The 72,089-nt window shown below is 38.0% G+C and overlaps 1 protein-coding gene across 1 annotated transcript; it reads right to left on the minus strand.

The window, feature by feature from the left end:
- Positions 1 to 2,608: 2,608 nt before the first annotated feature.
- Positions 2,609 to 60,185, minus strand: SLC6A15 (solute carrier family 6 member 15). Its single transcript, XM_061415658.1, has 12 exons — positions 59,903 to 60,185; positions 34,898 to 35,388; positions 28,279 to 28,436; positions 27,782 to 27,908; positions 26,332 to 26,513; positions 18,943 to 19,053; positions 15,738 to 15,979; positions 15,443 to 15,635; positions 14,365 to 14,557; positions 11,366 to 11,525; positions 5,645 to 5,807; positions 2,609 to 3,998 (listed from the first exon to the last, which is right to left on the minus strand). Exons 2-12 carry the CDS (start codon positions 35,184 to 35,186, stop codon positions 3,627 to 3,629), a joined length of 2,190 nt encoding a protein of 729 aa, XP_061271642.1. The 5' UTR covers positions 35,187 to 35,388; positions 59,903 to 60,185; the 3' UTR covers positions 2,609 to 3,626.
- Positions 60,186 to 72,089: the final 11,904 nt, after the last annotated feature.

A 72,089-nucleotide genomic window follows, 5' to 3' on the forward strand; every position in this document is an offset into this window, starting at 1 on the left:
CTTCTTCATACCTATGGTTCCTAACCAAGAATGAATATTAGAATATGTTTAAAAAAATACTCATATCCTGTATCCAATCCCAAAAGGATTCAAATTTGGTAAGTTAGAACTATGTCTTTAGAAAGGTCACAAGTGACTCAAAATCATAATTGTAGTTAAGAAGTATTATGTCTTATCTGAAATATTCTGGAATCAAGCACCCATTTGAAGATTCAATTTAAAAAGTAACATCTATCTAACAATGCACATAAACAGAAATACATGTAAAATGCAAATATACTTACATAAAATTATGCCATAAGATGTCCTTTCACCAAGGTATTAGGCTTCCTCATTATGATTCTAACACCTGAAAGTGAATACATTTTCTCCATCTCCTTTGACCCACTCTGAACACTCTAGTCCCTTGGACTGCAAGGAGATCCAACCAGTCCATCCTAAAGGAGATCAGTCCTGGGTGTTCATTGGAAGGATTGACATTGAAGCTGAAACTCCAGTACTTTGGCTACCTCATGCGAAGAGTTGACTCATTGGAAAAGACTCTGATGCTGGGAGGGATTGGGGCAGGAGGAGAAGGGGACGACAGAGAATGAGATGGCTGGATGGCATCACCAACTCGATGGGCATGAGTTTCAGTAAACTCTGGGAGTTGATGATGGACAGGGAGGCCTGGTGTGCTGCGATTCATGGGGTCGCAGAGAGTCAGACACGACTGAGCAACTGAACTGACTGAACGGAACACTCTACTAGCCCTCCTGTCAAACTCCCTGGACTGATTTCCGTTTGAATAACCTTTGGCTCTGTCACATCTAGGTGTGAGTTTAAGGCCAGAGTTTATAGAAAGAGTGGAAAGTAATGCAAAAGCAAATTTGGGACACTTCATACTACTATTTATTGATTAAATACTACACTGGCTTAGAAAAAAAAAACAGGGAGGGGAGCTCCCAGGTAAAAGTGAGAAAGTTGGGAAAAGATGAATTGTTTACACCTTAATTACAATGGTTTCTCAGCTTAGTATTAAGAATAAGCCAGATTCTTAGTAAGTAGATGATGAAAGAAAGGGTGAAGAAATGAACGAACAGCTGAAGAATTAACTGAATGAAAAAAGCAGAATTCATTTTACTTTTGTTTCCATGGCCTTAGTTTCCTCATCTGTCATATGAAGGCATTAGAAGGCATTCAGATTCTCTTCCATCTGAAAGGATTCCTGCAATTTTTCCTATTACTCTGAGAATAGAAGACACTATTCTCTAGTGCAAGGCATGTCTCCAAATTATACATCAGCTGCCCTTTGGCAGGAGAGGGAGTGTACAGGGATGTGTGCTACTTGGCCGTATACTATCATGTTAAGCTAAAGGTTGGCAGGTAAAGTAAGCATTTGCTACAGCAGTTCTAACGTTGGGATAGCTTATGGAAGAAAACACTATTTCCACATGAAAACAAACAAAATTTATATTACCTTAACTTCTGAAATAAAGAGGCAGATTTATGTGCCTTCACATGAAACACTGTAGAAAATAAATTATTTCTTGACATAAGTAAGATTCACAGGGAAGAATGCAGAACGCTGTCATTTTATAAAGAGTATATGTTGAGTGTCTCCATAAAGACACCTAAGAAACTGGTAATGGTGGTTGCCTTCAAGGATGGAAAATGGATGACAAGGAGAAATTTTGAAGGGGGGATTTAATTTACACTGAATTATGACAATTTTTGAGTCCATATAATGTGAATATATTGCCTATCTATAAAATATTATTGAAGTGAAACAAAATACTGTATTAGTGAAGATGAAAAAAAAAAACAAAACTCTTAAGTTTTAGTCACCAGTGGAATTATATTTTAAATGCAGTGATGTAGTCTGTTAGTATGTCCATAGCAGATGAAGAATATTTGGCCAAAATAAATCAATGGATACAATGTGTACACTACCTCTCCTCTTTTGCTGCTTTATCCATCATTATCTTTAAAATATGACCAATATAGTGGTAGGACAGTCAAATAAAATCTTTTTAACTAGATGACACTCAATGGAGTTCTGCTTCATCCAACCTCATATATACAACAGTTTCATAGAAATCGTCATCACTTTTTTACACTTCAGAGACAATACCAATCCAGCAAGCAGTTCACCTCTGCATGTGATTTCCTGGGAGCCTATAAGTACTTTTCCAAGAATTGTGAGACAACATTGTTAATGTTGCTGTTTAGTTGCTCGGTCTCGTCTGACTCTTTCGTGATCTCACGGACTGTAGCCCACCAGACTCCTCTGGCCATGGGATTTCCCAGACATGAATACTGGAGTGCATTGCCATTTCCTTCTCCAGGGGATCTTCCCGACCCAGGGACTGAACCTACATCTCCTCAATTGCAGGTGAATTCTTTACCACTGAGCCTCCTGGGAAGCTCATGAGACTACATTCAAACACCATTTAGCCATAATACTCTCCTTTTCTTTTGTCTCTAAAGTGGTGGTAACTCTATTAGTCAATCTATTAATCCCTCTTGGAATGTGATGATTAATTACTATGAAAAGCCTAAGTGCTGGCAGAGGTGCAAGACAATCCCATTCAGGTAGCACAAGAGAAATCAATGAGGGAAACAAACATCATTTTTGAACTTTATTTGTTGCTTAAAATGTAATGCCATACAAGTTTAACAATCACTTAAAAAAGGATTTTTATTTGCATAAAACAGAAGCAAAACAGAAAGATATGAAATAAAATGCCATCTTGCTTCAAGTTTTCAAATCAGTACTTAGAGTACTAATATATAGCTATATACACTGCAAGTATATTATAGAAATATACTATGAGTAATCTTGAAACCACAATAAATATCAAGTAGGTTTTTAGGCACACGGCATAGAAAAATGCGGAGTCAGCTTAATTCTTGAGAGTGCTGAGTGACTCATTCTGAGATCATTTTCACACACATGTATTTTACACAAAATATACAGCCATCACACACACGATCCCCAGTCACTTCTGAATTTCACCTTTCATCCCAGCATCAGTGCCTTCTTATTCTTTGATACTATTGCTCTATACAGCTATTACATAAGAAAATACTTTGCAGTTTTCTTCAACTAATAGCCTAAGAAGGTATCAATGCTACCAAAATAAGTGCAGCCTATCTACACGATATGTTCATGGAAGTGTGCTGAGCGGCACCAGCTTACAGAACTGTTCATTTTAATCCTGGGGGTTACCCTGAAGGCAAACTTAATCGATTTTGAAGTATACCATTTTTGAGTTTCCCATAGCATGACAGCCAGAAATTGTTAGAAACTGAGGTAACACCTATTTTTATAGAGATAGGAATCCCTGGAAAAGACAAATGCCAGAAGTATTTTTAAAACTTCCGATCAATGTGGACCTCAGTCAGTTATTGTATACTTTGTCTGTGACTCTTTCTGCTCAAATGTAAACCGAAGAATCCAAAGGAATGGTCAAGCTGAATTTACCCTTGCCGTTAGGATTAAAGATCACAGCCACGGAACACCTGAGATCACCCTCTGATAAGCGAAGTCTGACGCTTCTCTTAGTAGAGCCAATGTTCATTAATAAAAATGAACCAAATAACACTCACTGATTTCTGCACCCCCCCCCGCCCTCCACCTCCAGCTACAAGTCAGATTCCGGCATGTCTGGCATGTCGGCCATCAAGTACCCTATCCCATAGCGTCCGTTGGGAGCTGTATCCAGAGTTGGCGATCCACTCTGTTTTCGATAAATATTTTTACCGAAATTTGGAGAGGACATCTCGCTTGATATCTTGCCATGAATGAGGCTTGCATCATCTCCCTCTAAGTTTACGGGCTCCTTCAGGACCCTTCCTCTCTTATAGGTCACAGATGCTAAATTACCAGAACTATCATCTATCAGGTTGCAGCGGCGGATGATGAAGACAACTGGGATGGGCAATATTGCCAGGACCATCAGAGAGATACAGATGACCATCCCCCACGTTGGGTAGCTCAGAAATTTCTCAGATGCCTGTTAAAGTCAAAAAATAATTATTAATCATCTAGCATTCTCTGCAGGGATGTGAAAAAAAATATATTTATCTCAGGTTTATAAGCAAAGAACCTGGGCTAATCTTGTGACTGATTAATAAATTGCTGTGGAAGTGACAGTAAGCAACTTCCAAGGCAAAGCCTTAAAAGCCTGATGATTTCTGCCTCTGTGTCTTAGATGCTACCCTAAGCCCATAATGCCTGGAAGAAGTCAAGAACGAAAGCTCACAGAGAGAGCCCAGCTCTCCAAGTTCAGTCAACTGCATGAGTTGACTCAAGCAAGACCCAGAGAAGAATCTTCCAGCTTATCCACAAAACCCTAAGAAATAATAAGTCAGCACTGCTTTCAGTCATTAAGTTGTGGGTCATTGTTACTAAGCAATGGATACCTGTTATATGTGCCACATCACGTTTCTGCTGCTGCTGCTAAGTCGCTTCAGTCGTGTCTGACTCTGTGCGACCCCATGGACGGCAGCCCACCAGGCTCCTCCATCCACAGGATTCACCAGGCAAGAATACTGGAGTGGGTTGCCATTTCCTTCTCCACATTACCTTTCTAGAATCTGAAATTAAATTTTGAACTACATTTGTCCCCAAGGGTTTTGACAAAGGATAGCCGACTTATTTTTTTAGAATAGTCATGAATTGAGTTGTTGTATAGAATTAGTGACCATAGAATAAAGGTCAGGGGTAGCTCTAAAAATTAAGCATTCTAATTTTCTAATAGATAATATATATCTTGTGACTGCATTACGATGTAGCTAATGCAGCTTGAGAAAAGAAACTGAATGCTGCTGCTGCTGCTAAGTCGCTTCAGTCATGTCTGACTCTGTGTGACCCCATAGACAGCAGCCCACCAGGCTCCCCCATCCCTGGGATTCTCCAGGCAAGAATACTGGAGTGGTGGGTTGCCATTTCCTTCTCCAATGCATGAAAGTGAAAAGTGAAAGTGAAGTCACTCAGTCGTGTCCGACTCTTCGTGACCCCATGGACTGCAGCCCACCTGGCTCCTCCGCCTATGGGATTTTCCAGGCAAGAGTACTGGAGTGGGGTGCCATTGCCTTCTCCAATGCATGAAAATGAAAAGTGAAAGTGAAGTCGCTCAGTCGTGTCTGACTCTTAGCGACCCCATGGACTGCAGCCTACCAGGCTCCTCCAATCCATGGGATTTTCCAGGCAAGAGTACTGAATATTCACGGCTAATGAAGACAGGCAAAACTCTACTTCAATATTTATTTAAATTATATCTACATTGTTGATGCATATTTTCATTGGTATAGAGTGTCTCAGATATGATTTCATAAATTTATGCAGGAAAAATTTCTGGTGGTTTGATCAATATGTTCTCTAGCATCAAAAGCCTAAATAATTATTGGTCCATCTATGGTGATGTGGATAAAATTACTTAAACGAGGTCCAAGTCAATGTTTCTTACATACTAAAAATATTCATTACAAATAAAAAAACATACATATTTGGGGCCAAACAAAACATAAATCTTAAGATCCCTGCATAAAAGCAGTACCACCCAATAAACAGCAAATTATACTGAAAAAAGTGAAAGCCAAAAACCTCTAAAATGATATTCTGTGTATTCTTTTATCTGACTTCTTCTTTTTATTTTACCTTATCTTCCATCCATGCATTATAGCCAGGAGGACTTAATCCCATATTCACAATGCTAGCGATCAGCAGTGATAACAGCATTAGAGGAGAAATATATTTCCACATATAGTAGTAATATCTATTGGGAGTAAAGCCCAGCATATCCTTTAGGTCTTCCATAAACCTAAATAGAAAGAAATAATTTAATTATTCCTCGAGTTAAGGTAGCTATATTAAAATATGCTAAATTAAATGTCCTTTAAAATGTGCATTATGTCAATGGTTTGACCAGGGTTAAACATGATACCCTATGACACTTTCTACTGAATCTAAAAGTCATATTGGAAGATGACGTAACAATTAAGAACATTTATAATGTAAAATGGAACCAGTGTACTGTACTTTTTATTTGGAGGAAGTCCCCTTAAGCCAATTATTGGAAAGTGAAAGGGAAGTCACTCAGTTGTGTCCGACTCTTCGCGACCCCATGGACTGTAGCCTACCAGGCTCCTTTATCCATGGAATTTCCAGGCAAGAGTACTGGAGTGGGTTGCCATTTCCTTCTCTAGGGGATCTTCCCAATCCAGGGATCAAACTCAGGTCTCCCACATTGCAGCCAGACACTTTACATCTGAGCCACCAGGGAAGCCCATTTATAATTATTGGAATGTCTCCTCCAACTGATGACCTTCCATGCTATGAACACAATATTTGCAATACATTAAAATTTCCTTGTTTCTCTCTTTTTTAAAAAATTTATTTAGAGATAATTAACTCACATCATCCAATCCAACTGATCCAAACTCTCATTTCTGTTTTCAGTCTGATGTCATTTGATTGAAAGAGGGTCCACACATTATGATTCTTTGATTTTTTATTTTTTTCTGAACTCCTTTCTTCATCTCTGCTAAGTGCCTCCTAACCTCTGTGTCATTTCTGTCATTCTTTTTTTAAATGAGCTGGGCACTCTGTCCCGTAGTTTCCAACAGTTTAGATTTTGCTGTTAATAATTGCATCCCACACTGTTGGCTTCACAAGTGTATCTCATCCTCCTATTTCCTGTGAATTAGCACTTAGACTGAGTAATGATTAGACTTATGTGTTTGTTTTTTAAAGTCAAGTTATTGAGACATTATTTACCTCAAATAAGATTTGCTTTTTCTTTTTTTGGCTGCATGGCTTGTGGGATCTTAGTTCCCAGAACAGGGATCAAACCCAGGGCCCCAGACGTGAGAGCACTAAGTCCCAACCACCGAACCACCAAGGACTTCCACACATTCACACTTCACAGCTGTATGATGTTAATGCTATCAGGAGCATGTCGCCATTACATACTGGTTTATATCCCTTAATATTTAATTCGAGATAAAATATGTACTGCCCATCCACCAGTCTTGTACTAATGTTTCTGTAGGCTTTTTGGCTGTCTAAAGCTAGTTCTCCAGTAGATTCTTCAAAAAGGGATCACAGTGACTATATTCCCTAATTTCTTGCATGTTTAAAATTATTTATGGTCACTATATTTGAATATCAGGTCAGCTGAATTTAAAATCTGTAGTTTACATTTTCTTTCTTCGAAAGTCATAAATATGTCTATGTAAGATTGTTACAAAATTTTGTTGACTATCAGATTTTTCTATTGTAAATGATTTGTTTGGTACTATTTTTTACCTGCATGCATGCTTTTTTTTTTGGTCTCCAAGTAACATCCTAGGCTTTGTCTTGGTGTCAGCCTTTATGTCTGTTTCTTCCAACTATATCATTTGCCCTTTCAACACTCAAGTTATTTGCTTCGGTATGTTTCTTTAATTACAGTTTTCAGAGTTATTTTCCAGCCACTGCGTTTAGAGGTCCTCATTGCACAAATGTTGAATCATCTTTGCTTGACTGCTGTTTCTGTTCATTTTCTTATCCTTGGTGATTTCTTTTTGATTTTAAAAAGTATTCTTCCTTTCTAGCTTCTAATTCTTGAGGAGATATATATTGTACTTGTTGTTTTCGTTTTAATTTGACTTCATGTATTAAGTGATTTTTCTGTTATACACAATTGTTTCCTGAGTTCTATCACCTCTGTTTTCAAATCTCCCTTGTCTCTAGTTATTATATTTCTCAATTTTAAAATAACTGATATATGCTATTCTTTTGTGGCTTCTATCATTTTTCAACACTATTTCAACTTCATTTTGAAATATTATGAGTTTTTCATCTGTTTTGCTTGTGTGGATTTGTTATCTGGAGATATTATTCTGCTCCTTTCTGCTTTTTTTTTAATGACTTTTGTTTATGATTTAACCACATTTAAGTGAAATAAAATTGCCTGAATTTTGGAGAGGGAAGGATACATGGGCATTGCTTCTTTTTTTTTTTTTTTTTTAATTATTTACTTCTTTTTGGCTGCATTTGGGTCTTTGGTGCTGCACGGACTTTCTCTAGCTGTGGTAAGCGGAGACTACCAGTTGCAGTGTGTGGGCTTCTCATTCCTGTCGTGGAGCACAGACCCTATAGCATGTGGGCTCAGTATCTGTGGCATACAGGCTTAGCTGCCCCGTGGCAGGTGGGATCTTCCTGGACCAGGGATTGAACCTGTGTCCCCTGCACTGGCAGGCAGGCTCTCAACCACTGGAACACCGGGGAAGCCCCTCCTCTCTATTTTTGCAAAGTAATCAAAAGAGGCGGCCTCATAGTTTATCAGTTTTTTTTTTTTTTTTTTTAACCTCTATTCTCTTTCTCGTATTTACTTGGACTTCCTTTTCCAACACTTCTACTGCCTATCTCCTGCTCAGTTCAGGTTTTGCTCCCACCACTTTGCTCTCAGTGCAGAGCTTTATCTTGGAAGAGAACTCTGGGTTGTTCATTTCAAGATTTTAGAGACCACTTTGTTCCAGCACTGATGATCTTGTTGTGTTTGGATCCCTCTGCAATCTGCGAAATGAGGCCAAAGATACCACTTCTCCCAGTTTAGCTCACTATCTTCAGGTTAATCAGCCTCCCACACATTGCAGGGAGGACCTGGGAATGAGTAGAGAGCTGTCAGAGGCCCAGCTGTGTATCCACTACCATCACCCTCACGGATGTGACACCGCACAGCTTCTGTGGCTGCCAGTGGTTTGTCCCAACCTTTCATATTTGAGGGTCCACGGGAATATTTTCTTTCCGGTGTCCATGGGTATTTGGTTTTGCCTTCTAGTCATTCTTTTTCTCCTTCATTTTAAAAAGGAAACTTGGGGAAATGCAATCTATGCAGCCATCACTTTCAGCACCATAGGATCTTCCTTCTCATTTTCTCTCAATCATATTTCTTCCTAATCTTTTAACCCAGGGATCAAACCCAGGTCTCCTGTAGTGCAGGCAGATTCTTTACCGACTGAGCTACCGGGAAGCCCATACAATATTTCTTTTTCTGCATCTGAGTTTGCTATCTCAAACGTTTAGGTTCTGGAAGGCTTATTTCTCTCAACCCTGTCTCTGGAAATTTAGGTAAACGTGGCAGATCACAGAGCAGAACTGAGCTCATGAAAACACTGAAGGTGAACAGGAGGAACATAAGATTCCTGCAGACGTTTAAAGGAGGGAAAAGTGATTAAATAAGAGCATTTTAAACAAGAGAACTCCAATTGTGCTCCTTGGACAAGCTATGAGCTTTAGAGACCAACAGATCTGGTTTCAAATCATACCTCCATAATTTCTAAATGTATATCTTAGTCCTTCTGAACTTCATTTTTGGCATGCTCAAGAAAGATAATACCCATCTTGGAGAGTTATTCTTAGGATCATAGACAACATATGCAAAGCACACTATCTTACAAACAGCAGAAATTTATAGATCCAAGTATTATTAGTAGTATTATTCCTATTGTTGTTATAATGATTATTATCTAGGAACTACTAAAAAGAAATATTTACCACTATGCCTATTGTAAATGATGAACAGTCTAAATGGAAAACTAAATTATGATCCTACTGATCCATAGATCAGTCCAGTAAGAGTATCAAATTCCAACACAGTGCAGGTGAGGAGTTGGGGGTAGCTCAGTAGACTATAGAAATATCTGGTTTTGAAATTAAAGTTAAAAGCCCTGATTCTACAACTAAGATACTGTGTCCGCCTATACAAGGCAGGCCAATTGTACATCTGTGATGAGTAATATTAGTCACCACAGAATACTGTTACGAGGATTAAGACAATGCATACAGCATTCCCCTGATGATTAGTGATGTTGATAACTTTTCATGTATCTGTTGATGATCTGTATATATTCTTTGGAAAAATTCAGGTCCTTTGTCCGTTGTTTAATTGACTTATTTTCTCTTTTTTTTTTTTTTTTGCTACTGAGTCATAAGTCCTTATACATTGTGGATATTAACACCTTTTTGGATATTTGATTTGCAAATATTTTTCTCATTCAATAGGTTACCTTTTTATTTTCTTGATCATTTCTTTGGCTGTGAAGCCATTTTATTTTGATGTAGTAATACTCCATGGAGTCGCAAGAGTCAGATACGGCTTAGCAACTAAACAATATACAGCTATTACCACTATTGCTATTTAGTACATGATCATTAAATGTAAATTTTCCTACCTTTCCTTGCCTGCAGCTTTTTAGAATAATGAAATATTCTCTAAGTTTTGTCACAAAGCTCACTAAGTATAATAATGTTCTTTATGTTGTTGAAGAGGACTCTGGTCCTCATTCAGTGAACTTATTTCTCCATCAGAGAAACCTCTAATAAGCTTGATGGTCTTACTGCCTTAATCCTTACAAGCTAACTGAAGACAACAAATTTAAACAATATTGGACAAGGTCTCCAGAAATGTTTTTCTTCTGAGATTACTCTAATGCTTCATTTCACACAAGTTTATATACTTTTCAGACCAAGCAAGTATATAATTTAAAGATTTAGGCATCCAGTGAATTCAAGTCATGACTCCATAAATATGTATAGTGAATGCTATATATATCTTAAAGCAGTGATATATATATATATATAATCTTCCCAAAATGGTCCTGCTACACAAAACATTGTGTAACATGATAAAATAAAGCATTTTATCAATCCTTCTTGTAAAACAGGTTGGCAACATAATTAGAGGTATAGACTTCAGAGTTAAGTAAAAATGGGCTTTTGTGGTTCAGATGGTAAAGAATCTGCCTACAATGGAGAAGACCTGGGTTCAATCCCTGGGTTGGGAAGATTCTCTGGAGGAGGACATGGCAGCCCACTCCAGTATTCTTGCCTGGAGAATCCCCATGGATAGAGGAGCTTGGTGAGCTACAGTCCATGGGGTCACAAAGAGTCGGACACAACTGAGTGACTAAACACAGCACGGCACGAAAATGGCTCTGAATCCCAGCTCTGCCTCTGTTCAGGTGTGTGATGAGCAAGTCACTTGGTGTCTCACTAAGCCTGCATTTTCTTATGTGTGAAGTGGAGATAACAACGGCTCAAAACAGCTTAACAAGGTTCTTGGAACTTAGTCAATATACACAAGCTCTTGGAAGTTCCTATTTAATAACCAGAATTAAATCAAAGCTCCAGAATCCTAAACCTCATTACCATTTACACTGTTCTATCTCATCACCTAATAAGGAGATGCACTTTGCTAAAACTGTTGAATGGAGAAGAGCCTGCATAAGATTTGATTTTTGTAGCAAGGCATTTTTTCCTCCAGTCATTTTTCTCCTAAGTGAGATACATATCAAAGCAGAGATGTAAAATGGATGCATAAGCGAATATACTTACTTATCTATGCCATAAACAAAGGATACGGCAATATTCTCCAAAATGACGACAATTAGCAGAGGCAGGGTTGCAGAATAGTCATCAAACATTGTAACAAAGTAGTTTCCAGAGCGTTGCACAAATATCAGGCCAATACAAAATGCCAGAAGACAGCAGATAACTGAACAAAAGGAATAAATTAAAAAAAAATAAGACCTTGTCAGAATCAAGTCTTTTAAACTGCATTATAAATTATTATATGCACTTTGTTTCTACTTTTTATAAGTTGTCAATAATATGAATAGGATACTTTTCCTGATACCATGGAATATATTGTGAATTAGTTACCTGAATTTAGCCCTGGATTTAATAGGAATTCATTGTAGGACAGTAACTCAATTCATCTCCTTGAGTCTGTGGAAATGTATGTACCAAGCCCAAATAACAAATGAGGCAAAACAGAGAAGATAACAGTATAAATCTCCATACACATGTCTCATTATTAATAGAAAAGTGATCTTTTCAGGTAGCAAATGTTCATAGGTCATTTCTACTTTTAATAATGTTTTCTAGTTTTGGAAGCAACATTGAAATTTCAAATTAATCATGAGATGAATGTGCCTTATAAGACTGATAACATATATTTTTTATATTTTATTGAAATATCATTACTGTTAAAGCATAATTTAAAAAAAAAAAAAAGTTTGACCCCTTAGTAATAACCTATACTCTACCTTGATATTGCCTGGGCAGATGAGTTGGAAATACAGTTATGACAGGGTTGGCCAACCAGATTCTCCAATTAATTAAGAAGAATAGTCTAAAAGGAGTTTCTATAGGAGTATTGCCGAAAGATGCAGACACTTCCAACCAGATACCACTACCATAGAAATTTAGAGAGAATTCTGGAATCCATATACTATTCACATATTTTTGTTAGACTCTTTGTTCTCTCATGCATGTTAGTAGAGAAGACCTCAAAAATAAGAGATGACTGGGCTGTCTTTCTCAACTCCCTATTAGCAGAAGTGAGTAAAAACGGCAGAAGTGGGGCAGGTGGAGGCGGTTCAGAAGGAGAGAAAACAGGCATCCCTGGGTCCCATCCAATGGAGGCTCCTGAACAATCTCAATAAGTATGGGTGAAATTAAGCCATTTCATTCATCTTGTGAGTGCTAGGCTAGTGGTATGAGTTACATCATCCATAAGTAAATATTATATATAAACACATCGGGTAGAAAAGGAAAGACATTAAGAGCATTTACTTGGAGTCTAACACATACTGAAATATTTAAATGCTTGTCACAGCAAATCATACTCAAAGTCTCAGGATGGAAGTAGCAGAGCTTAGATTTGAACCATGGCCTGTATCACTTACTCTCGCCTAATTGCATCATAGTATAAGTAGGAAGAAAGTGTACTCTAGGTGGTACAGACACTGAGAGCCTCGCTGACGAGGTGAGAGGAACAGATAATAAGTAACTTAGATCTAAGTCCTACCGTCATATCAAAGCAGACAAAAACATTTGACAAACGTGGTGGGGGAACATTTCCTCAAAGTAAATGACTTGAAGTAAAAGTATGATCCCAAAATACAGGTAAAGGGAGTACAGAGTATATTCCTCTTTACTCTGATCTACTAAGTCTTCCACTGGGAGTTGGCAAATACGCCCATGTGTGTCCGCCCCCCCGCAACACACACACACACTGTTGCTGTTCCCTTAATTTTGCAAGCCCTCTTATATTAGGAGGGTTGAGATGCTGGGAAAGATGAGGAAAGCAGCAAAGATGACAGTTATTTAGTCTGCATGTCAGAGGATATTGATAGCCTTAAAATAAATAGAAACTGCAGAAGCAGAGCGGGCCTTTCAGGAAAAGAAAGAGATACATTTCTCATTTGTATCCAACTGAATTAAAGAAATCTAGATGTATATCTGACAAACTGCTGAAATTGTTTAGACTCACACTAAGCAGAGCAATGAGTGGCAAGGGTACATATGCATTGGCAAGTTATTGACACGTAAATGACTACTGAATCTTTCAGAGCTAAAAAGTGAGCCTGGGGAGGAGCTTGTGCCCCACTGGCCAGCATTCAAGATCATCTGTATATTTTTTTCCAATTAATTTTTGCATCACTTACCAACACTGTTGCTGCACTCTGGTCTAGCAGCTTCCTTGCTGCTTCCTTTGTCTCTGTTTGGGTGTTCTTACTAACTAAAACTATCCTCTGACACCTGAGAAGATTGCCTTTTCTCATTCAATTTCCATGCCTTCTGCTGATAGTTCCCTCATATATTTAGATGATCTTTGCTGCTTCTTAATGCTCAGAACATATAGTCTTTATCACGCTGTCAGTATATTACATGAGACAAGTTTTATCTAACCATGTTGATTTTAATTATCAGTCCTATTCTGATAATTAGAGGGGAGGTTCTCCTATATGTCCGCATTTCTGCTGTAATTTCTCTTACATCCTTGGTATCCCTCAAATGCAAGGATGATGCAATACACAGGCAGTACTTTAATAACTGCAGATTGGACTTATTAACAACTGTCAATATTGATAAATCATGTTATTATCATTCCTTCCTAGATATATCAGCTTCTATCAGGCTACAATTGCTATTTCAAATGGAAACTAAATTTAGGTTTGTCAATGTCAGCTATACACTTTTGAAAAACCCAATGATCTGAACTTTTTTTTTTAGAATTATTTGACTTGAATACAAAATTATACATGAACATTCTTTGACTTTGTTCTAGTACCAGCACTTCATAATGATGTTACTACTAATAAAGAGCAATATAATAAATGATAACTAATAAGTAATTAATAATAATATGATCTCGATTAAGTTTCACTTGCCTATTACATAAATCCCTAAATAACAAATACTTCTGAAACATATTAATAAGTGGACTTTAAAAATAAACTCTTTTCCTATTTCCATCTCTGATCAGTCACCAAGAGTAAAATGGCCTGCTATCAGTTCAATGAAAAGTCAAATACATAAAAACTCACCAGTGAGGATTTCTTTCCTCACTTTGAAAGTGTCCACAACGGGTGTGATGATCCCTTCAATGGTTCCAAACATGCTGCCAAGCCCTAGATTTACCAGCATGAGGAAGAACATCACTGACCAGAAGGGAGACGCGGGGAAATGTGTCATCGCTTCTGTAAAGGCAATAAAAGCTAAACCAGTCCCCTGAACAGCCTGTAAGATACACAGAATAGCCACGTTAGTCAGAGCCACGTGCCGCACTGGCTCTGTATATGAAAAGGCAGGGAAACTCTGAATAATGCAGGACAGTTACTGGAAATAAGCACACTGATAGCATCATGTTGTCTCCTAAGAAATGTGCCTCTAAACAAAATTCAGGGTGATCATATTATCTCATTAAGACCACGGATAGAGCCAAAATTTAAAAATTTAAGAGTAAGTTAGTATTTAAATCTTTCCTTATGGAATTTAAGATTGTTTTGTTAATGATGGCTTCATCTGTAACTTCCTGCACATGATTCTTTATATTTAGTCTCAGGTACATTTAGCTATCTTAAAGCATGTGATTAATGGCCAATTTCTTCATTATATTTTCCTTTTTGGCAAAGTAAAGAGAGGGTGACAATTTATGTAAAGCTATTAATTCACATTCCCCTATATCGTTTTTATTCAAGTATATGACAGTGGCTAGAAAAAGGACTTAATCATGACTTAACAAACACAAATATTAAGATGGGAGATATCATTCATGTGTCCAAACAATTATGCAATATGTAAATGGTCATCATAATTCAAGTTTTGTGTTAAGTATTATACCAGCAAATGTATCTAATTTCATTTTCTATGTGAAAATCACCTTATTTATATTCATATTTTAAATTATTTTAAATTATTGTGGCTTCATCAGTGAAACTACTTTTTATAGTAAAGCAAACCTTTCTGATTTAAGAAAATACGCTCTCTGAAATAAAGATGAATTTTGAAACAGCATGCTCTTCCTCAGGCATTTTAAAGGTCCTTTTCCTAAAAGAAGTCTTCTGGGTAAGGCATATTTTAAAGTTAATGAGAATTGTTTTAGTGCTTAAACAGACTACTAACTTTATTGAGCTCATCTTCAATTTGACAGGCATTGAGATGAAGTGCAGGAAACTCTTCTTCTTTCACTTTTTGAATGATGTCATAAATTAAGTCATAATCTTCTGCAGTAATAGCTGAAAAGTTGATATGATGGGGAATAATATCTTGACTAATGTTGCCCATTTTCACAAGTTTTATGATCATTTCTGAATTTCTGAAAAGTAAAACAGCATTAATAAACACTTGTGGGTTTGGGAAGGAGATTTTTTTCAAATACAATTATGCCATAAAATGTAAAGAAAATTAATGACTATACTCTGCAATGCATTTCTCATTTATGACATTTGCTTTGAAGCCCAGAACTGCAAACACCACCAGTGTTGCCAGGATAGAAGTAAAAAAATTGATGAAAGACACCAGGACGGCATCAAAGTGGCAGTTGTTGTCTCTCTTATTGTAGCTTGAAAAGGCGATGACGCCACCAAATCCCAGACCTAAGGCAAAGAACACCTGAGCTGCAGCTTCTCTCCACACCTTTGGCTCCAGCATGATTTCAAGCTGTTTAAAATTAAACAGAACAGAAGTCAGCTGCAAAATATTATTTCTCAATAATCTACAAGGAATCGATTCTGTTGTTTAAATATATCATAATGACACACACCCAAAGATATCTGGGGATTATCTGTTCTTAAGGAGAAAGAACAAATTTCTCATTGAGGAATTTTACAAGGAAAATGAATAAGAAAGGCCATAGCCTATAGAACCTTTAGATGGAGATGTTACTTACATGGAGAAAAAAATCATATGGGAAATTTTCAATATCTTTAGGACAAAGCAAAGGACTATTTGAGGGAGAAATGAACTATCTTCGCTTATTTCTATTTCTGTCTTTGTTTTCTTTCCAATGCAACCATAAACCAGTTAGCCATAAAAGTTATAAATTTTATTTAAGTAATGCCCTCAGTTTTGTGTTTTCTGGTGAAGCCTAACAGCCAAAGCAGGTAATAATTATAAGCTGGGTAGAGTTGAACTATTTGTACTTTGCATATTCACATAGGTATTATTCTTTCATTTAGTAGTCTCCTGAAAGCTTTTCCTTTGAAAATTGAAGTAATTCAACCATATAATCTTTAAAGGTGGTTTCAGATCCAAAGTTTTGAAGTTTGGAATCTGTGCTGAACATAATTTTCAAGAAGCTTTACTTCTTAAACAGTTATTGCTGTATGTAACTAAACCTTTTAAATGGAACAATTAATATTAGCCATATTGGGCAAAGACCTCAATAGACAGTTAACTTTGATTTCAGTAATAGTAGTATTTAAATTGGTATTTTATCTCTTTTCACCTTTGCAATGAAATTGCCTTTATCGGGAACAAAGCCAGATGTGGTTAAGAACATGACTTCCATAGACAGTCATTTAATAATCTAAAAATAGTGCATCCTAGGGTAAGTGGCCTGTCCATTCTGAGTTTAATTTTTCTCAACTGAAAGATGAGAGTAACAAAGCATGTAAATACTACTCATCACATTGCCTACCACACTGAGTCCTCAATAACTGCTAACGTATGGACTACAGTAACAGCTACGCTGATAAGCATTGGAAAAGACCCTGATGCTGGGAAAGACTGAGGACAGGAGGAGAAGCGGGTGACAGAGGATGAAATGGTTGAATGGCATTACTGACTCAATGGTCATGAGCAAACTCCAGGAGATAGTGAAGGACAGGGAAGCCTGGCAAGTTGCAGTCCACGAGGTCTCAAAGAGTTGGACACAATCAGCAAATTAAAACCGAACTCATTCAACTATCTCTACTTTTACCACTAGATGGCAGACAATACCTATTTACCAAAGACATTCTGATCCTTTCCAATTCAGAAACTGAATCTCCATTCACTGAGAATATTTTGTGTACTTCGGAACTTTCTCCCTTACATAAACAACTTAAATTTAAAGGAAATTGAAAACTTTGTATTGTTATTATATTAACTATCACATCCTACAATGGCCTAATACCAATCTTATCAATAGTCCAAAGTGAGCTGAAGAAGGAATTCACTGTATTTTAATAGTTATTTCCAGTTCTGGTTTAAAATGTTAACCAAGTACTGCAGTTTTAAACATGGGGGCCATATAAAACTGTCATATTCAAGTATCTAGATTCTAAAATATCTATTTAAATCCAATATTTAGAGTCATGTCACAAACAATTACCAACTTAGAGAAACGTGAAATTCCAGGAATCCACATCAAAGCTAGTTGTTTTAAACTCAGAAAACTTTTTTTTTTCTATACTGTAAAAAATAAATATTTGTGGTCACTAAGTATGGCCCATTTGTGGCTGATTTAAATGATAATATAGCTGAATTCATAAATGTGAACTAATTATTCGCTGAGAAATTCCAACAACCCTACAGGACTTTTGAACAATAGAAGAGAAGCAGATCACAATGTCAACATTTTTGCTACTTGAGAATGAACAGAACCCCACTTGGAACCAGATACTCAAAAAACACAGCCTCTTTTTCACAGGACCATGGCAGCTGCCAGGAGTGACAATCCCAGGGAGGCTAAAATCTTCTCCCCGAGTCTCTCAGCACGATGCTTGGTGCAGTCATGCCTCAGACAACTTCCAATTTCTGAACTCAATTGAGATTGTGTCTTTATAACTCATTGTCTGATTATGATAGTGTTAGCACGATAATTGAAGTATGATTTCATTTCAGTGAATATCCAAAATCTATATGCACCTCGAATATGTTTTTGACTGTTTCCTCTCAAACCAATACAAGTCTCAATGAGCCCTACATTGAGGTCAGCTCTAAGTTAAATGACAAAGTTTAAGTTCTGAGCCTTTTAGGAAACCTAATGGAATTTTCCTGAAATGCATATGCATTTATAAAAATTACAGAACTTCCCAAACACACTAATATAAATACTATTCTTAAAAATACAAAACCTCAAAACAGAACAAGAAACCTTGAATTTTTTCTAAGACAAGATTTCAAGTGCAATAGCATTCTTAATCTGGGTCCATGGACTTTAGGAATTCTGTCAACCTCTTAAGACAATAAGCAAATTAATATGTTCATTATTTTTTCTGGTAAGAAGATCCTATTATCAGTTTTGTTTTTTTTTTTTTTTCCCCAAAGGAGTCCATGTCACAAAAGATTAAAAACCACTTAAATAGAAGAGAAAGAGTAAAGATTGATAAGTTCTAAACTGTACCGGTATAAAAGTGGGAAGTTAATTTATTGTAAAAGAGGAACTTCTGAAGTTTAAATAGTGAAACTTACTCTGGATAAAGTGCAACATTTTAAAGTGGAGAGAGTTGGATATAATTATAGATATCTAAAAGCCTTGGTTTTACTAGGCTGGTTAACTTAACAGTTATAATTTAATAGTTTAGTGTACATTGTTGTACGTAGGTTCAAACAATTATCCCTTAAATTTAACTGTGGGAATATTTTGACAACATAAAGCTTTTGTGATCATAAGCCTTAACTGGAAATACAGTACATACCTCAGGGGTAAACATGTGACGGATGCCATCAACTGAACCATTTAAAAGGAGTGCTCTGATTAGGAAGCATATAAGTACCACATATGGGAACAGAGAACTAAAATACATGATCTGCAAAGAAAGATGAAAATAGGTGAGACACACTAATAACTATATTCTTTCTCATACTTAAAGATTATTTGTGCTGCTCTATACTGCACTTTCCTGGTGGCTCAGATGGTAACGAATCTGACTGTAATGCAGGAGACCTGGGTTTGATCTCTGGGTCAGGAAGATTCCCTGGAGAAGGGAATGGCTACCCACTCCAGTATTCTTGCCTGGAAAATTTCATGGACAGGAGTCTGGCGGGCTGCAGTCCATGGAGTTGCAAAGAGTTCAACACAACTGAGTGACTAACACTTTCACTTCATATCCTCATACTGTGAAAATGACCCTTTTATAATATAATAATTAATACTATTCATACATTGTTTAGTCATCATAGCAGAATGGCTTATTAGTTTTGATTTGGTATGATTCATTAAGATCTATTTGGGATATAATGAAAAATGGGAAATCTTCCTTATTTAATCTCCTTTAAAAGAGCCCATAGGTGTGATGTAACTTGAATAGTGTTGATTCCTCACAGTTCACACAGTTCACAAGCAAGCAGTGTTTAAGAGAAACAAAAGGACACTGACTCCTTAACAAGACCTACTTTATAGTTTTAGATAGCAAAAGTCCTTTTTAAAAAAAAAAAATTAAGCAAAGTTCCATCATAATTCTATAAACCTTCTAGACAGTGGTCCCTGTTAAGGCTCCTACAGAACTTGAATAATAAAGGTTTTACTTTCCACCTCAGAAGTCTTCATCATTAAACAAATGTTATCATAGAAAAGCAACTGTCTTCACCAGACATGTGCCACCTCCTTGACACCTCCACGTGGTTCCTAAAACCCTGGGTTCCGCCCAAAGCTGTCCCTACCACCCAACAGTCGTTAAGGTCAAACATCCAGAAGTTCTGCATGGTTTCTAATTTCCTGGCTTCCAGACTCCCACCCGGGCTATCTCACTCCCTGCTTACATGCTCTCCTGAAATCTCTAATACAGTAGAAACAAAAGGCAAATGGCTCTGTCCTGCAAAGCCTTACACCAGGCTGCCTACCTGCCTGCCCTCCCACTCCTCCCTGAGCTCCAGCCCTGAGGGAAACCAAGCTCTCAGCTTCATCTTTGCAAATCTTCATAGAACACTCAGAATAAGACTTTTTTTCCCAACCAATAGGCCCCCAAATGCCCTTCCCTATGTCCCATGAACCTTCAATGATATTATTTTTATTTGGTTTGACAGCACTTAACACTGCGGAAATTGTCATCTGTGTTTACTTGTTAATTTTCAGTCTCCCTTACTGAAATATAAGCTCTGTGAATGCAAGGACCTTTTCTCTCTTGCTCACTACCAAATTCCAAACATCTAACAGAATGGTTAACACATATTAGGTATATGATATGTATCTGTGGGGGAAGGAATAGAGGGAAGGTGAGAAGAATGGAGGAAAAAAAGTGAAAAACTGCCATAGCAGAGGATAACTCAGGCAGGTCAGAGATACTGAATCCTATAATAATTGTAGACAGACAACAGAGAAGTCAGCACAATAATTTGCACTTCTATTCTGTATACTTTGTAACTGTATTTCAGTATTATTAAAAATATTACAAACAAAATCTCTGCATAATTAGGAAACTATATTTCTCTAAAAGTAATTATATTCTAATTTAATTATAAAGAAATATAATTTTTCAATCAATTCAAATGGCCTAAATTTTAAATTGCATCCATTTATCCACGTTTCTTGTTTTCTAAAAATCAGAATGCTTTCAGATGGAGTGCTTTTCATTCTTTCTGCCTACTTTTACCATCCTTTATATTTGCGGGTCTACAATACCTATTCAAGTAGCCTTGGTCTCACTTGAATTGCAGCTATTCCTTTTATGATTTTTCTTTCAAATTTTGAAGCCAACTAGAAGGGTGGATTCACTTCTGCACAATAGTTTATCTTTTCTTTTTTTTTTTTTTTAACAGAACTCAAATTTGGTGCCTTTGGCAACCCACTCCGGTATTCTTGCCTGGGAAATCCCATGGACAGAGGAGTCTGGTGGGCTGCATGGGGTTACAAGAGTCGGACCTGAATGAGTGACTAAACAACAAACTGACAAGGACTCCTATTAACCTGTTTATTTCACAAGTGAAAATGAAGGTTGCACACTGCAATAATCTGGACAGTTTGGTAATGATTTTTTTTCCAATTGATATTATATAACTCGGTATATTTTTAACATAATTTCAAATTAGAAGCTAACAAAGTCAATGATTCTTCCTGGAGCTGTATTTGCCCATGCTAAACAACTCTAAATCACCAGAATATGGTTCTTTTTCCACAACTGACTCCCAATTTCATGCAAGCCCCTTTGCTTTCGTCCTCAATGACGTGTCAGTTCACTATCAGCTTCCTGCTCATTTTGCCTCTAGATTTTCCCTCCAGCTCTCCTCTCCATCTCAGAAATTCATCACCCACACTACTACCAGAATGATCTTTCTAAAGATCTGAGGGTGTTAATGAACTGCTAAAAAACCCTCAAATACTTCACACTGTTAAGTTACAGCCAGTCATTTTCCCAGTGTCCGTAAATACTTTAATACCTGCAGTCAACCTAACCTTTCAAGCCTCACCTCCCTCAGGCTACACAAACTGTATGTAAAAGTCACACAGGGTTACTGAGCAGTCTTTGGGCTTTGCACTTGCTGTTTTCCATGCCTCTGGTGTCTTCTCTCTGAAGGTGCTGGTGAACTCTTCTTCAACCATCAAACTCTAGCCCCCAGTCTACCTCCTCTGTGAAGCCCTCCCCCAAATCCTATTACTTTCAGTGGCAGCCTCTATGCTATCATGCACTTATTATTTGCAGCTCTTTACTGCATGTATTCTGCTGTAATTATCTGTCTCACCCATTCAGTTATGGGTTCTATGTGAATAAAGGTGGGGTGGCCTATTATCCTTTGCACATTCTTTGATACTCAAAAATATTGTACTTTAAGAGCCAATTCATAGGAAATTTTCCTTTCTGTACACATTCTCTAAAAAAAAGAAAACCCTCACCTTTATTCTATAGTACTTAAAAAAATGATGTACTAATTGTATGATCAGACAATTCAAGCTTCATTTATTAATTCAGCAAGTGTTTGAGTTCTTAAAGACACTCATCTGGCTTCAGTGATAAGATTCTAGCTTAGTTTCGTCCAAAAACGAACATGAGGCTCTTATGTTGGATATAACATAAAGAAAAGTGACGGTCAAGATTTTAAACATGAAAACATTTAAGCAGTATTAGGTAGGTCACACCTGAATTTTCTTCTCCTGTGAGCAGGTAAAAGAACAAAATATTTACTTATTAAATATTTACTTAATTATTTACTATCAAATTATTATTTATTTTATTAAATAAAATCTTTACTTATTAAAATATTTAATTATATTTACTTTTATTTTATTAAATACTTATTATGTAATAATACTTATTATTTATTACTTATTAAATATTTACTTATTAATATTTACTTATTGAACATTTACTTATTAAAATATTTACTTATTAAATATTTACTTATTAATTCTGATATGTAAAGATACGTCAGTATTTTACAGAGGTATCCATTTTGTGTTTTTAAACACAAATTCTTCTCATTTAATGAGTCTTGGAATACTAAAATTGCCAGTTGCATGATATTATTAAAAATAGTTTAAATTCTATCTAATTGACTATATGTAAAACGCTACCCCTCAAGTACTTTCTCATTTTTTGCATTGTTACCTGTTAATATTTTATGATTTCTTGCCTGCCTCTTCCACTAGGATGGACATTCCATGAGGACAGCTATTTTGTCTGCCTTGTCCACTGCTGCACTTCCAGAGTTAGGTCACTGCCCAGCAAAGAGTAGCGCTCAATAAACTCGAGTTCAGTGAGTACATGAATGACTCAAGTATTTTTCTTAAGAACTGGGAACTAAAACAATGAAATATGTTTCTTTGGCTGGTTTTAACACTCCCTGGGCCTTAAAAGTGCTTCCCTTGTGGCTCAGCTAGTAAAGAATCTGCCTGCAATGTGGGAGACCTGGGTTTGATCCCTGGGTTGGAAAGATCCCCTGGAGAAGGCAAAGGCTACCCACTCCAGTATTCTGGCCTGGAGAATTCCAAAACTGACCTGCCTTTCACAGCAAGGACATTCAATAAAAGAGATAAGCTTACAAATCAAAATGTTACATGAAAATACTTTCGTTCTACTCAACTATGGAAAAACAGTAAACATATGAAATCATTTAGTTATTTTTCTCTTTTTTTATATTAAAATGTTTTAACACACCTTCAGACAGTCATCCTTTCTGAGGCCTTCATAGCCCAGTTCTAGCTCTGCTACTTACCAGTTGTTTAATTCTATTTATTCTTCCTAAGCTTAACTTTGCAGTCAAATGGGGATATGAACATGTAAATCATCTGGCTGATAGAAAGATTAAACAAGCTAATGTATGCAGAGTGTTTACTTGGCACATTAGTAGTACTGATAGCAAAGCAGTACCAGTGGAAGACATTACCTTTAAATATAAAGAAAGCCTGGAGCTTCTCATTTCTATCCATCTCCCTGGAGGCAGGCATCCCCTTCACAGAGGATCCAACAAAGGACATGCAGCCATACAACGTCCACTGGACCACCTTCGCTAGTGTGAGTCTCTACCACTGCAGACAACTAATTTCATTGTTAGCAGGCTTGATTCCCGAAAGATCTTCCTTTCGGTGAAGAGTCACCACCACCCCACCACTCTCCATGATCCCCAGGATTTGACCATGTGACCACATGGGATGAGTAAGGCTTATTCCTTTTTCTTCAAATACTTGAAGATTGTGATTAAGAAGCTAAGATAACTCTTCTCCATAACAAAGGAGAAAATAAGGGTTTTGGTAAAAATCCAGTATTACAGGTGTAATTCAATTGACTTGTGCCTACCTGACCTAAAGGAGAATGAGACTGTCATATTCCTGTCTTAATTCATGCAGTTTGAAATTAGCATTCTGTGTGTGTGTGTGTGTTGGCAAAGACTTTTAGCTGCTAAATACTCTTAGTTGTTTTTTCCCCACATACTAACCTTAAACTTCATTATTCTTAAACCATATTTCTCTATACTGCATTGGTGTGTTTATTTAGAGACTTTTTTGTTTGGCAGACAAATAAAGCTTTACATATATTTCTAATAAATTTCTTATTGTATTCAGCTCATTGGTTCAGAATAAGCAAATATACATTTAGACTTTCAAAACTTTGTTCATATTACTTATAGCTTTCTCTTATCTGTGCCTACTAAATTTTCTCTTCAAAATCTCCTGAAAAGCTAGCCTCTCCCTAAGCCTTCTCATTGAAATAATAAATCACATATAGTCTAGAAATTATATTAGATTTTCTAGAAAAGTTATTTTACATAAGAAAAACATCCCAAATATGTGATAAGAAAAGTATGAGTATTTTCTTTAAATGATAAGACACATACTCAGACAAAGAAAAAATAAAATGTGGTATTAAGACTTGAGCAGGGGGATCTTTGGTCTTCCCTGGCTCACCACAGTTGGTTCTTATTCTATCAAATGACATTATCTTAGGAAGCCTATAAATGTGGTTAGATTTGGCTTAGGAATCTATTCCTTTATTTAAAACCTGACTATATTGGGGCTGTGACATTATAGAAGACACATCAAGTGGAACCAACTAATTGAACGTATTTAATCACAGAATACACTAACATTTATAAAAGACCAAAAAATACTCCGGTGTGTTATCTACCATATTCATTTCTGCAAAGGAAAATGGTAAAGAAGTTCCATTAGGAAGCGAAATGTAAAATCAGCTGTGATTTACAAGCTGTAAAAACTGTCAAACACTTCTAATTAAATATGAACCAACAAGAAGCAAAGATGAAGTAGACACACTTTGCCTAAAAGAGTTCACTATTTAGTGGGGGAAAGCTGTCACAGCAAGAGAGGGTATAGCATTGCAATTCAATAATGTGGGCGTTCGCTTCAGACAAAGCTAGGTTTGACTCCAGGTACCAACATTTACTAACCATTATTCTTTGGGCTAGTTACCTGTTTACACAAACTTGCTTTTTATCTGTAAAGCAAGTCTGAGAGTAGCAATTACTTCTTAGAGGTTTTTGTTTTGGGTTTTTTTTTTTTTTTCAGATTTAAATGGGATAAAGTATATGAAGCACTTCTCATAGTGCCTACTACAAAGTAAACATGTAAAAAAAAAAAGTAAACATGTAATAAATACTGGCATCTGTTATTGTTCTTGCTGTGATCATTGTCAAAATCATCTTCATAGTCATTTATTACCACTATTACTACTGCTGCTGCTTTTACTGCTGCTGACTGCTGCTATCTTAATACAGTTATTCCCACTCTTATTAGTATATGATGGTAAGTGGCAATATATTAACCTGGAAAGATACATGATCAGATCTATACTTGGGAAAGAGAAAACAACAGAGATGGATTGCTACAGGGCAGAGAGAAGAACCAAAATTAATTCCTGCTGTGATCCAGACAAAAGAAACAGAGACTTTTAAAACAACGGCAATGGGGAGGGGGGAATGTACTATGAAAGCAAAATAGTGAATAACAATTACTTTCCTAATACATCCTTTTAAAAAATTATCTGATTGACTTCCTAGGGTATCTAGAACTCACTTAATGTCTTTCTCAACCACAGTCTCATAAAATTTTCCATTTGCCCTGGCCACACGCCCTTTAGTCTTTTATATTACTCTACGTTTCTTGTTGAGATCATTATAACTACCTAATGTTCAGATATTTAAGAAACACTCCACAATGGACTTTTAAAATCTTGTAAGCAACTATTCCCTAGAGCACCTAGAGCAGAGAAAAAAATGATACACAAATAACATAAACAAGTTCTTTATTCTACTACATTTCCCAATTTCCATGATTGGAACTAATCAGACAACTAAAACATTAGGTTCAGCTGAATACCAGTAAAATGAAAGGACTGTTAAGTGTCGACAAAAAAATTCAAAACAGATCTTGATAGAAGAGGGAAAGATTATAAACAACTTTAGATTTCATTATAAAAAACTTACATCTTTATTTGTGTCCTTTCCTTGGTCTAAACACATTTTTTAAAAAAATACCACTTTTTACCAGTCTTTAATTAACTGCCTAGATTGAAGTGTTACTTGCAGCTTGCTCAGACAGATTTATTTATATTGGGTGGAGAGGGGCCGGGGGTGGGAATAGTTCCCAGGAATGGCGATTAGATGTTTAGCAGAAGCAGGAGGGGCTCTGACATACTAACTTTTCCAGAAGACTGAATGCCTTTGATCATAGCCAAGCACACCACAACCCAGGCAGCCAGCAAGCAGATGGTCATCTTCCAGTTTAAGCCACCACTTTCAGAAATGGAACTGGAAATATTCAGTGCTTCTCTGTACCAATAATAGGTAGTGGCGGAACTTTTTTCACATTCTGGCTCTACAACTGTAGAAAGAAAGGTAACACAATCATTTCAGACAAGAAAGAGTAACAAGGCTATTTTTTCCCCCAGTAAGCCTGTAAATCAATTCTTAACATTTCCTAGAAAAGTACTACTTTTCTTAATGCTTCTACAGAAGCATTTAAATCCACAGTGAAATCTCCTGTGAAAAAATATGAAAAAAAAAATCAACAAACACAAATCCTCTTTGATGATTATCTTGTTACACATTTCTAAAATAGGAATGTGTGAGGCTTTTATCAGGGGGCTTTTCTGATGGTTCAGCAAGTAAAGAAGCTGTCTGCAATGCAGGAGACACAGGAGATGGGGTTCCCCTGGTTAGATCCCCTGGAGGAGGAAATGGCAACCCACCCCAGTATTCTTGCCTGGAAGATCCCATGGACAGAGGAGCCTGGAGGGCTATATAGTCCAAAGTGTCACAGAGAGTCAGACAAGACTGAGCATGAAAGCACTAGCTTTTATCAAGGTGATTAAAACATATCAGTTTTATAGCCCCTTTTGCCCCCAAAATTATCTGATTGACTTCCTAGGGGGCAGAGCCATCAAAAATGCTAGCTGCTTCACATATGTGACCTTCGAAATGGACCTAGTCTCAAGTGACTTGTGCTGTAAACATAAAATACAAAGGGGTTTTTGGAGATTTAGTATGAGAAAAGCAATGTAAATTATTACATCACTATTTTACATTAAATTTATGTTAGAATATTAATATATTAGATATATTGGACTAAATAAAATATTTCAACTGTCCCTTTTTACTTTTTGTAAATATGGCGACTAAGGACATTTCAGACTACATATGTATGTTACATTCGATATTTACCGGACAGCGCTACAGAATTATTCTTTATATTCTAGGATATAAAATTAAAAGATAAGAAAAACATAGAACAACAGAACCCAAGACATAAAAACAATTTCTTCAATCTAAATTATTCTTTTTCTCCTCTTTTTTATTTTAATGCAAATGTAAGACATCAATAAAGACGAACAAAATAAAATATTGTCTAAGTTTGTAACTGAAGGCTGATAATTTTTTATCCTAACATCCTGGGGCACAATAAAATAACATAAAATAACACAATAAAATAAAGAACTAAATAAATGATGCCAAACTCTATCTTTCTGAGTATATCAAGGAAAGTTTGTTACAATCACTTCAAAAGATTTTAGAAAAAATATCTTGAAAGCTCCCAGCTTTACTAACTTTATGATCTTTAGATACAAAAACTCTACATTGTAGATATCTTACAAGTGTGTGAAGCATTTTTCACCAAAGGACACTGATCCCAAGGCAGAGGCTGCTGAAAAGATTGAGAAAAATAAAACAGACTCCAGCCAATGATGACATTGTAGTAGAGAGCCACAAAAAAGCATACCTGCAAAATAAAATAGTGTGATTACATTAAAATTCTCCTGCCCCTACCTTTGAAACAATGAGATGAGATGGATCAAACCCCACTTAATACTTAAAAAAAAAAAACTTTTTAAATTTTTATTTGAGACACATTATCTTTTCTAAAATGATGACTCTCATAGGCCGTAAGAAAACGCATTAACAAGATTGTACTACATTCACATTACAGCATATTTTGGGTATTAGTGCAAGCTCCAGGAGTGGTTTTTTTAACACATGATTAAAGAGTTGAGTTAGAGAAATACACACTCCAAGGTTGCTTTTAACTTCAGACTATATAATTACAAACCCTGTAAAAAATCATATGGCATATACCATACCAGGAAACTTACAACACAACTTGCAAATCCAATCCCTCCCAGTTGAGGGCTTATGTAATTCCACACACCAATGCTTCCTCGCCGAATTCTTTGACCCACAGAAAGTTCCAGAAAGAAAAGGGGAATACCTATTACCAGTAGTAGTATTAAATATGGCAAAAGATAGGCACCTATAGAGAGAAGAACAAATAAAATAGATTATATTTTCAACAGCCACAGTATAGAATACACTAATTCTGATTATCTCATGAAAGATGACATTTAAACTTCCATATGTATAATTATAAAAGACTTTAGAGAAAATGCAATTTCATTACTTTAAGCTTTCTGGTATCAGAAACCTGAATTTGACTGCTACCAATAGTTTCTGATAAAAAATAATTATGAAAAAAAGTAAGAATATCAATGAATAGCTTTAGTTTCATTTTACTGAAAAGGTAAAACAACTTTACTTTTTGTAAAAATAACTGATTCCTTAAAATATTTTCTCAAGTAGGTTTCAAAGGCTCCTGGAAGTCTTATTCACAAAATGTTAATGAAGTCATTTATTAAATTTTACTCAAACTCATCTAAATCATGCATTTCAAATCTGATAAATCAAAATGAATGAGATGATATGACACTAAACTGATTTTTTCCCTAAATAACAACAGGGAAGAAGAAATGCCTGCTTAGACTAAAAGAGAAGAAAAAAGAAAAAGAACATCTACCACAGACAAATGGTATTTTTTCCCATATATATGTTATAGAAAAAAGTTCACTTCGGGAAATAAGTAATTTTTGGTTTTCCAAAACTCTGTTAAGGGGTAGGTAACAACAAAATTACTGCAGATGGTGACTGCAGCCATGAAATTAAAAGACGCTTGCCCCTTGGAAGGAAAGTTATGACCAACCTAGATAGCATATTAAAAAGCAGAGACATTACTTTGCCAATAAAGGTCTGTTTAGTCAAGGCTATGGTTTTTCCAGTGGTTATGTATGGATGTGAGAGCTGGACTGTAAAGAAAGCTGAATGCCAAAGAATTGATGCTTTTGAACTGTGGTGTTGGAGAAAACACTTGAGAGTCCCTTGGACTGCAACGAGATCCAACCAGTCCAAGAGATCAGTCCTGGTTGTTCATTTAAAGAACTGATGCTAAAGCTGAAACTCCAATACTTTGGCCACCTCATGTGAAGAGCTGACTCACTGGAAAAGACCCTGATGCTGGGAGGGATTGGGGGCAGGAGGAGAAGGGGACGACAGAGGATGAGATGGCTGGATGGCATCACCCACTCGATGGACATGAGTTTAAGTAAACTCCTGGAGTTGGTGATGGACAGGGAGGCCTGGCATGCTGTGACTCATGAGGTCGCAAAGAGTCGGACACGACTGAGTGACTGAACTGAACTGAATGAACACTAATTAAAAAAAAAAAAAGATAATAGCTATTATAAAATATATGTGCTATTTTTTCATAGTAAAGTTTTCATACTTAAATATATATGCATATTATTTTATAGCTAAATCTCAAGACATATGCCCAGTGACTTAAAAATGTACTAAATCAATTGACAATGTTAATATTAGACTCTATTATTGATAAAGTCTAACAAGAAACCTGTACTCATATCTAAATGAGAATACATATGCAAATTATTCATTAGATAATCTTTAAAATGGATGTGCTAAATTCAAATTTCATATCTGGAGTTTTTTCCAACCAGATACTACCAAGTGGGGACTAATGCCCTTTTTAAAGAGGAGGCCATTCATTATATTTCTCTCATTAAAAAGAAAATGAATAATGGTATTGAATAGATTTTGGAAGCTGTTCAAATTGTTCTGGTACCTTTTCTGTTGAAGAGGTAAATATTAATGATTTTTTTTCAAGTCATTTATCTCAGTGTCTATACACCTCTTAAATAATTTCCATGTATAAGAATTTCCTTTAAAATGGTGGTTGGTAGAAAATCTCTACTCTCTTACAGCTGATTTTCAGACTTTGAGACATGAGTTGATTCTACAAAGGAGTATGTAATGTAAAGCTTCGATGTGTGAGATTATAAAACAGAATTATCAAAATTCAAACCCTAAGATGACTAACAGCATTCAGGCACTAATGACCTGAGAATGTTTCCTGAAGGACTGAAAATGCACTTTAACACCTGCATGAAATCCTGGGGTGTGAATAGGTTTACGTGTGTGTGAACAACTAGGAGAAAAAAAAAGAGAATGAATGAAGACTGGACTCATTGGGAATATTTTCTCAGGTATGTGCACATGACATGTTATTAGATACCTAGCCATTTCTTCTGACTCAAATTACTCTACAGTCGTGGAAATTAAAATAGTCCTAGTTAAAACACAACTGAGCATTTACTACTTGCCGGGCATACTTCTATCCATGTTACATGTAATCACTTATTTATTCCTTACAAGAATCCAGTGTGGTAAGCACAATTATTGGAGAAGGGAATGGCACCCCACTCCAGTACTCTTGCCTGGAAAATCCCATGGACGGAGGAGCCTGGAAGACTGCAGTCCATGGGGTCGCTAAGGGTTGGACAGGACTGAGCGACTTCACTTTCACTGTTTTCACTTTCATGCATTGGAGAAGGAAATGGCAACCCACTCCAATGTTCTTGCCTGGAGAATCCCACAGAATGGGGAGCCTGGTGGGCTGCCATCTATGGGGTCGCACAGAGTCGGATACGACTGAAGTGACTTAGCAGCAGCAGCAGCAAGCACAATTATTACCCTCATTTTACAGGTGTGGAAATGAAGCCAGAAATAGTAAGTTAACTTGTGAAAGATCACCTGTATAGTGAAGGAAAGAGCCAGGCTTCATAGTCAAATTGGCTTCAAAATCTGAGCTGGTAGTTTCTATATTATAACACTTACTAAACTTAATCAGAGCTACCCTGGTCACTCAGATGGTAAAGAATCTGCCTACAATGCGGGAGAGCTGGGTCTGATCCCTGGGTCAGGAAGATACTCTGGAGAAGGGAATGGCTACCCACTTCAGAATTCTTGCCTGGGAAATCATTTGGACAGAGGAGCCTGGCAGGCTACAGTCCATTGGGCGGCAAAGAGTCGGACATGACTGAGCAACTAACATTCTCCCTTTCACTCTCAAGCTTAAGCATTGTGCTTTAAGTAATATCTCCAGACAGATCAACATATATTGGTCTATTACTTTTTATTCTGTTATTCATAAAGTACCTCAAATGATGAATACGATTTATGCAAGTTGAGACTGTTTAAACAAATACCTAGATGCTCAAAGCTATACTGCATGCATAGTACCACCTTTTAAACTCCAACAGCCATCTCAAAATAATGAAGTCCATTGGTGTTTTATAATATCACTCTCTAGCACTTGTAATTAGAAGACAGGGGACAATTCTTGGAAGGGCATCTTGATTTTCTTTACATATAAAAGTAAGGAGCAAGAGCCATTTTTGCTAACTGATAACTAACTATGAAATCCTTTAGAGTTTTCCACCAAGACTAATACTGTATCAAATAGAAAGAAACCTGAGTTTTCAGCCAAGATAGCCTCTTCCTCAATAGTATGGTCAATAAAGTGCATAAGGCAAAAGGTTTGAAAATAAGAATTCATCTTCTGCCCATCTTGCAAATGGGATAATTTGTTGTGAAATATAAAGCAGGGTAGTACTTAGCTGCTTGTGGCTGATTTGGTAAATAATTAATCTGTGATATTAAAGACTAGCTAAGGAGCTTGCAGGTTCAGTGGAGTGATGGGTAGTGTACCACCAACTCCATGTATTGATTCTTACCTCTCAGGCAGATTTATCACACAGGCTGTGTGTGCTGGGCTAAGTTGCTTCAGTCATGTCCTACTCTTGGCAACCCCATGAACTATAACCCGCCAGACTCCTGTCCATGGGACTCTTCAAGCAAGAATACTGGAGTAGGTTGCCATTTCCTTCTCCAGGGACCTTCCCAAGCCAGGGATTGAACCCACATCTCACGTCTCCTGCACTGGCAGCCAGGTTCTTTACCACCAGCGCCGCCTGGGAAGCCATCACACGCGCTGCTGCTGCTAAGTCGCTTCAGTCGTGTCCGACTCTGTGCGACCCCATAGATGGCAGCCCACCAGGCTCCCCTGTCCCCGGGATTCTCCTACTTTTCCCCAAACCTGTTGGTCTTCCCCTGGTTGAATTAAGTAAGCAAGACATTAAATGTATTTTGTCACCTGACACCTTAGCTTTTTATCTTAGTGACTAAAAGAAACCATTTCACATGAGAATGGTTTTATTACTTCAACTGATTTATAGGTTGGTAATTAAATAAAAAATAAAATAAAACCATGTTTTTGTCCTGTCACCAAACCTATCACAAACTGGAATCAAATACCAAAATAGGCATTCTTTCCTTTATGTGCTGAAATGCCACATAGAAAACTTTTAGTATTTAAACACACTTGTTTTAACAGCTTCCATATAAGTATATAGTAAAGATAGTAAAGAAAGTAAAGCAAATATTAAAGTTATTTTAATTTCATAGCCCTATGCTCAAACTACCGCACAATTTCACTCATCTCACACACTAGTAAAGTAATGCTCAAAATTCTCCAAACCAGGCTTCAGCAATATGTGAACCGTGAACTTCCTGATGTTCAAGCTGGTTTTAGAAAAGGCAGAGGAACCAGAGATCAAATTGCCAACATCCGCTGGATCATGGAAAAAGCAATAGAGTTCCAGAAAAACATCTATTTCTGCTTTATTGACTATGCCAAAGCCTTTGACTGTATGGATCACAATAAACTGTGGGAAATTCTGAGAGAGATGGGAATACCAGACCACCTGACCTGCCACTTGAGAAATCTGTATGCAGGTCAGGAAGCAACAGATAAAACTGGACATGGAACAACAGACTGGTTCCAAATAGGAAAAGGAATACGTCAAGGCTGTATATTGTCACCCTGCTTATTTAACTTATATGCAGAGTACATCATGAAAAACGCTGGACTGGAAGAAGCACAAGCTGGAATCAAGATTGCCGGGAGAATTATCAATAACCTTAGATATGCCGATGACACCACGCTTATGGCAGAAAGTGAAGAGGAACTAAAAAGCCTCTGATGAAAGTGAAAGTGGAGAGTGGAAAAGTTGGCTTAAAGCTCAACATTCAGAAAACAAAGATCATGGCATCTGGTCCCATCACTTCATGGGAAATAGATGGGGAAACAGTGGAAATAGTGTCAGACTTTATTTTGGGGGGCTCCAAAATCACTGCAGATGGTGACTGCAGCCATGAAATTAAAAGACGCTTACTCCTTGGAAGGAAAGTTATAACCAACCTAGATAGCATATTGAAAAGCAGAGACATTACTTTGCCAACAAAGGTCCGTCTAGTCAAGGCTATGGTTTTTCCTGTGGTCATGTATGGATGTGAGAGTTGGACTGTGAAGAAGGCTGAGTGCCAAAAAATTGATGCTTTAACTGTGGTGTTGGAGAAGACTCTTGAGAGTCCCTTGGACTGCAAGGAGATCCAACCAGTCCATTCTGAAGGAGATCAGCCCTGGGATTTCTTTGGAAGGAATGATGCTAAAGCTGAAACTCCAGTAGTTTGGCCACCTCATGAGAAGAGTTGACTCATTGGAAAAGACTCTGATGCTGGGAGGGATTGGGGGCAGGAGGAGAAGGGGATGACAGAGGATAAGATGACTGGATGGCATCACTGACTCGATGGACGTGAGTCTGAGTGAACTCCGGGAGTTGGTGATGGACAGGGAGGCCTGGCGTGCTGCGATTCATGGGGTCGCAAAGAGTTGGACAGGACTGAGTGACTGAACTGAACTGAACTGAACTGAATGTTAGGTAATGTTCAGTTGGACTCAAGTGTACTATTGAGCCTGTATTCTATAGGAACTATCTATTCTTTTGTATATGTTTTTATTTTCTTGATTTTAAGACAGTTTTCACTAAATAACCCTTGCAATTATATTCACAAATACAAATAGCTAAATATGCTGATGGAGATAATTTGCTTGAAATCAAAAATGTTAATTTCTTTACAGCATCTTAAGGGTGCTGATATCTACAGATGAAGACTATCTGGTATTATATTAATTATCTGGTTAAATTCCTTCTACTGGGATCTACAAAGTTCTGGTTGGCAACCGAAGACTATAATCATTCTAAATTATATGTAACTTTGTTTCATTCAAGAATGAAACAACTTAAAACTCAGAGTTAATACATTGTGGATAGAACATTCTCTCTCTTGTTCACCAATATCTTTTGTATCAGAAACTTGAGGATTTTCTCCAAAGTGAATAACTGAGAGGAACAAGGAATGGAACACTGGTTAGAAAAGGCAGTAATTTTGAGATGTTAACAGGATCCACAGAAAGAATTTGAGACTATGACCTCAAGCAATCCTTGTGTGTTCATAGCAAGTCATCGGCTCCTATGGAAACCTAATCTGAAAACAAAGCTTAACTCACTTTCAACAAAGGCGTTTCCCTGGTTTTACAATGAAATTCATAGCTTCTAAAATACTGAGACTGCAGCAACAATGATTGCTATTTGACATAATCAACTGCAATTTACTCAGCAATGTATCACTCAAAAAAAAAAAAAAAAAAACAACACACATAAAAGGCAGAAAACAGAAACTTACCGCCCCCGTTCTTCTGACAGAGGTATGGGAACCGCCACACATTCCCTAATCCTACAGAAAATCCAACCTGGGCCAGGATATATTGTAGCTTGCTGTTCCAAGCCGGTCTTGCATCTTTGACTTCAGATCTTTCTACAACATCTGTGTCTTTCTCTTCTGGGACATCAACAATTAGTTCACTCTTCTTAAAAGCATCATCAGCTGAGTCTTCATTGGAAAGAAGGTCTTTGACAGACTCAATAACCTCATCGTCTAATTCTCTTTTTACCACCTTGCTATTCTTCGGCATTGGAAAGTGTGGGTAGTAGTAGTTTTGTTTTGTTTTTTTACTTTCCTTTTGACAAACTTCTTAATTCTTAAATTCTTAAATCAACTAAAAATATGTTAGTTGATACGAATAAAAGTTGGAGGAGGATATCAAAGAAATCTTTGATTCAAGGTGATAAAGTCTTATGGATCTTGGATCTGTTTGTTCAATATTCTGTAGGTACCTGTAAAATTTTAAGTTGAAAAAAATAATATTTAATGAGAAAAATATTTAAAATACCAAAGACTTCGTCTTCTTAGTTTTTGCGATGCAAACTCTTTCTGCATAGTATAAAATATATGCTTGTTCTTGACCTTTCAGAGCTTAATATTCACAGAAGTATAAGAATTGTAAAGTACACAAGAGCTTCACACACATTTTCTTTTAGCTAACTTCTTCCTTCTTGCAAAAATCTACTTCAGCCTCAGATATACCCCATTGCATAATGTATACTCAGTTCATTTGTAAGTAGAATTTTGAAACCTTTTCTTAATTCCTTCTTCCCTCTCTGAATAAAGTACTTATAAAATTACATAAACAATTGCATGCTATCCCTGTAAATTTGTCTTATATAGAATTTCTTCTGTTAGCATATTCATCTACTCATTCATTTGCTATTAAGGGAAAAGTTGTTAAGGGATATATTGCAGGAAGGGAAATTTCTCCTTTCCTCTCTTAAACACCCTTTGGTAGCGGATAAGTTTGTTTTCTATGTTTTTGAGCCTGTTTCTGTTTTGTATTCATTTGTGTTATTTTTCAGATTCCACATATAAGTGATATCATTTGGTATTTGTCTTTCTTTGTCTTACTTCACTAAACATAATATTCTCTAGGTCCATCCATCTTGCTACAAATGGCAATATTTTATTCTTTTTATGGCTGAGTAATATTCCTTTGTGTGTATGTGTGTGTGTGTATACACCACATCTTCATAAGCCAATTGCCTGCTGATGGGCTGCCTCCCTGTCTTAGCTATTGTAGACAGTACTGCATTGAACAGTGGGGTTTATGCATCCTTTTGAAGTAGAGTTTTCCATTTTTCCAAATATATACCTACAAGTGGAATTGCTGGATCATATGGTAGTTCTCTTTTTTAGTTTTTTAAAGGAATGTTGATACTGTTTTCCATAGTGGCTGTACAAATTCCCACCAACAGTGTATAAAAGTTCCCATTTTTCTACTCCCTCTCCAGAACTTATTTATAGACTTTTTGATGGTAGCCATTCTGACCAGTGTGAAATTATCTTTTTCAAAAGTAACTAAATGTATGAGAGTTTCTCGTCAAAACTAGATCAGGAAGCTTGAAAAATAATATCCAAAAGAATTCTGCCATTCACTGATAGAAAAAGAATGGAATTCTTTAATGGAACTGCTGTTAGGTTTACACTGAAAAAGTCCGAAAAACATTCTGTCATACTTTATCTTATAACCTTAATAAAAAGAGTACTGGGTCACCAATAGAAAAAAAAAAATTCTTTAACTTGATCATCTATTTGTCATTTTAAGATTTGGAGGTGTTTCATTGATTACAAAATTAAAATGTGTACCTCAAGGAAAAACACTAATTTAGGACTTGGTGAATAGTAAGAGAAAGACTGTGGAGAAAATTCTTGAAGAAGAAGCATTCCCCAAATATTGTGAATAATAGAAACATCTCTAGAATAAGTGAAAAACTTCTAAAGTTAACTATTTTAAAGAGGCTAACAAGGTTTGAATAAGGAAACAGTTTCATGAAGTTAGGGATTATGCCTGTTTAATTTGCATTATTTCCCTCTAAAGTTCAGTAAATATTAGTTCAATAAATGAAAACATATAATCATTGAAAAGCTGAAAAAAGCTGTTTCCAAATAATTTTTGCTGGAAGAAGACAACCTGACATAACAAAGTGCTATTTGTGAGACATAAATTGTCTAACTGTCTACATTTTTTGGATCATCCAATGATAAACCGTTGGCATAATAACTTTACTGATACAAGGATAAGGGTATTTGTTTTAATTTGACAAGTTTGGAGTTGTGTCCTAACCTTTTTACTTAGTTATATAACTTCTCACAGTTATATGACTCAATTTAGTTTCCTCAGTAAACATGTATTTGTTATTCCTTTTGCTTTTTTCCATAAAATAGAAAGGAAAGGAATGTATTGAAGTTTAAAGTACTATTATATTAAAACTCTTCTTCATAAAGAAAACAAATTTAAAAAGTATTACTCATGAGTCTCCCCCAAATCAGTTATCTCAGAATTGTATTTCTTCTAGCAGGAAAAAAAAAAAAAAAAAAGAAAACATATTTAGACACTGTTGCATGTTTTTCACATGGGCTTCCCTGGTGGCTCAGAGGGTAAAAGCATCTGCCTACAATGCAGGAGACCTGAGTTCGATCCCTGGGTCAGGAAGATCCCCTGGAGAAGGAAATGGCCCAACAGATAATCATACCAGCTTTACATAGTAAATCCTTTGGCAAAGTTTAATTTCAAAATTCCTATACAACAACCCAAAGTTCATATTTTCTATGAAAAAAATCAGTGTCTAACGGAAACACAATTTAAATGCAATTTTATATTTTAAATTCCTAAAATATACTTAACTACATATACAGATTTATAATGCAATAATCTCAGGCAAAGTTTATAAAATTTAAAACTTAAAAAGGAATATTATATATCTATTTGCATGCATTTACAGTTCCTTTTCTATTATAAGCAAAATCAAAAGTGATCGTACATTAATAATGTCACAAGTGAAATAATTTATATTCTCTTTTCTCACTGTTTCTTACCCACCTCCTTCTCTTAGGGACTGCTACAGGATAATATGGGATGGGGATCACTATAGGATAATATGGGGTGGGGTTGCAGTTAACATTGAAACTTCCACAATAACAAGTGAGGTTTTTTGGGGGGAAAGTATATCTCTTCTTCAATAGGCCATAATGTCTCCTTGGAGAATGACTTAATCTTACCAATCTCACATTCTTAATGTTTAACTCTGTCAACTATATGAACTTAAAGTATGGCCAATTACATTGTATAATAACTACAAGTATTTTGCATTATTACACATTTGGTTTCAGTTTTTTTTTTTTTTTTTGCCTTTCACCCCAAGGCCCTATATTTACTGAGTCAGAGGCATTCCTTTCTTATACAGAGGCTGCATATAGTCAAAAAATATAAATTGGGTTTCTGAGTGGAGTTATAAAAACTTAGTATATGAGACAACAATTTGTAAGTCAAATAAATTTCAAAATTTTAAGACCCAACTTTTCTGAAAGAGAAAACTTTTATGCTTGCCTGAAGAACTTAAAAGTATGGCATAGGTGAAGGTTTGAAAATATAATTGGTTATCTCCAAAAGTGTATCACTGTTGCTTCAAAACAGGAATGTCCAGGAAGGACATGAAGTAGTGAATGATAAAGTAGTGGTATCCTACAGGTCACATGAGAAGTAGGATAATCAGAATAAAGTAACTGCACAGTCTCTACCACGTTAGCATTATCCACTCCTGTGAGAGTCACCTGGCCAACAAGCTGTCAGGACTGCTCTTTGTTGGTACCAAGCAGCTGCATTAGCTGTCATCATTACCAGGTAAGAGCCTCCTATCTACAATGGGGCAACGGATAGTCAAGAATTGGGTCAGAGAGTGTTTTGCTTATGTTCTCCTCTAGGAGTTTTATAGTTTCTGGTCTTACGTTTAGATCTTTAATCCATTTTGAGTTTATTTTTGTGTATGGTGTTAGAAAGTGTTCTAGTTTCATTCTTTTACAAGTGGTTGACCAGATTTCCCAGCCCCACTTGTTAAAGAGATCGTCTTTAATCCATTGTATATTCTTGCCTCCTTTGTCAAAGATAAGGTGTCCATATGTGCGTGGATTTATCTCTGGGCTTTCTATTTTGTTCCATTGATCTATATTTCTGTCTTTGTGCCAGTACCATACTGTCTTGATAACTGTGGCTTTGTAGTAGAGCCTGAAGTCAGGCAGGTTGATTCCTCCAGTTCCATTCTTCTTTCTCAAGATCGCTTTGGCTATTCGAGGTTTTTTGTATTTCCATACAAATTGTGAAATTATTTGTTCTAGCTCTGTGAAGAATACTGTTGGTAGCTTGATAGGGATTGCATTGAATCTATAAATTGCTTTGGGTAGTATACTCATTTTCACTATATTGATTCTTTCAATCCATGAACATGGTATATTTCTCCATCTATTAGTGTCCTCTTTGATTTCTTTCACCAGTGTTTTATAGTTTTCTATGTATAGGTCTTTAGTTTCTTTAGGTAGATATATTCCTAAGTATTTTATTCTTTCCGTTGCAATGGTGAATGGAATTGTTTCCTTAATTTCTCTTTCTGTTTTCTCATTATTAGCGTATAGGAACATAGGCAAAACACTCTCCGACATACATCACAGCAGGATCCTCTATGACCCACCTCCCAGAATATTGGAAACAAAAGCAAAAATAAACAAATGGGACCTAACTAACCTTAAAAGCTTCTGCACATCAAAGGAAACTATTAGCAAGGTGAAAAGACAGCCTTCAGATGGGAGAAAATAATAGCAAATGAAGCAACTGACAAACAACTAATCTCAAAAATATACAAGCAACTCCTACAGCTCAACTCCAGAAAAATAAATGACCCAATCAAAAAATGGGCCAAAGAACTAAATAGACATTTCTCCAAAGAAGACATACAGATGGCTAACAAACACATGAAAAGATGCTCAACATCACTCATTATCAGAGAAATGCAAATCAAAACCACTATGAGGTACCATTTCACACCAGTCAGGATGGCTGTGATCCAAAAGTCTACAAGTAATAAATGCTGGAGAGGGTGTGGAGAAAAGGGAAACCTCTCACACTGTTGGTGGGAATGCAAACTAGTACAGCCACTATGGAGAACAGTGTGGAGATTCCTTAAAAAACTGGAAATAGAACTGCCTTATGATCCAGCAATCCCACTGCTGGGCATACACACTGAGGAAACCAGAAGGGAAAGAGACACGTGTACCCCAATGTTCATCGCAGCACTGTTTATAATAGCCAGGACATGGAAGCAAGCTAGATGTCCATCAGCAGATGAATGGATAAGAAAGCTATGGTACATATACACAATGGAGTATTACTCAGCCATTAAAAAGAATACATTTGAATCAGTCCTAATGAGGTGGATGAAACTGGAGCCTATTATACAGAGTGAAGTAAGCCAGAAGGAAAAACACCAATACAGTATACTAACGCATATATATGGAATTTAGAAAGATAGTAACAATAACCCTGTGTAGGAGACAGCAAAAGAGACACTGATGTATAGAACAGTCTTATGGACTCTGTGGGAGAGGAAGAGGGTGGGAAGATTTGGGAGAATGGCATTGAAACATGTAAAATATCATGTATGAAACGAGATGCCAGTCCAGGTTTGATGCACGATACTGGATGCTTGGGGCTAGTGCACTGGGATGACCCAGAGGGATGGTATGGGGAGGGAGGAGGGTGGAGGGTTCAGGATGGGGAACACATGTATACCTGTGGGGATTCATTTTGATATTTGGCAAAACTAATACAATTATGTAAAGTTTAAAAAAAAAAACACAACTAAAAATAAAACTACTACATGATCAAAAAAAAAAAAAAAAGAATTGGGTCAAAAATACTGCCCGTGGGTCCAATACAGCCCACTGTCTGATTTTGTAAAGAGCATTTTATTGGCACATAGTCATGCCCACAAATCTACATATCTCCTATGGCTAATTTTGTGCTACAACAGTTGAATCACTTTGAATACATTGTAAAGCTTGAAATATTTACTATTGAAAATATTTAACAGCCACTGTGTATGCTCAGTCCTGTCCGATTCTTTGCAGCCCCATGGACTGTAGCCCGCCAGGCTCCTCTCCATGGAAATTTCCAGGCAATATTACTGGAGTGAGTTCCCATGTCCTCCTCCAGGGGATCTTCCCAACCCAGAGATGGAACCCAAGTCCCTTGAATCTCCTGCATTGGCTCTTTACCACTAGCGCCACTTGGGAAGCCTGAGAACCAGTCTTCCAGAGATTAAATCTGAATTGAAGAGGCAGAGTGCTCCAAGTCACTCCATATAATGCTCCATTTTCATGACACTAAGTTTTTTTTATCACATAGTATGACAAGATAGAAACCTTCCTATTCAAAGGTAAGATTATTTTCTAAGTAATTATGAGATTAGTTTCTAAGAATGAATGAGTTTTACAGAGAAACAGGGTGTGTAGTTGAGAGTACAGGGATAATAGTTGAGAGGGGAAAAAAAGCAAAAAATAAACGTAGTATATCAGGAAACAAAATTAATGAAACACAAAATAAAAGAAATAACAGATGTTTAGATAATAATAATTTCAAAAAGTAATGCAGAAATGTCTACACTGAGAAGTTACTGAGATAAAGACTCCTAGGGATTTCAAGCAGAAGCAGAAAGGAGAAATAAAAAGACTTCTCAGGATATTCAGTCACTTCTATAAAAGTGAAGAGAAAAAAAAATACTTGCTCTTCAGTTTTCACACTCAAGTATTTTATATTTCAATTATAAATGTCACAGGCAAATTGTCTAATCCATGAGAGATCTGATGAGCCCTACGGGGAGGGAGAGGAACAGGCTACATGATTGTGAAGCTTAGCCAACCAGGACAGAGACCCATGTTAAGTAATAGGAGTAAACATTAATTTAAACAAGGAAATAAGGTTCAAACGTAGGAATTTTATAGGGAGAAAAATATAAATATAATAAAAATTAAAATCCAAAAATAATCTAACTAACAAAATCAGGAATGTAAATGGGAGAAAGAAAGAAAGAAAGGTTTGGAAACGTGTTCATCTTTCATGGCAGAAGGCAAGTTACGATACTGTCTACATATGAGGGACTTCACTGGTGATCCAGTGGTTAAGATTCTGTACTTCCAATGCAGGGGACACCAGTTCCATCCCTGGTCGGGGAACTAAGATCCCATATTTTGTGTGGCATGGCCAGAAAAGAAGAAAATGTAAATATGAAATTCATGGTCCAAAAGTGGATTAATGACTGCACCTCTTCATGATTTCATATAATCCTTCTTATTTACTACTTTTAATGGGATCTTGTAGGAATTAATTTTACTGGTATGAAAAGACATGTATTGGTGCCAAACATTTACATCTAGGATATAGAAATAGACTGAGTTTAAATCCAAACTCTATCACTAATGGTTTTATGACCGTGGCTGAAATACTGAGTTAGCTAATAATAAAGAGCTTGGATAAATGCCAACACATTGAGAGTACTGTGTTTTCTTTTATAGCCATGATAATAGTCCGTCTTATGTTTATATTATATTACAAGTTTATTCTATTAAGGCTAATGTGAGTTCAAAGCAAATGCAATGTTTCGGGTATTTTTACACCCCCTTTTTTAAGGAAAGAAAACACAGTTTTCTCTCTGCATAGTAAATTACCTCAAAATTTAATAGCTTAACAAACAAAAACTGTATTTGCTCATGATTTTGTGAGTTAGCAATTTACGCTAGGCTTAAGATGGTCAGTTGCTTTGCTTCACTTGACTTGGGTTGCTTCTGCACTGTAGCCATCCCAACTCAAGTGGAGGAGGGTGGTCTAAGAGGGTGGAAATCACCTTCTGCAGGAGGCAGGAGATAGCCTATAAGTCCAGCTTCCCTGGTGACTCAGATGGTAAAGAATCTGCCTGCAATGTGGGAGACCTAGGTTTGATCCCTGGGTTGGGAAGATCCCCTGGAAAAGGGCATCGCAACCCACTCCAGCATTCTTGACTGGAGAATCCCATGGACAGAGGAGCCTGGCGGGCTACAGTCTATGGGATCACAAAGAGTCAGACATGACTGAGCCACTAAACCTATAAGTCAGCGCACTTTGGTCCTCCTACACACGGTCTCTCCAATGTGTAGAGTGTCAACCTGTTCCCATGACAAGCTCAGAGTTCCAACTCTAGCCAAAAGGGCTCAGCACACAAGCACTAGTAAAGCCTGTTTGAGTCATAACTGCTGATGTCTCACTGCCCAAAGCAAGTTACACAGCTAAGTCTGGATGACTTGAGCATAAACAAACTCCGGGTTTTGATGAAAGGAGCAATAAAGTAAATTTGCTATAGCAGGTATGAGTATAGGGAAGACAGAAGTACTGCTATCACTTGGAAAATAATCTGCATTTATCCACTTAGATTTCCTTTCCCTGGATTTTGAATCTTGAGGACAGGAACAAAGAGATCAAAAAGTTGGCATCTCACTTAATTCCAAAGGCATTATGCCCAGGCTGTAACTACTACAGTAGTCATGGATCCTGCTTCCTGGTTTTCAGAACTGTTCTCATTCTTGCCCTTTCCTTTCTTTTTTTTTTTTTTTTTTGCCTTGTTGCATTTCTTTTTTTTTTTTTTAAATTTTTAAAATTTTTAATTTTTTTTTTAAATTTCAGGTATACACGTGCTCCCCATCCTGAACCCTCCCCCCTCCCCATACCATCCCCCTGGGCCGTCCCAGCGCACCAGCCCCAAGCATCCAGCATCGTGCACTGAACCTGGACTGGCATCTCGTTTCATACATGACATTTCACATGTTTCAATGCCATTCTCCCAAATCTTCCCACCCTCTCCCTCTCCCACAGAGTCCATAGATGTCCATCAGCAGATGAATGGATAAGAAAGCTGTGGTACATATACACAATGGAGTATTACTCTGCCCTTTCCTTTCTTATTGCCAAGCACCCCACTGTTTCTTTGAGCCCCTGTGACCCTGTCAATATTCCTTTTTTTCTTTCTTAGCCAGCATAAGTTTCTGTATCTTGCAAACAAAAAACCTCATTAGACACTATTCTAAATCACCTATTATAAATGTAAATATACCTATTAAAATAATACACCCATTATAAATGTAATAGGTGTGTCATTACCATTTATTTATTCTATGTAAAGACTTATACATTAAAATGTTTGAAATGTTACAGTATTTAATTTGGACTTATCTTTACATTTTTCTCATTCTCCTGTTTTTGTATTGTTTAATATCTTCATGTGTAACTTTTCAGAAAAAAAAATCTATTTTAAACACTTAAAACAAGATTCAAAACCTTTTAAAATCAACATAGTAAATGTTTAATTTGTGGTTCTAGCCCTAACCATTTTAAATATGTTTTCCCTTTTTTAAGATTGTTTCATTGCCCCTCCACATAAATTCTGAAATCAGCTTGTCAATTTCTATCCCAAAAAACAGTCTGCTGGAATTTTGAATGGGTTTACATTGACTGAGTCTACAGACCCATTTGGGGAACAGTGACATCTTAAAAAAATTGAGCTTTCCAATCTATGTACTTAGTATAGCATTCCATTTACTTGTATCTGCTTTAATTTCTATCCCGGAAAAAAAAATGATTTTTTTAATACAAGGTTTCTATCCTGTTGCTGCTGCTGCTAACTCATCTCAGTAGTGTCTGACTCTGAAGCCCACCAGGCTCCTCTGTCCATGGGATTCTCTAGGCAAGAATACTGGAGTGGGTTGCCATGCCCACCTCCAGGGGATCTTCCCACCCAGGGAAGGAACCCACATTTCTTGCAGGTCCTGCATTGCAGGTAAATTCTTTGCTGCTGAGCCACCGGGGAAGCCCTTTCTTTCCTGCAATAATGCCAATCAAGTTTTTATTTTTTAAAGATCATTTAGGATTTTTATATACATGTCATTGGTAAATAGACAGTTTTTTCTCTCATTGCTTATCTTAATTTCTTTGTCTTGACTTATTTTCTGGCTAGGACATCTACCACAATTTTGAACAGAAGTGTTAAGAGCAGACTTCTTCATCTATGCCCTGATGTTAGTGGGGAAGTACTCAGTATTTTACTGTTAGGTACACTGTTAGTGATGGATTTTTTTTTTCCAATTAGGTCCTTTAACTGTTTAGTCATAGTTCAGGGATTTTTTTTTTTTTTTTGAATCATGCATAACTGTTGACTTTTGTTATATAATTTCCTGCTTTTATTAAGATAATCACATAACTTCTTAATCTGTTCATGTAAAGTATTATATTGTTTGGTTTAACACCTTTCATTATGGGATAAACCATACTTGGTCTAGATTTATTACCCTTTTTAATATATTATTGAATTAAATTGCTAATGTTTTGGTAAGGATATTTTTCAACTATATTCATGGAAAGTGGATCTATAAAATTTTTTTTTCTTAAGCAATATATTTTCCTTCTCTGTTTTTCGTGGACCCCTAAAGAAGAGTTTTCAAATAGAGTTTTTATTTTCTGAGAGAATATATGGAGGATTAGTTTTACTTCTTCCTAAACATTTGCAGCACTCACCAATAAAACCATCTAGGCCTGGAGTTTTCTTTTTTGCAATATTTGAAATCAAAAATTCAATTTATTTTATTGATATATAGCTACTTAGGTTTTCTTTTCTTTTTTCACTGTTTTAGTTTCAGTTAGTTGTGTTTTTCAAAGAATCTATATTATTTAAATTGTCAAATTTATTGGCAGCACAGTGTGATTCAAAATATTCCCCAGAATTATTTAACGTCTATAGGATTTGTAGTCTTATATCATTTGCATCCCTGTTATAGATAATAGGTATTTTCTCTGCCTTTGTCTTTATTAGTCTTGCTAAAAATTTCACTGTAGAATTAACTCAAAATAGATATAACTCACCATACAATCAACACAATTCTTGCTCCCTCTTTTAAGACTTTTTAACTACTGTTGTTACAAAATCTTTTGAAATTATAGTAGACACTAATTAATATTTCCAGTGAAAATATGAAAAATCCCAAAGTAGGAGGAAGGCACTCGCATCTGAGATATGCATTAAAAAAAATGACAAAAAAAATCACAGAACCAATCAAAAGGAGGAGACTATTATTACAAGTGAAATACAAAGTAACAACTTAAACTTGTTAATATATGTTTTACCCAAAAAGGTGGGCTATAACATATCTATCAGAATGGCATAAATAAATACATGATGACACCAACAATTTGTGAGGATGTAAAGAAACTAGATCAATCACACATTGCTTGAGCACCAAAGAATTGATGCTTTTGAACTGTGGTGTTGGAGAAGACTCTTGAGAGTCCCTTGGACTGCAAGGAGATCCAATCAGTCCATTCTGAAGGAGACCAGCCCTGGGATTTCTTTGGAAGGAATGATGCTAAAGCTGAAACTCCAGTACTTTGGCCACATCATGAGAAGAGTTGACTCATTGGAAAAGACTCTGATGCTGGGAGGAACTGGGGGCAAGAGGAAAAGGGGACGACAGAGGATGAGATGGCTGGATGGCATCACTGACTCAATGGACATGAGTCTGTGTGAACTCCAGGAGTTGGTGATGGACAGGGAGGCCTGGCATGCTGTGATTCATGGTGTCCCAAAGAGTCGGACAGGACTGAGCGACTGAACTGAACTGAACTGAATAGAAATGTAAAATAATATAGCTACTCAAAAAAAAATAGCTGCCAGTTTCTTTCAGCACTAATAATAGCGTTACCAGGGTGACTACCATTTTGTATTCTTAGGCGTATATCCCAGAGAAATAAAAATTTATTTTCAAGCAGAAACTTATAAATAAATGTTCATAAAAAACTTTAATCGTAATGGCCCCAAACAGAAACTACCCCCCAGTGTCCTTCAATGGATGCATGGCTAAACAAACCAGAGTACATCCACATTATGAACTATCAGCCATAAAAAGGAAAGAAGTATCGATACATGCAAAACCCTGGATGAACTTCCAGCAAATGATGCTTAATGAGGGGCGTGGTGAAAGTATTATTCTCTCAGTCATGTCTGACTCTTTGTGACCCCATGGACTGTAGCCTGCCAGGCTCCTCTGTCCTTGGCAATTCTCCAGGCAAGAATACCGGAGTGGGTAAAATGGTGGGGGGAGCCAATCTGAAAAGGATGCATATTTCATGATTCAATTTATAAAGCATTTGTAAAATTAAATAATGACAGAGATGAACCACAGGGGTTCCTAGGAATTATGGTAGGGAAGGACAGGTGGGTGGAGAAGGCAATGGCACCCCACTCCAGTACTCTTGCCTGGAAAATCCCATGGATGGAGGAGCCTGGTGGGCTGCAGTCCATGGGGTCCCTAAGAGTTAGACACGACTGAGCGACTTCACTTTCACTTTTCACTTCCATGCATTGGAGAAGGAAATGGCAACCCACTCCAGTGTTCTTGCCTGGAGAATCCCAGGGACGGTGGAGCCTGATAGGCTGCCGTCTATGGGGTCGCACAGAGTCGGACATGACTGAAGCGACTTAGCAGCAGCAGGACAGGTGCGTGTGCTATAAAAGAGCATGAGGGAATCTTGTAAAATGGTACCATTTAGTGTCTTCATGGTGATAAGGGTTACATGAGGATATACATGTGATAAAATTGCAAAGAACTACACATACATACACACACATATAGAAAAAAAGGGCTGTGTAATCCGGAAAAGCTCTGTGAATTATACCAGTATCAATATGCTGTTTTGATATTGTACTCTACTTTTATATCAGATTATAAAGTGGGAAGGCCAGGAGAAGGATACACAGGACTCCCCTTTGCACCTTCCTGTGAGCCTGCAATTATTTCAAAGTTAATTGTAAAGTGATTTCTAGAAACTGAAATGTATTTCTGTTGACTTCCATGAACCAAGCACAGATCATATATCTTACTTAACTGTTTCAAAAAGTCCTTTAAACATTTTAAAAATATACAAAAGTCTTTTGAACATGTAAACTTTTATTAATATATTCAGGACACCTCAGATTTAGACACTGTATTCATTTCCTGAGGCTTCTGTAACAAAATCAAATTTCGTGGCTTGAAACAACAGAAATCTAATTTTTCAAAACTCCTGGAAGCCAGAGAGTCAAAATCAGCTTCAATGAACCAAAATCAAGGTGTTGGCAGGCCTGCGCTCCCTCAGGAGGCTCTAGGGGGAAAATCTGTGCCTGGTCTCTTCTAACTTCTGGAGCGGCCTTTGTCACTTCACTCACAGCCACACCACTCCAATGTACAGCTTCGTGCTCACAGTGTCTCCTCCTCTTCTGTGTGTGTCTAATCTCCTTCTGCTTCTTTCAGATATGGACATTTGTAATGGCAAGGCATGTAGGGCCCATCTAGACATTTGGGGATAATCTTTTCATATGAAGGTAATTTCTGCAATGACTCTTTTTCCAGTTATGGTAACATTCACAAGCACCAGGAATTAAGAGGTAGACATATTTTTAGGAGTTATTAGTAGCCTATTATAGGCACAAAACAGTCAGTCCTAACTGGAGAAGGAAATGGCAACCCACTCCAGTATTCTTGCCTGGAGAATCCCAGGGACAGAGGAGCCTGGCAGGCTACAGTCCATGGGATAGTAAAAAGTTGGACACGACTGGGCGACTTTCACACAGTCAATCCTAAAGGAAATCAACCCTGAATATTCACTGGAAGGACTAATGCTGAAGCTGAAGCTCCAATAATTTGACCACCTGATGCAAAGAGTTGACTCACTGGAACACCCTGATGCTGAGAAAGATTGAAGGCAATAGGAGAAAGGGGCAGGAGAGGATGAGATGGTTAAATAGCATCACTGACTCAATGGACATGAATCTAAGCGAACTCTGGGAAATAGTGAAGCACAGGGGAAGCTGGCATGCTGTAAAGAGGGGTTGCAAAGAGTCGGACATGACTCAGCAACTGAAAAAAAAAGGCATATATTATTGTACTACATTTATTTATATATTTGTATTTTCGTGCTTTATGGAAAAAATGAATTTGAAAGCATTTAACATGTTTTATTGTCATCATCCTAGAATGTCAAGTATGATCTTAGATATTTCCTATAACAGAAAACAAAAACAAACATTAAGAATTCCTCCCAATGCTGTATTATCCCTGTTACTCATTTTGTTAAAAGATGGAGTCTATTTCCTTCTTTTAATTCTGGGCTGGGCTTGAACTTACTTTGGCCATTAGAATGCAGAAGTGAACCTATGCTAGTTACAAAGCTAGGTCTAAAGAAACCTGGCAATTTCTGCTTTGAATTCTTGGAAGCCAGACTCAATACTAAAAAGTCCATCTGCCCTGTTAGAAATCCCACATGGAGAGAGAGAGAAAGATAAATTCAATCAGTCACCAATTGTATCAGCCATCTGAGCTAAACCCACAGGCAGGAGAACAAAGATTCTGACATTCTAGTCAAAGTTAAATTGCCAGTTAATATCAACTAGAACAGATAAAGCAGCTAGCTGAGCCCAATGAACATAGAGAATAATGAAAAAGATAAACATTATTGTTTCAAGTCACTACAATCCCAAGAAGGTAACAGAAGGTGAAAGCTACTTTAAAAACCTACTTAGAAAAAATAAAAATAAAAAAGGATAGTTAGCTATATAGCATATGTTCAGTTCAGTTCAGTTCAGTTGATCAGTCAATTCAAAATCTTTTCAACCCCATGAATCTCAGCACACCAGGCCTCTTTGTCCATCACCAACTCCAGGAGTTTACCAAACTCATGTCCATCGAGTCGGTGATGCCATCCAGCAATCTCATCCTCCGTTGTCCCCTTCTCCTCCTGCCCCCAATCCCTCCCAGCATTAGGGTCTTTTCCAATAAGTCAACTCTTTGCATGAGGTGGCCAAAGTGCTGAAATTTCAGCCTCAGCATCAGTCCTTCCAATGAACACCCAGGACCGATCTCCTTTAGAATGGACTACTTGGATCTCCTTGCAGTCCAAGGGACTCTCAAGACTCCAACACCACAGTTCAAAAGCATCAATTCTTCGGCCCTCAGCTCTCTTCACAGTCCAACTCTCACATTCATACATGACCACTGGAAAAACCATCGCCTTGACTAGATGGACCTTTGTTGGCAAAGTAATGTCTCTGCTTTTGAATATGCCATCTAGGTTGGTCATAACATTCCTTCCAAGGAGTAGGAGTCTTTAAATTTCATGGCTGCAATCACCATCTGAAGTGACTTTGGAGCCCAAAAAAATAAAGTCTGACACTATTTCCACTGTTTCCCCATCTATTTCCCATGAAATGATGGGACCGGATGCCATGATCTTCGTTTTCTGAATGTTGAGCTTTAAGCCAACATTTTCACTCTCCTCTTTCACTTTCATCAAGAGGCTTTTTAGTTCCTCTTCACTTTCTGCCATAAGGGTGGTGTCATCTGCATATCTGAGGTTATTGATATTTCTCCTGGCAATCTTGATTCCAGCTTGTGCTTCTTCCAGCCCAGCGTTTCTCATGATGTATTCTGCATATAAGTTAAAAAAGCAGGCTGACAATATACAGCCTTGATGCACTCCTTTACCTATTTGGAACCAGTCTGTTGTTCCATGTCCAGTTCTCAATGTTGCTTCCTGACCTGCATACAGAATTCTCAAGAGGCAGGTCAGGTGATCTGGTATTCCTGTCTCTTTCATAATTTTCCACAGTTTATGGTGATCCACACAGTCAAAGGCTTTGGTATAGTCAATAAAGCAGAAATAGATGTTTTTCTGGAACTTTCTTGTTTTTTCGATGATCCAGCGGATGTTGGTAATTTGATCTCTGGTTCCTCTGCCTTTTCTAAAACCAGCTTGAACATCTGAACTCCTTATTGCCAAATTCAGACTTAAATTGAAGAAAGTAGGGAAAACCACTAGACCATTCAGGCATGACCTAAATCAAATCCCTTATGATTACACAGTGGAAGTGAGAAATAGATTTAAGGGACTAAATCTGATAGACAGACTGCCTGATGAACTATGGACGGAGGTTCGTGACTGTACAGGAGACAGGGATCAAGACCATCCCCATGGAAAAGAAATGCAAAAAAGCAAAATGGCTGTCTGGGGAGGCCTTACAAATAGCTGTGAAAAGAAGAGAAGCGAAAAGCAAAGGAGAAAAGGAAAGATATAAGCATCTGAATGCAGAGTTCCAAAGAATAGCAAGGAGAGATAAGAAAGCCTTCCTCAGGGATCAATGCAAAGAAATAGAGGAAAACAATAGAATGGGAAAGACTAGAAATCTCTTCAAGAAAATTAGAGATAACAAGGGAACATTACATGCAAAGATGGGCTCGATAAAGGACAGAAATTGTAGGGATCTAACAGAAGCAGAAGATATTAAGAAGAGGTGGCAAGAATACACAGAAGAACTGTACAAAAAAGATCTTCACGACCCAGATGATCACAATGGTGTGATCACTCACCTAGAGCCAGACATTCTGGAATGTGAAGTCAAGTGGGCCTTAGAAAGCATCACTATGAACAAAGCTAGTGGAGGTGATGGAATTCCAGTTGAGCTCTTTCAAATCCTGAAAGATGATGCTGTGAAAGTGCTGCACTCAATATGCCGTCAAATTCGAAAACCTCAGCAGTGGCCAAAGGACTGGAAAAGGTCAGTTTTCATTCCAATCCCAAAGAAAAGCAATGCCAAAGAATGCTCAAACTACTGCATAATTGTACTCATCTCACATGCTAGTAAAGTAGTGCTCAAAATTCTCCAAGCCAGGCTTCAGCAATACGTGAACCGTGAACTTCCAGATGTAGCATATGTAGCAATTGATAACTGCCAAAGGGGGAGATAAACTGAATAGTCATTGAATTTAACTGAAAGTAAAAATACTTAACTAAATATAAAATATTTTCCAAGGAACTATTCACAATGGGGTTACACCTGTATAAAAAGGGTGTGGTTTAAGTTTTTAAACCCATGCAGTGATTTTCTTTTAACCACAATTTAAATATTAGCCTTGAAAGACACATTTTAATTACCCTAATACAAAAACTAGCTCAAAGTGAATCATGGAGTTAAATGTAAAACATCAAACTATAAAACTTAAAAAAAGAAAAAAAAACATCAGAGATGTTTGAAGTATAGAGCTAAGCAAAGAGTTCTTAGACATGACACCAAAATGGACTTCAAAATTTTTTAATCTGCTCAATTAAAGAATCTATTATTTGGATGAAAAAATAAGCTAAAGACTTATTTTGCAAAGCTAAAATATTTGCAAACCATGACCCCAAGGGGGAAAAAAAAACAGTATTTAGGATCTATAAGAACTCATAAAACTCATCATTTAAAAATTATTCAGAAAACAGACAAGGGACATGAAGGAACATGTCACTGAACATGATGTATGAAGGGACATTTCACTGAATATGATGTATGGATGGCAAAAGAACACGTGAAATATGGTTTGTCATTATCAGTTACCATTAGGAAATGGTAACTAAAACTACAATGCAATGTCACTGCACAGATCGGGATGGGTAAAATAGAGTGACAACCAAATCCTGCAAGGATACAGAGCAAATGGTTCATTCATACCTGGGGAGTGAAAATGTAACATGGTGCAGCTTTCCAGAAAACAATGTATGCAACTCCCATATGCAACTACCCAGCAGTTGACCTCCTGGACATTTATCCTGCAGAAAGGAAAAGTTAGGTTCCATAAAATCTATAAACAACTGTCTATAGCAGCTTTATTCATAACAGCCCTAAACTGCAACAACTCAGATGTCATTCAAAGAGTGAATGATTAAAGAAACTCTGGTAAATCCATACCATAAAATACTACTCAGAAAAAAAAAAAAAAAACTACCAATACACACAACAGCTTAGATGAATCTACAGACAATTATGCTGAATGGAAGAAGCCAATCCCAAAAGGGTGCATACTTACTATATGATTCTACTTACACAACATTCTTGAAAAGACAAGACAACAAACATGAATAATAGATTAGTGATTACCATAATTTAAGGAGAGATTGGGGACAGGAAAGAAGTGGTTGTGCTTATGAAAGGGCCACAGAGGGATCCTTACAGTGATGGAACTATCCTGCATGCTGCTTTATCAATGTCAATATTCTAATTACGATTTGTAGTATAGTTTTGCAAAATGTTACACTTGCATAAAACTGTATAAAGGGCACACAAGGACTCTCTGTATTATTTCTTACAAACATATATTATCTTATATAATTATTTCTTAACAACTACATATGAATCTATAACCATCTCAATTTTTTCCTTTAAAATATCTGTCAACTCACTAAAATATGCATTTTTATACTGATATAACTGGTTAATTTTAGTGAATTCATTAAATCCCATGTGCTGCCCTAATACAATTTTATTACTAAGAATACTGAATATAGGAAACTTCTTTAAATTTAGAAACTACAAAAATCAGAGTCAAAATATCCATTGACTTTTATACCTTACTCATTTGATGGCATCTGATGCCTAGAAACTGTTTTCCCAAGAGTATCTTTTATTTGCTACTGGCTTCACTTAAGAATATTTTAAAATCTATATTTAGAATAAGTAACATAGTAAACCATTTGCCTTTTTGCATTTCTTTTTCTTGGGGATGGTCTTGACCACTGCCTCCTGTACAATGTCACGAACCTCCATCCATACTTCTACAGGCACTCTATCAGATTTAATCCCTTGAATCTATTTGTCACTTCCAATGTATAATCCTATTGACTATGCCAAAGCCTGACTGTGTAGATCACAACAAACTTAAAAATTCTTAAAGAGGTGGTAATATCAGACCATCTGACCTGCCTCCTGAGAAATCTGTACGCAGGTCAAGAAGCACCAGAACTAGACATGAGACAACAAACTGGTTCAAATTTGGGAAAGGAGTACATCAAGGCTGTATATTGTCACCCTGCTTATTTAACTTATACGTAGCATATCTCATAAGAAATGCTGAACTGGATGAAGCACAAGCTGGAATCAAGATTGTGGAGAGAAATATCAACAACCTCAGATATGCAGATGACACCACACTTATGGCAGAAATCGAAGAACTAAAGAGCCTTTTGATGAAAGTGAAAGAGGAGCATGAAAAAGTTGGCTTGAGAAAACTAAGATCATGGCATCTGGTCCCATCACTTAATGGGAAATAGATGGGGAAATAATGGAAACAGTGAGAGACTTTATTTTTTTTTTTGGGGGGGGGATTCAAAAATCACCACAGATGGTGACTGCAGCCATGAAATTAAAAGACGCTTGCTCCTTGGAAGAAAAGTTATGACCAACCTAGACAGCATATTAAAAAGCAGAGACATTACTTTACCAACAAAGGTCCATCTAGTCAAAGCCATGGTTTTTCCAGTAGTCATGTATGGATGTGAGAGTTGGACTGTGAAGAAAGCTGAGCGCCAAAGAATTGATGCTTTTGAACTGTGGTGTTGGAGAAGACTCTTGAGAGTCCCTTGGACTGCAAGGAGGTCCAGCCAGTCCATCTTAAAGGAAATCAGTCCTGAATATTCATTGGAAGCACTGATGCTGAAGCTGAAACTCCAATACTTTGACCACCTGATGTGAAGAGCCGACTCATTTGAAAAGAGCCTGATGCTGGGAATGATTGAACTCCATAGGAGAAGGGGAAGACAGAGGATGAGTGGCTGGATGGCATCACCGACTCAATGGACAGGAGTTTGAGCAAGCTCCAGGAGTTGGTGATGGACAGGGAAGCCTGGCGAGCTGCAGTCCATGGGGTTGCCAAGAGTTGAACACAACTGAGTGACTGAACTGAATTGAACTGACTGAACACAGTAAAATGGTAGGCACAGAGTGAAAAATGTCTTCCCACTCTTTTTTCAGAGCACATCTAGCCCCACCCCTATCTTTCTATGTCACCAAATTCCTCCACAGATATTTGGTATATAATCAAGTTAATATGCACATTAAAAGCTACTATGTTTTCTTTCCATCTACCCGTGTTTTTTACATCACTATTACTGTATACTATATGTATTATTCTGCAGCTTGATTTTTCACTTTAAAGATCTTTTAAAACTTTTGCTCTCAATAGCTTATTGTGTGTGTGTGTGTTTAATGATCATATGATAGCTCATGGGATGAGAATGTCATATACAGGTTATTTCTAAATGTTTGCTTCAAATAGTCAAGCAACTCACTTTATGTATCTGTAGAATAAATTCCTAGAAGTGGAACTGCTTGATCAAAAGGTATATACTTTTATCATTTTAGTAAAAATTGACAATCTACCCTTTATAAAAGCTGTCTCAATTTGCACTACCAAAAGCAAAGTATCATAGTTCCTGGTTCCCTCTGTCTTCTTCAGTAGAGTGAGTAATCTTTTTGATCTTTGCCAATCTGATAGGTGAAAAAGCTTCCAAGTTAAACATTCTATTCAAAGATGGCCATCAATTAATCTTATGTGAAAGGATATAAGGGCACATTGCTGCTGCTGCTGCTAAGTCGCTTCAGTCATGTCCGACTCTGTGCGACCCCATAGAGGGCAGCCCACCAGGCTCCCCGGTCCCTGGGATTCTCCAGGCAAGAACACTGGAGTGGGTTGCCATTTCCTTCTCCAATGCAGGAAAGTGAAAAGTGAAAGTGAAGTTGCTCAGTCATGTCTGACTCTTAGCGACCCCATGGACTGCAGCCTACCAGGCTCCTCCATCCATGGGATTTTCCAGACAAGAGTACTGGAGTGGGTTGCCATTGCCTTCTCCGAAGGGCACATTAACCACACGTAAATAAACTGACCTTCAAAATTGAAAACAGTTCTATCCTATATCAACAGTTCTATAAAACAGTTCTATCCTATCATATAGGATAGTCCTATCCTATATGCTTGTGTGGGTGCTCAGTCGCTAAGTTGTGTCCAATTCTTTGTTAGCTTACAGACTTCAGAGTGACAGGCTCCTCTATGCACGGGATTTTCCAGGCAAGAATACTGAAGTGGGTTGCCATGCCCTCCTCCAGGGGATCTTCCCAACCCAGGGACTGAACCTCCATCTCCTGTGTCTCCTGCAATGGCAGGTGGATTCTTTACCACTGAGTCATTTGGAAAGCCCAGTATATCAAGTGGTAGTGTGCATTTAAAACTACCATGTACCATACTCTAGGGCTTGCTGTTCAGCAAGAAACATGAGACAATTATTATTGGTCAAAGTTAATGTATAAGCAGATAAATTTGTTTATTAAAAATTATTTACTCACTATATCCACAAGAGTAGTTAGGACTTGTTTTAAGTTACAGGCAAAACTGGAAATAAACCTAAGGATTCCTGCTATGTAACCTTGAATGTTTGCACACATGAGACTATGCTCATGGATTTTGTTAATAATACCATCTGCTCAGAAACTATTTTAAAATTGACTTTGCATAGGAATATATTAACACAGCCCATCATGTATATGTATACAGTAATAAAGGGGTTAAAGAACTCTTCAAAAGAAGTTGAGAAGTAAATTAAGAAGTGAAAGTTTGTGGTGCTTTTCATCACCAAAAGTCAGGTCTATCATTCTAAGTCAATGATTTTTTAATTACCTGTATGATAACCCCAGAGTTCAAAGGAATGCAAATTTATTGTCATCTCAAACAAAAGTCTTATGTTATGACAGGGGAAGCCTATTTTCTAATATGTACCCAGCAAAATTTGAACTGTGATCACTGGGTAAACTAATACTTTTGAAGTTTAGGTTTTACTAATTATTTTAACTTAATTTAAAATTTCAATAACAACTAAGGCATCTCACCTGATTACTGGTATCTCAAATAGCTACCATCCAATTTAAAAATTCTTTACTATTTGCTATGGTTTGAATGTTTGAGTCCTCCCTCCATCCCATATATGTTGAAATTCTAACCTCAATGTGATGGTATTAAGAGGTGAAGCCTTTAGGGGTTAATAACAGCCTCTAGAGAACTAACTAGCCTGTTCCACCATGTGAGAACACAGTGAGAAAGCATCATCTATGTACCAGGAAGCAGGCTCCCACCAGACATGGAATCTGATGCACCTTGATCTTGAACCACCCTCTAGAACTGTGACAAATAAATTTCTTTTATTTATAAGCCATCCAGCTTATGGTAATTTGTTATAGCAACTTGAACTAGACTGACAGTATTTCTGATTTATTTATTGGATGACATAGCACTTATTTCCTAAAAACATAAATACCTTTCTTAATACTATTAAAATACAGTATCAAGTTACATATATTTAAATATAAAGTGAAAGTCGCTCAGTCGTGTTAGACTGCCACCCCATCGACTGTAGCCGCCTGGCTCCTCTGTCGATGGAATCCTCCAGGCAAGAATACTGGAGTGTGTTTTCATTTCCTTCTCCAAGGGCTTTTCCAACCCAGGGATTGAAACCGGGTCTCCTGCATTGCAGGCAGATTCTTTACCATCTGAGTCACCAAAGTAATTCTCAAATCAAGTATATAACGTGCAATCAGAAAAAGAAAACTTGTCAACAAACGATGAGGTTGTCTTCCTTGTAAAACACGTAATTCCTGTCTTTCTGGGGGGAAAAAAAAAACGCACGGTGCTCTTTTCACTTGTTGGCAAAGTCAAAGAATTCAGTAATATATTGATAATATATTTTACGCTAACCAATATAGATGGATCATTGATCATGTAAGAAGCAAAAGTCACTCATATTCACACACACACACAAAAGACTATTTTGCTGGTTGAATATTCCATATTTAATAAGAGAAATCCACACACCCTCGAGTCCATCAACAAGTATTTATTAAACACCTACTACAAGTCCAACCCAATACTAGACGTTGAAGACAAGCTGGAGTGTGGTTCTTGCAGAACTGAGACTAGGCGATTGGGTTATTCGTCAGAAAATGATATTTCTTAAAGCAAACACATTGTTCCCTGTGTTCTGGGACGACAACCAGGCAATGACAGGTATAAGACTGCTTTAAAAACTGGGAGACAAAAAGCCTAAACGTAGCACAGAACGCAACTCCTCCGGTCCTCTCCTGTTGCTGGGCAGTGAACCAAACAAACGGCGCAGCCTGAGCCTGAGTGTACCTTTAAGACCTGGAGGGGAAACGGCCGGTCCGAGGAGAACGGTTGCAGCCTCATTTGCATAAGCACCCAAACACTGCTGACGTCACCGCGCCGAGTGCCGACCCCGCCTCGTCCTACTCCACTGTTTTTCCCCGAGGTGAGAGAATGGATCCGGGAGAACTCAGCGCCAGAGAGCGCGAGCCCGGGTTCCGCGCTCGCTGTGGACGCGCCACGCACGCCGCTTCTCTGCTCAACGGAAAGAGATTCCCGCCGCTGCGGCCTCTTGAGAGCGGGTGGGTCACACCTGTCCCCAGAACAGGTCGGACGTTTTTGATCCATTTATATTTACAAGGCGCGTTCCGACGTAAAGTCTCAAAACGGTCCTCTTGCCCAGGACACGCACAAACCCGCCGAGTTCGTGAAACGTAGAAACGGTCTGGGTTTCCAATCTCTGCCATCCTCTCCTTTAAATCCCAGCACCGACACCCTCACCAACACCCTCTCCAGTTCCTGGAGGCGCAGAAACCCACAAGCTGTGCTTTTCTTGGGGAGCCGCGCGTGCCTGGTGCGGGAGAAAGGCCCCACTTTGGGACCATTTAACGCAGGATGCCTCGGGCAAAAGGGAGCGGGGGTCACGTGAAACCACCCCGCCTTAGGTAGTCGCCTTCAGCAGTTGCAAAAGCCCCCAAAAGCGAATGAGGAATGAGATTGGCTCCTCTCCCCGCCCCACCGCCCACCCGCACGAAGATCGGCTTCCAACTCACCTAGAACCTTGGAAGCGCCTTGCTCCACTCCGACCCTCGCAACTTTCCGACTGGCCCAGTCGGACCCCACCCTGCGGCCAGCCCTAATTTGACTTGGTAACAACTAGTCTCTCGGGGATGCTGCGGTCACAAGAAGGAAGGAAGGATGGCGGCACGTTTCGACCCATGTGCTTCCCCGTTACGCGCCGCTCCTAGCCCCCACTCCCCACCCTGACTGTGCACAGGTGCAGGACGCAGAGCCGGAAGGGTCGCCCGCCCGCCGAGCCCAGCTTGGCCCTCCCGGGGCTTTGGAGCCGTCCTGCCTCCCCTCACCCCCCGGACACATCCAGAGTCCTTCCCAGCATTCAGGCATCAATTCCGCTCGCTTCCCGGGTCCCGGGCTACAGGGTGCCTAGTGGTGAGCCCCACCCTACCTAAACCGTGCCCTCAGTGGTAGGAGCGTGTCCTCACCCTCAGGGTGCCTTGGCCGGGCGCCTCTGGGCTGTTTCCAAGTGCCGACAGTAGCAGCAGTGGCCAGAGAGTTGGGCCAGGTGGCTGTGACCCGCGGGCGCGAGGAGCCGTCTGGAGAGCAGGCGCTGCTGGCCGAGGGCGGGCCCGGAGTCTGGGTGGAGGGGGGTCGCTGTCCTGCCGGCCGGGGCCAGGAGAGACTCGTGAGCGTCTGTGTGTCGGCCAGGGAGAGAGCACGGGATGCAGGCGCGCGGGTGCGTGCGCGCGGGTGTGTGTGTGTGTGTGTGTGTGTGTGTATGAGTGAGGGTGTGACGGAGGCGCCCACGTGCCCGGCCCGCCCGAGCTGCGGCCGCCGACAGGCTGCGGGGGAGGGAGAGGCTGCGGGCGCCAGGGGACACGAGGCAGGTCGCCCGGTCGGGCGCCGCACCTCCCCGCCCCGCCGCCTCCTGACGCAGAGGCCGCTGCGGCTGCCTCGCCGCGTCCTCGCTGCGCTCCGGGCGGGGGCGGGATGGACTCGGGGAAAGCCGGCTGCAAAGCAAAACAAAACAAGTCCCGCCCTGCCATCCCTCCCGTCCTTGCCCAACCCATGCAACCGAGAGGATGGGCACCACTTGCCCGCCCCCCTCTCCCCACCACCACCCAGCCTTTGTCTCAGCCGGGATAACAATAGAAATGGTCCTACCTCACACCCTTTGAATGTTCTCCGAATGTCGGCGACCGGACGGGAAGCAGTGAGTGACCCAAAGAACCCTTTTTCCCTAGCTTTCTCGCCAAGCCGGTCATTTACATCTTTCACACAGGAAAACACTCTGGGCATTTGCTTCTCCATCAGGCGGTGGCTTGATAGCGCTCAGGGATTCTGGCCAAATTACGGCTTTTTAAGGGAGCCGGTGTTCACCGTATGTAGGTTCCTTAGCATCCTGTTTGTTTCCAAGGGGTCTTATTATGAGATGAAACCTGAATCATCTCTCTTAGCAATGAAGACATACTAATGAAGCCACGTGGAGAATTCCTAAAATATACATCACTGAGCACAAAAGCCTAGCCTACTTTTGAAAATGGCTGAATCTTCCCCTAGGCAGAACATATACTCTAGAGATTAAATTTTAGGTCCCTGAAACTTTAAAATTTGAAAGAAATGCAAAATGAACGTAAAATATGCTGCAAGGGTTTAGTGTCTTGTCGAAGGACATTTCCCTCTTCTAGGTGATTGATATTACCATTGAAAAGAAAAGAAAAGAAAACTTTGTGTACTTTTAGGCCTTCCAACAATCCCTCAGATTTTAACGGTTTATATCCAATTAAGATTGAATTAAATAATAAGGCCATTACAGACAGGTTTCTCATGCAGTAAAAAATCTCCTGGAAAGAAATCACAAGACCTAAATTTCAAGTCAGAACATTGCTACTAATCCTCAGCTTTTAATGCAGCCAAGACAGCTGTTTCTCAGTCTCTTCCAAGCCTACCTTTATTTTTTTTTTAAGAAAAATTAAATTAGATTTGATTTTCTGGATGCCCTTCCTCTGACATGGATAAAGAAACACTCTGATAGATGCCTCACAGGAAAAGCTAAAAAGAGTTACAATAAAAATCTTAACAAAATATCTTGCAAAACTTGCTTTTACTTCACATGTTGGTGACAGGCAAATATTTATGTTGATATATATCATATATATATATATATATATATATATAAATTGAAATGTAGTACAAATAATACCAATAACAACTGAGAAGAATTTAAGAAAATAAGTAGAGCTATGTTATGCATAATCAGGATTAGGCATATCTTTGGGAAACAAAGTTTTCTGTATGCTTCCAGGGATAGTTTATGGTAATACCAGGAAGACCTTTTTTATCCTACTAGTATTCCCCTCCCCACACATTTACACTGATGTGTGACACCTATCGCAAATGCAAAAAAATGATTGGTAATTTTATGTCTTGAAGCCAATGAGAAAGTTGGTATTGAGTTTCCCACTAAGCACTGGGGGGGCTTAAAAATAGCTTATTTAATCTTCTCAATTAATTAATGAGGTGATTTTCCTAATTTATCGATTAGACACAGGTGATGCCCGAAGAAAAAAATGTATTGCAAAAAGTCACACAGTTAGTTCAATAGCAGAATAGATATTTAAACCCATATCTAGCTGGCTTTTTCCCCGCCCCCCCCCCAAACAATAGAATGGGAAAGATGGGAGAATTCTTCGAGAAAATTAGAGATACCAAGGGAACATTTCCTGCAGAGCTGGGCTCAATAAAGGACAGAAATGGTATGGACCTAACAGAAGCAGAAGATATTAAGAAGAGGTGGCAAGAATACACAGAAGAACTGTACAAAAAAGATCTTCACAACCCAGGTAATCACGATGGTGTGATCACTCACCTAGAGCCAGACATCCTGGAATTCGAAGTCAAGTGGGCCTTAGGAAGCATGACTGTGAACAAAGCTAGTGGAGGTGATGGAATTCCAGTTGAGCTCTTTCAAATCCTGAAAGATGATGCTGTGAAAGTGCTGCACTCAATATGGCAGCAAATTTGGAAAACTCAGCAGTGGCCACAGGACTGGAAAAGCTTACTGTTCATTCCAATGCCTAAGAAAGGTAATGCCAAACAAAGCTCAAACTACGGCACAATTGTACTCATCTCACATGCTAGTAAAGTAGTGCTCAAAATTCTCCAAGCCAGACTTCAACAGTATGTGAACCATGAACTTCCAGATGTTCAAGCTGGTTTTAGAAAAGGCAGAGGGACCAGAGATCAAATTGCCAACATCCGCTGGATCATGGAAAAAGCAATAGAGTTCCAGAGAGACATCTATTTCTGCTGTATTAACTATGCCAAAACCTTTGACTGGGTGGATCAAAATAAACTGTGGAAAATTCTGAAAGAGATGGGAATACCAGATCATCTGCCCTGCCTGCTGAGAACTGGGTATGCAGGTCAGGAAGCAATAGTTAGAACTGGACATGGAACAGCAGAATGGTTCCAAATAGGAAAAGGGAGTACATCAAGGCTGTGTATTGTCAACCTGCTTATTTAACTTATATGTACAGTATATCATGAGAAATGCTGGGCTGGTTGCAGCAGAAGCTGGAATCAAGATTGCTGAGAGAAATAGCAATAACCTCAGATATGCAGATGACACCACCCTTATGGCAAAAAGTGAAGAAGAACTAAAGAGCCTCTTGATGAAAGTGAAAGAGGAGAGTGAAAAAGTTGGCTTAAAGCTCAACATTCAGAAAACTAAGATCATGGCATCTGGTCCCATCTCTTCATGGCAAATAGATGGAAAACAGTGGAAACAGTGTCAGACTTTATTTTTGGGGGCTCCAAAATCACTGCAGATGGTGATTGCAGCCATGAAATTAAAAGACACTCCTTGAAAGGAAAGCTATGACCAACCTAGATAACATATTAAAAAGCAGAGACATTACTTTGCCAATAAAGGTCCATCTAGTCAAGGCTATGGTTTTTCCAGTGGTCATGTATGGATGTGAGAGTTGGACTGTGAAGAAAGTTGAGTGCCGAAGAATTGATGCTCTTGAACTGTGGTGTTGGAGAAGACTCTTGAGAATCCTTTGGACTGCAAGGAGATCCAACCAGTCCATTCTAAAGGAGATCAGTCCTGAATATTCATTGGAAGGACTGATGTTGAAGCTGAAACTCCAATACTTTGGCCACCTGATGGAAGAGCCGACTCATTTGAAAAGACCCTGATGCTGGGAAAGATTGAAGGCAGGAGGAGAAGAGGCAACAGAGGATAAGTTTGTGGGATGCCATCACTGACTCAATGGACATGAGTTGGGGTAAATTCTGGGAGTTGGTGATGGACAGTGATGCCTGGCATTCTGCAGTCCATGGGGTCGCAAAGTTGGGACACAACTGAGCGACTGAACTGAACTGATGTGGTTTTTTTTTTTTCTTTTTATTATTCATTTATGTAAGCCTTTAGTGAATGTACAGATTTTAAGAGAAGGAAAATGTAGAATTACTACAGGGTTAGGCACTTTAGAAAGAAGAAGTGGAGCAGGGGTGTAAAGATTCCAGAAGGAGATCCTGGGAACTGCAGTCACGGAGGTGAACAGTATCATTTAAAAAAATTTTAACAACAAAATCCTTCAAAAATTTGCTGTTCGATTGCTAATATCTTTTCACTAACAGTTACTGAGTGCTTTCTCTTGTCGTACAGTAGGAATATGACTACCCCATAGGATTGGTGTGAGAGGAAGAGGCAGAACACAAATGGGGACGAGCAGAACATGGAAGATTTCAACCTACAGGTAAAGGGAGACTCACTTTTATGGCCACACTGTGTGCTTTTAATCATTCTATTTATTTACTTATTTATTGCTGGCTGTCCTGGGTCCTTGTTGCTGTAAGGGCTTTTCTCTAGCTGCAGCAGGCAGGGGCTCCTCTCTAGCTGTGGAACCTCGGCTTCTCATGGCCGTGGCTTTTCTTGCTGTGGAGCACAGGTTCTAGGGCACGCAGGCTTCTGTGGCTGCAGCACGTGGGCCCAGGAGTTTTGGCTCCCAGGCTCTAGAGCACAGACTCAAGAATTGTGTTGCCCAGGCTAACTTGCTCCCATGTGGGATCTTCCCAGATTGGGGAATCAAACTCACACCACTGCATTGGCAGGTGGATTCTTTACCCCCAAACCACCAGGGAAGCCCACCACTCTGTATTCTTATATATTGGTAAGTATTGATTTGATGTTGAGTATGTGCCTTTGGAATGTGTAGAATAATTAATATGCCTATTTTTTTTAAACCCTTACACCAACCTTATGATGTAGATACACTGCAGAAGAAAAACCTGAGACTTAGGCTGTCTAAATTCACGTAGTCTGGAGGCATCTGCTAGATACAGTAAATAAATACCTGCCTGTATCCAAATCACCTTCTGAATTTGACACCTACTTTTAAGCAATTAATATGATACTTCTCATTTTAAAAAGTAATAAAAGGTCTGAAAAAGAAAATAAGTGAGTCTTCTCTTAATCATGTGGGGAGTATATGTGGGGAGAGGAATCTTGACTTGCCACAACTTTCTACCATAGTATTTTTAAAACCAAATCTCAAAATGACAATATTATGCAAAAACTCCCAAGTTCAGAAAAACAATTCAAAGATTATTTTTATAAGTTTTAAAAGCTCAATACTAAAGGAAAATATTGAAATCATTTCACATCATAAGAGTATATTCATTTTCAAAATTCTGCCTTTTGGCAGGACACAATGCCAGTTAACATAGAACAATTGTTTAATTGTTTAATTAAAATTTTAATAATTTAGAATTATTTATAATTCAAAGATCCATGCACTGTCAGGCCATTGAAGAGAAGAATCTTAATAGCAACTCAGACCAGTAAGCCTTTTAATGGCTTAACTAAGGATGTAAATGGTGTCCCACAAGACAGTGCAAAGGACGCAGTTCTCACAAGATTCATCCATTCATTCCCAAGGATGGTCTGACAAATTAAAGGTTTTCACTTTATAAGAGGAAACAACAATTCAAGAAAAATATTGACATTAATTCACACCATGAGATTATATTAATCCATCTTCTATTGTTGGGGAGGAGGAATTTTTCTACCTTTCTACGTTCTTTAGCATTTTGTGGAAATTCTATTCTTCATCCTAATAAAAATTTTATTCTTTACCCTCCATACCAAATGTTATTTGATATATAGTCTATAGTCTCAAAATGTTTATAAAATAAAGTCTGCACAATTCCCAAATGCCTATTGAAAATTCTGTTGATCCTAAGTGTTTATGACTGATGAGGGACTGAGAGGTAAAAAGCAAGGCAATTAACCAGGTTATCTGATCTCTGTATGAGGAGAGGAGGGGCTAACTGAATTCATAAATGTCAAAGCAATCAAATCAAATTTTTTAAACAATTGCTTAAACGGTAGACAAGGATCAAATTACTACTATTTCTACATTTTGTAGATAAAGCCATAATGACTCTGACACCTGAAAATACCAAAAACATTATCACTTTATAAATTTTTTTTTCTATGGAATGTGGAATCTTAGTTCCTCCAGCAGGGATTTATCCCACATCAGTGGAAGTATGGAGCCTTAACCACTAGACCTCCAGGGAAGTCCCTTAAGTTACTTTTTAATCATAAATTTCTTTTACATAATATTATACTTCTAAATAGTATATATATATATATATATATATATATATATATATATATATATGGACAAAGAATGTCACCTGCCATTTTAGTAAACAAAGAATGTGTGCCTGCTCAGTCAATAAACTGTGTTTGATTCTTTGTGATCCCATGGACTCTAGCCCACCAGGCTCCTCACAATCCAAGGGATTCTCTAGGCAAGAATATTGGTGTGGGTTACCATTTTCTTCTCCAGGGGATCTTCCTAACCCAGGAATCAAACCCATATCTCCTGCTTGGCAGATGGATTCTTTACCACCATGCCACCCAGGAAGCCCCAAAACAGAGAATATCACCTGCTAATCCAGTAAACAATATATGTTGTCCACCATCAATCCATCAGTCTTTGCAGCAGCCCTTCAGTGGTGCCCCCGGGGGCAATTCATGATGGAGGAAAATCAGGATAGTGGCTCTGTATAGTTGAGATGCATATCTAAGGAATAATGCCAATGACCCTGGACTCTTGTGTCTTCCTTTACATTGTTGTTTTTCAGTCGATAGGTCCTGTCTGACTTTTTGCAGCTCCATGGACTGCAGCACACAAGGCTTTCTCATCCTTCACTATCTCCCAGAGTTTGCTCAAATTCATGTCCATTGAGTTGGTGATTCTGTCCAACCATCTCATCCTCTGTTGTCCCTTTCTCCTCTTGCCTTCAATCTTTCCCAGCTTTAGGGTCTTTTCCAGTGAGTCAGCTCTTCGCATCTGGTGGCCAAAGTATTGGAGCTTCAGCTTCAGCATCAGTTCTTCCAATAAATATTCAAGGTTGATTTATCCTTTAGGATGGACGGATTTGATCTCCTTGTTGTCCCAAGAGACTCTCAAGAGTCTTCTCCTGCATCACAATTCAAAATGATCAATTCTTTGGCATTCAGAGTTCTTTATGGGCCATGTACATGACTCCTGGAAAGACCATTCCTTTTTCCAGGGAATCTTCCTTACCCAAGGATCAAACCCAGGTCCCATTTCAGCGAGATTCTTTACCCTCTGAACCCCAGGAAGCTCCCTTTCACATACATGGAAAAGCACTAAAAATCAGTAACTTGAGAAGTCTGTCTTCTGTGATTAGCAGTAATCTTTTGATGTTTGACTACAAGATGTTTTTTTCAGCAAAAACTCCTATATATGCTGGCTTTTTTTCCTTTTGAAACAGTTCTTCACAATATCTGAAAAGTTGTCTCCCAGGCTATAGTGCTCTGTGAAGTCCCTGGAAAAACATCAGTCAGTCAGTTCAGTTCAGTCGCTCAGTCGTGTCCGACTCTTTGCGACCCCGTGAATCACAGCACGCCAGGCCTCCCTGTCCATCACCAACTCCCAGAGTTCACTCAGACTCACGTCCATCGAGTCAGTGATGCCATCCAGCCATCTCATCCTCTGTCATCCCCTTCTCCTCCTGCCCCCAATCCCTCCCAGCATCACGGTCTTTTCCAGTGAGTCAGCTCTTCGCATGAGGTGGCCAAAGTACTGGAGTTTCAGCTTTAGCATCATTCCATCCAAAGAACACCCAGGGCTGATCTCCTTCAGAATGGACTGGTTGGATCCCCTTGCAGTCCAAGGGACTCTCAAGAGTCTTCTCCAACACCACAGTTCAAAAGCATCAATTCTTCGGCGCTCAGCTTTCTTCACAGTCCAACTCTCACATCCATACATGACCACTGGAAAAACCATAGCCTTGACTAGACGGACCTTTGTTGGCAAAGTAATGTCTCTGCTTTTCAATATGCTATCTAGGTTGGTCATAACTGACAATTTTAGGTTGTACATTTTTATTCAGTTGACATATATGTCAGGTATTATGCCCAGGCATTAATTTGGGTTGACAGCTATGTAGTGATCTAAAACCAAAATATTTTATAGTATTCGTTTTGCATTTCATGTCTTTTCTGCTTTTTCTTTGATTCATTTCAAAATCTCACTACAGATTTATTCAAATCTCATCATCTAAATTCTGTATTATTATTTTAATACAATAACAATACCTGCTCATTGAATAAGTGTAAAACTATGAACATGTAAATGGTAAGAAGTTAAAAAGTTAAAGCCCTGTGTTTAAGTTTCTTTTCCTTTCCATCAATTCTACAGGCTAGTAGTAAATATTGTTAACTATTTGATATATGTTCTTACAAAATTTCCTTTCCTCCTCTCCAGTCTCTTCCTCTCTTTCTCTCTGTCTATACACATGTCTATATATACATATGATATGCAAATATATAGTTTTGTTTATTTTTATTAGTGTTGTTGTTTTATAAAATTTGACAAATGACTGCTTTTCTCATTGAAACATAGCCAGAAAAACTCAAGAAGACTAGATTGGTGCTGGAATTCTATTAAATTAAGATGACAGTTAGGGCTTCCCAGATGGCACTAGTGGTAAAGAACCTGCTGCCAGTGCAAGAGACATAAGAGACATGGGTTCTATCCCTGGGTCGGGAAGATCCCCTGGAGGAGGGCATGGCAACCCACTCCAGTATTCTTGCCTGGAGAATCCCATGCACAGAGAAGCCTGGTGGGCTACAGTCCATAGGGTTGCAAAGAGTTGGACACAACTGAAATGACTTAGCAAGATGACAGTTAAGTACTTAGGTCACCTATGCTGAAATCAGTGGTTCTCTTTTATAAAAGTAAATGCTTACAGTTTTCTTTTTAGCAACCCCTTTTCCATTTTCTTTATTGTTTTTTCTTTATAAATGTTAATGGTTAGGGCTCTGTCCTTGGTCCTTATATCTTTTTTTCTTTCCATGCTCTCCCTGGATGATTTCACTCACCTACATTTTCTTTCATCTTTGACTTAAATAATGGTGATATTAAAATATTTAATTTTCTGTGAGTAATCATCTATAACTGGTTACTTCTGCCTCAGCCTCTTGTTCTAGGATTCTCTCATTGGTGTCTTATTCTTGAATAGATGTTAGCTGTTCTTCTTAGGGTGAATGAAGTCAGGAATGACTTATGTTACCATCTCTTTGTCATCCCTTTCCTAAGTTTCCTATTTCTTACTGAATACATTTTGGTGACTTAGTTCTTTTAAGTGTTCTTTTATTTTTTTTTTTTTTAATTTTTAGTGTGTTGTGTTGTTTGTTAGTATTTTTTTATTTTAAATTCTAGATTATACTTGTAGATATATATACTTCTCCTTAGTATTGTTTATTTCAACCTTTTCTTTTTTCTAATCAATTTTTCTAAACATTTGTCTGCTAGTCCTTTCAAAGAGTCAACTTTTGATATTGTTGGCAATGTATTTTTTTGTTGTTGCTTTTTTGTGATTTTTCTTTTCCCACATTATTGACAGATTTCTTATGTGTGTCTCTTTCTTGCTTTTGGATTTCAACAACTATGGTTGTATTTTAGCTTGTAGATTGCTTCAATATTATAATTTACTCTGTAAGTACAGCTTTAGTTGCAAGCTACTAACAACTTGCATGTCAAGCAGTATAGCACATGCAGATTCCCAAATTCACAGAGAATTTAAAGAAGCCACTGTATTGGCTGTGTGAACTGAGCATGGTGACTTCACCTTACTCTGTACTATTGGCAAACCATAAGAATCAGTACAAGGAAGGCGATTCTTAGAAATGCAGTGCTCACCCTTTTGTGGAAGTAATAGTGGTATCATATTGAAAACAGCCAATCCAGCATAGAGCATTCCTATCCAAATTGAATTTTTTATGAGTTTCCTTCTCTATGTGTGATATTTTTGTTAGGTGTTATTATGGCTATGCTGATTTTACAAAATGAATTGGGAAGATTTTATGTTTTGCTAAATTGTTGACTAGTGTAAATATATCTCCTTGAATGTATCTCTTCTTTGAAAGGTTGAAATGAATCAGCTTGTAAAGCCATCTGGGCCCAATTATCTTTTAGAGGTAATTCTTTCACATTATTTCCTAGAGCTTCTAAAAAAATCTTCCTATATAGGTTTTCTTCTTTGTCTTTATTTACTTTGAGGAAAAAAAAAAATAGAGACTCTTCTTTAACTAAATTTTAAACAAGAGTTGTGCATACTAAAACAGTATTTATGGAGTACTTTAAAATCTGTTTTCTAGCTATGTTTGTGATAGAGAGTCTGCTGCACAACTAGTCATTCAGTAATGACACAACACGTGTTTATTTCTCACTCATATTACACTTCAGCAATTGCAGTTTGCTCCAGTCTGCTTGACTATGTTCAGTTTTGCTCCATGTCTTTTCATTCTAGGACCTTGCCCGAAGAAGCAAACCTTATATGGAATATACCTGTTCTCTTAGAAAAAGGGAAGACAAGAGGCCAATGCAATTGCAAATAGAACTTCTGTTTAGATGTGGCATGTGTCACATCACTTACTTTTCATTGTCCGAAACAAATCGGGTGTGACTCTTCTTGATCTGGAGACGCGGAGGAGGGGAAGTGGTAATCCAGCCTTCCCTGTGTGACTCAACACAAATCCAACATATGATGGTGGAACAGGAACAAGACAACTATGATAAACACTGCCATTCAGAGTAGTCAGTAGTCCAGAGAAGTTCTGAAACCTCACTGGGATAGCTTTGTAAAGTGTTCCTGGGCTCACTGAGGAAATGTTAGTGAGAGGTCATGGTCCTCCTCCTTAAAAGACATGTCCTTGCCATTCGTGCTCCATGGCTTCTGAGTGCCCCGCTCTTTAATTAATGTTTCCTTTTTCAGTATCATCCCTTGTCACATGTGAAATGGGAATTTTGGTGCCTGAAAAAGTCTGTCAACTTAATCAGACTGGTGGTACTTCTAGAAGTATAGTTCTCAAAACAGTTTAAAAATTATTTGCTTCACTCTGTGTATAATAGTCAATTTATTCACTCTGTGTATAAATAGTCAATAGACTTACACTCTGTGTATAAATAGTCAAACACACAGTTCTTTTCAAGACATACCTTTCTCTTTAGATTTAATCATAGGTACTTTGAGTTTATCAGATACCTGTTGGATTAAGCCTTTGGTCTCTTTTCCCAGAGATATTTTGTCCAACTTAGAGCATCTGATGGGTGAAAGGCAAATTAATTATATCTGAGTTGGCTCAGCAGGTAAAGATTCCACCTGCAGTGTGGGAGACACAGGAGACTTGGGTTCCATCCCTGGGTCAGGAAGATCCCCTGGAGGAGGAAAATGGCAGCCCTCTCCAGTATTTATACCTAAAAAATCCCATGGACAGAGGAGCCTGGCAGGCTACAGTCCAAAGGGTCACAAAGAATCGGACATGACTGAGCAACTAAGCATGCACTAGTTTAAAACAAAAGGTATGGTGATCATTCTCTCACTTTTTTCACTGAAGTTACTCAAAACATTTTTTGTTTTGTTATTCCATTTACCAATTAGAGAAAGGACAGTGCTATTGTGCTATATCTATAAGCCCTGCAAGTTCTGGAATTCCTGAGCTTTTTTTTTTTTTTTTTGTCTCTTCATGAAAATAAGCCGGTTCTCTCCTAACTCAACTCTTCTTTGGCAGACAACTTATAAAATGCAACTAAATCAACAAACTCATACCAATAACATTCTATTTTTAGAAACCTTCCCCCGGAACCCAGGTTCATCATATTATTTCTTTATTAAATGATGGCATGTGACAGTTTTGTCAAATTTTTCGCCACTGTAGACCGTCAGTTGCCATTTTCCAATCTCTACTAATGTTCTACTGTTCATCCACCATCTGATCCCAACCAAACCTATGCTGTATATGTTGGTTTTTTGTTGGTGGTGGTGTTTTGCTTTGTTTTTCATTGACGGATTCTATTGATTTTTTTTTTTTTCTTAACTTGCTAATTTTGGCTTTAATACTTTTGTTATATTCTCCTGTATTTATTGATCTGTTTTGTTTTTCTATTTCTTATTTTTAAATTCAGTTCACTTCAGTCACTCAGTCATGTTCGACTCTTTGTGACCCCATGAATTGCAGCACGCCAGGCCTCTCTGTCCATCACCATCTCCTGGAGTTCACTCAAACTCACGTCCATCGTGTCGGTGATGCCATCCAGCCATCTCATCCTCTGTCATCCCCTTTTCCTCCTGCCCCCAATCCCTCCTAGCATCAGAGTCTTTTCCAATGAGTCAACTCTTCTCATGAGGTGGCCAAAGTACTGGAGTTTCAGCTTTAGCATCATTCCTTCCAAAGAAATCCCAGGGCTGATCTCCTTTAGAATGAACTGGTTGGATCTCCTTGCAGCCCAAGGGACTCTCAAGAGTCTTCTCCAACACCACAGTTCAAAAGCATCAATTCTTCGGCGCTCAGCTTTCTTCACAGTCCAACTCTCACATCCATACATGACCACTGGAAAAACCATAGCCTTGACTAGATGACCTTTGTTGGCAAAGCAATGTTTCTGCTTTTCAATATGCTATCTAGGTTGGTCATAACTTTTCTTTCAAGGAGTAAGCATCTTTTAATTTCATGGCTGCAGTCACCATCTGCAGAGATTTTGGAGCCCCAAAAAATAAAGTCTGACATAATGCCCAATTAATATCCCCCCCTTTTTTGAATAAGAAAAGGATCTCACTAGTTACAAAGTGATGCTGTCTTCAGCCTCTTTCTTAGTGTTGCTCCTCAGTGTTAGAGATTTTTCCCAGTTGCTCTTCTGCTTTCTGAAGTTGCTGTTTTCTGTATGACTTCCAGTCCAGCTGTTTTCACATTTATACTGTTTCAGAGTGTTAAAAAAAAAAAAAATGAAAGTGATAAGCT

This window comes from Bos javanicus, chromosome 5 (assembly GCF_032452875.1).
Source record: "Bos javanicus breed banteng chromosome 5, ARS-OSU_banteng_1.0, whole genome shotgun sequence".
Classification (NCBI taxonomy): domain Eukaryota; kingdom Metazoa; phylum Chordata; class Mammalia; order Artiodactyla; family Bovidae; genus Bos; species Bos javanicus.

Coding starts and splice junctions, on each gene's coding strand:
- SLC6A15 (XM_061415658.1), bottom strand. CDS start 35,186: ATGCCGAAGAATAGCAAGGTGGTAAAAAGAGAATTAGACGATGAGGTT. Junction 26,514..27,781: donor GAAAAATGCTTCACACACTT/GTAAGATATCTA, acceptor TTCTTTCTACAG/TTGTAGAGCCAGAATGTGAA. Junction 15,636..15,737: donor AATGAGAAATGCATTGCAGA/GTATAGTCATTA, acceptor TTTACTTTTCAG/AAATTCAGAAATGATCATAA.